We start from the raw sequence: 72,089 nt of genomic DNA on the forward strand, positions 1-72,089 counted from the left end.
GAAACCGGTTTAGTTGACAGAAGTGCCTATCTGCTAAATAGGAGAAATGCAATTAGTGGTGAGTTGAGAGGTGGGAAAGAGATTTTACCTTGTAACAACTGGAAGAAAAAGAACTTGGAAATTATTTAAATTAGGCAAGATGCACGAGGCAGCACAGAAACTGCGCTACTCAAGGTCTGTCATAACCACCAACTGCCCTTCTCTTTCAAACCATATTTGGAAAACAAGTGAATTTTGTTCTTATAATCTAATTAAATCTCATTAATGAATAACTATACTCATTAATTAGAAGAAGAAAAACAGGAGCTTTGTAGTTAGGTAACTTCAAGTGTGAGCTGAGCACTGCCATTTATAAGCCGTATGACTTTTTGCATGTTGTTAAACCTTCATTAGCCTGTTTCCTCTAAAATTGAACAATAATAGAATATCTTCAGACAATTGTTATAAAGTTTAAATGAGATGATTATTCTTGATATCATTATATTAATAAATTATTCCATTCATATTTAAATACAGGTTCTTATTAGCTGCAGAATATTAAGCAATTTATTTAAACTAATCATCTGTAAAATGGATGTATTAATATATAGCTTTGGGGGACAACGTGAACAATTAACCAAGTATATAAATATATATACCTCATATATGATGAAGTATCTGATATGTGCTTTGTTTATACTACTTGCTTAGGAGATAGCTATTCCATTTCCTTCTTTCCTCCCTTCACCCTACTCTTTGTTTCTTCATTCTCTATTCCTTCCTTCCTTCTTTCACTGTTGAGGTGTACAGTTAACATGTTGGGAAAGACAATACCTCGATTGCATCTACTCCAAATTCCTCTTCCAGCAATGGCCTCCCATCTCCCCCTGGATGCTCTGTATCTGTGATTACAGCATCTGACAGAGTTAGGATAAATAATACACCAAGTTCAAATCTGAAACCTTCAGAGGTGAAAGATGAGTGATTTTACATGTAAGGCCATAGCACATCTTTGTTTCCCCTAATAAAACAGTAAATCAATGGACTTCGCCTATCTCTTCTCCTTTTAACTTTCAATGTAAAGTGTCACTTTGGCTTATTAAAGACAAAAACAATATTCAGAAGATGTATTTGAGCAAACCAAAAAGTTGTCTTGCCAACAGCATCTGAGGAAAGCAGGTACCATTAGACAGGTGGATAAATGTACAGTCAGGAGACTCTGACCCTGGAGCTGGGAGAGAGGACTGCCTTTCCATATGCATCAGAAAAAACAAAAGTCAGTGGCTGAATAATGACTCTTATGCTTTTCATAACAAATATTTGTAGGGCTAAAGTGCTTCAGAATTCAAGAAGCACTGTTGCAATATACCTATCCTTCATGTCCAACTCAATACCAACATCTAAGAAACCTTGGCTGCCTACTCCAGTCCCTCCATCTCAAAGTTCATAAGCATGCCTGGGACATATAACTTCATGAAGTCTCATAGTATGTTTTCAGTAAGCAATCCTGGTTTTATCATGTTTCATGTATTTACCTTTTTTTCTTCCAAAAGAATCTACCAACACTAGTCACATGATTACTATGAACAATACTAGTTTATTGATAATAAATATTAACTACAGTTCAAAGTCCTAGAGAATTATACTTGAAAATTCTTTAAGTCACACAAAACAATTAAGTTTTGGATATAATTTAAAGTATTGGGAATCAGCATGATTTAAAACAAAAAAGGGGAAAAGGTAATGTATTAGTCAACTTTTACTGCAATAAAACTGCATAACAATTATCTTCAAAATCCCAGTATCTTACAACAATAAGTGTTTCTTTACTTTTATTTATTTTTAACATTTATTTATTTTTGAGAGACAGAGAGAGGGAACATGAGCAGGGAGGGGCAAAGAGAGAGGAAGACACAGAATCTGAAGCAGGCTCCAGACTCTGAGTTGTCAGCACAGAGCCTGATGTGGGGCACGAACTCATGGACCGCCAAATCATGACCTTAGCTGAAGTTGGACACTTAACTGACTGAGCCACCCAGGCACCCCTAAATGTTTCTTTTCTTACTTATAGGTCTTTGGGTCAGCTGTGGTTTCCCTGAGCTTGGCTCCAGGTTTCAGACTGGCTTCAGATATGTTCCATTTGTTTCCTTGTTCTCTTTGGACCAGCAACTACCTGGGCCATATTCTTCTCACAACACATTGAAAGAGCACAGAAGACAAGCCAAAATCTGCACAAATAAAGACTGTTCTTGAATCTTGTTGACATCTTTTTGGCTAAAAAAGTCACATGGCTAAGACCAATGTCTTAAATTTTATAGAGGAGAAGGAGTAAAGAGTTGGAAACAGTTGACATTCCCCAGTAACTAATATTTAAGTTTCTTGCCAATCACAGATTTGAATGATTTACAAATATCTCATTTAAACCTTAGATCAGTCTTATGATATAGGATTTAATATCTCCATTTTATAGGCAAGGAAACTGAGGTTCAGATAGGGTTAGCAGCATGTTCAAGGCCAAGAAGAAATGATGCATTGTGGAGCAAGAATTCAAGGATAGGTTCCCAAGTCATCTGTCTTTCCATTAAGTCAGACTGATGTTGCATAGTGGGCATTCAAAAATAACCATTATTTTTATCATGTTATGTAACACTACTAATACTAGACACTGTTGTTAGTACTTTGCATATATTCTGTCACCAACTCCTTGTGTTATATTATTTCCCATTTGATAGATAACAACACTGAAGGACAGAGGGTTTAAACAACTCTAATATCCAGGCCATCTGTTTTTACTGCTTTGCTAAGCTGCTATAGGATAAGCCATAGTCATTCTGGTGTTATCCTCCAATGGTGATGAGGGTAATTAAAAGCACATGATACAAACTGCATATCCATAATTACAATGAACCCTCTTGCTCACTTTAGAATTAATACCTGAAATGTATTCTGAATCTGCTTCTCACCAATTCTACTTCCAACTTACTAGGAGATTCCAGATCATCTCTTGACTGAAATTCTGTAAAAGCTTCTAACAAGTTGCCCTGACTCTCCTCTTTTGCAATGTATTTTCCACACAGCAGCCTGAGTCATCTTTGGTAAAATGTAAATTTGATCATGTCTCTTCTCTATTGGAAACCCTAGTGCTTTCTTTTTTATTTTAAATAACGTTCAAACTCTTTATTTCAGCCTCTAGGGCCTCATATGACCTGATTCCTGCCTACCACTTTGATTCCATCAAGAACCACTCTCTACTTCACTTCCCAAGTCTTCTTCCTCAGACAACATCCTTAGCTGTTTCCTGCCTTGGGGTTTTTATAATACTGACTCATTGTAGTACTCATAGTCTGAACAATACCCAATTGGATGTAATTCTTAGCATTTACACTATTTGATATTTTTTGCTTTGTATATTTATTTTTTTGTTTCTCCAGTACATTGAAGATTTAAGGGAGGAAGGACCTTGTCTGCTTGATCAGTGTTAACCTTGTTTCCATTGTCTAGAATACCACCCGTACATAGTAGGCACTTTGTCAATATCTGTTGAACATGTGAATGAATCTGTAAATGAATACATAAAATTCACAGATAAGATACAACCATATGATTTCATTTGTTCGCTATGAAGAAAAAAATCCATTATGCATATTCAGAGTTTGAGGTTTAATATGAACACAGAATTACTAAACAGTGTAGGTAAGCACAAACATTTCTAAATGGCTTAAAATGGACAATGATTGGGGCGCCTGGGTGGCTTAGTCGGTTAAGCGTCCGACTTTCGCTTAGGTCATGATCTCGCGGTTCATGGGTTCGAGACCCGCGTCGGGCTCTGTGCTGACTGCCAGCTCAGAGCCTGGAGCCTATTTCAGACTCTGTGTCTCCCTCTCTCTCTGACCCTCCCCTGCTCGCACTCTCTCTCTCTCTCTCTCTCTCTCTCTCTCTCCTAGAAATAAATTTTTAAAAATATATAATAAAATAAAATAAAATAAAATGGACAATGATAATCCTAATCCTATTCTCTCTAGGCATGTGTTATTTATTTTAAATGCAAGATGGTTAAAAATGCCAAGAAACATGTCCGAGTGTGTACGTGTGGTATACATATTGAAAGAGAGAGAGAAAAAGAAAGAGTTTTTTGTTTAGTGAGATATAATAAAACTAATTTTTCTTTGTGCTTTTGAAGTAGTTTAAAGACTTATGAGGGATGCCTGAGTGGCTCAGTTGGTTAGGCGTCCGACTTTGGCTCAGGTCATGATCTCATGGTTCGTGGGTTTGAGCCCCGCATCCGGCTCTGTGCTGACAGTTAGCTCAGAGCCTGGAGCCTGCTTCAGATTCTGTATCTCCCTCTATCTCTGACTCTCCCCTGCTCATGTTCTGTTTCTGTCTCAAAAATAAATAAGCTATTAAAACATTAAAAAAAATAAAGACTTAGGAGGGAAATATTGAATATATATGACTTAAAGCTTTTAAACCAACTTTAATAGCCAAACTCTTAAATTGTGCTTTCATTTTCACTGTGTACATAACTATATATACTTTTTAAATATATATATTTTGGTCACTCTAGGAAAAATGGTTAGCCTATGATTATAATAGATCAATCAGGATATCATTTACACATTTCAATGTGCTCAGTCCTGAGCACACGTAACACACTCAACACATAGTTATTCTCAAATATCCCTGTAATGTCAAACAGTTTGGAAAATTCAGAGAAATTAAATGTTTCATGTTCACAGTGAGCTTCTAGTATAAAACAGATGAGAAGAATAATCTTTATAAGCAATGGAGCAAACTGTATAAAACAAGATCCAATTAAAATTTCAATTGCAGATAATGGCAGAAGTACAAGGAAACAAATACAGGGTTCATAGGAAAAGAAGTTATTAAAACAACAAAAGGAATGGTATGACTGAAAGAAAAAGGAAATGAGTTCACCTCATCCAGGTAAACCATGTGAGCAACTCCAAACTAGAAAACAGGTATGCTTGTGTGTGTGTGTCTGCATGTGTATGAAGTGCTTTGCCACCATGCACTATGCAGGTAGGAAACAGGAAATCCATATAACTGATGATTGTGTCCCAATTCTCTATTTAACTGTTTCTTCCATTTTGGTTTATACAATGTAGACCTCACCTCACATATATAAGTTACCTTTGAGAAATAAGGGCATGTAAGCTTAATCCTTTGGAGGCAAATTTTCAATAATGTGAGAGGAGCAACTTAGATCTTTCCCCAACTCCACAGTTGCAACATCTCATGCCAATTCTTAGAAGTGCTGCTTTTCATAGGCAAAGGATCACTATTAGTTTCTCCCCACCACCCACCATATCGATCACCATCCAATTCACAGAAGGAAAGAAATCATTCCTTATTCAGGAAATGGAAGCAAATTTGTTCTTTTCATATAATGGCCAATTTAAGTTAGAAGTCTTATCCATTTCCTACTTTAGTTACCTGTTTCACAAGCTCAGCATTTCCCAAGATGCCTATTTTATGAAGCCAGCAAGGATATTCAGAGAAATTTTCCATCACATATTTTATACCCTAGGATTGCCAAGCTCATCAGAAAGACAATACTGGATTGATTCCAATTATCAAAGAAAATGATAGTCATGTAAAAGATGAGTAGACACTTGAGGATCACTTATCAACTGTCTAATTCAAATTACTGAATATTAATGCAAGGAAACAAGATATTTAAAATACGGATACATTGTTAGATGGATAAAAGAAACTAGACAGATTAACAAATAACATGAGAACAAAACAAATAGATCTGAGTAAATGCATTTAATTTATACTATTTAAACCTATGTATTTGTTACAGCAATGATACTGTTGCTTGAAAGTTTATTGGAATTACTTTTATAATTTGGGGTAGTGCGCCATTTGTAGCAACATGGATGGAATTAGAGGGTGTTATGCTGAGCGAAATAAGTCAGGTAGAGAAGGACAAATACCATATGTTTGCACATATAGGTGGATTAAGAGGAAGTTAATGGAGGATGATGAGGGAGAAGAAGGGGAAAAATAATTGGGAAGAAGGAGGGAGGCAAACCATGAGAGACTTGAATGCTAAGAACAAACTGAGGGCTTATGGAGGTGGGAGAGAGGGGAAGGGGGTGATGGGCATGGAGGAGGGTACTTGTGGGGATGAGCACTGGGTGTTATATGTAAACCAACTTGACAATAAACTATTTAAGGAAGAAAAAAAATACTATATTTGGAGTAGTTTAGATAACAAATACACAGATCCCATTCTTTTAACCAAACCTTGTTTTTGGACTCTTAAATCTTTCTAACAAGATTATTCCATAAAAAACTAGGGTAAAGAAATTATTTTTGATAGTGGTAATCAATTAAACCATAGTACCAACGACTCTATTTCCTCTCCTCCCATAGGAGCAGAAAAAGAAAGGAAAGAAAAGAAAACTCAAGAGAGAAAAAAAAGGTGACATAAAATCAAAGACAATCTCTCAATAGAAATTCTAGGAGATATTTGCATAACATCATTATAAGAAATTATATATTAATTTTGATGGAAAAATATTTTTTTGGAAATATAAATTCTGCTTTATCTGTGGAAAATTAAAAATCGTGTGTGTGTGTGTGTGTGTGTGTGTGCGCGCGCGTGTGTGTGTTCCTACATTGGGGTAGGTCTAGGGGAATCCATCACTTTTCTATGGTAGTGGGGTTTTTTCCCCCTAAAATTATATGAAGTGATTAAGAAATAGCACAATCTTATGTTGACAAGATAACTTTGGGGGGGGGGTGGAACAAACTGTTAGCACTAATCAGGAGCAAATGCCTTTTAAAAAATCACTTTAATTTATCAAGATATAAAGACATTGGTAAGTAATTATCAACCATTTCTTTTAAAAAGTTCTATAGGCAAAGACTGTTTTAAATAAAAAATCTAAATAATCCCTCTTTTCAGTATGTTTGCTTGTTGCCCCTATTATTGACTTGAAAACATGAAACTTCATATGACAGAAATTGTTGACTTTCTGTCAGGTAGAAATTTCATCCTCTTTCGCTGGGAAAAAGAACTTGGTTTTGTTTCCAGAATCCCTCAGCATTATGCTCAGGTAAGGTGGATTCTTCCTGATGATAAACCAAAACTAGTCCTGGCTAATTAATGAGAGGAGTCTTCATGTAGCCATAAGACATGGAATGAAGGCAGATGGGAGTTTAAAGGCATGACTTACTCCATGATCAAAGAGATGACATGAGGAGAAACCCTGCTTTATCTTATTACTTTTGGGCATTGTTATGAGGATATAAACTTGGAGCTCTGATAGGTATGATGTGGCTATAAGAAAACAACCAAAATAAAAATGACAATGGCAGGTGCTCCTTATGTACCTCAGCATTTGCTGATTTGTTGAATTAACCAAATCTAAAAAATTCTACTTCCAGAAAACTCATTAAAGATTATTAACCCTTATTTTTTTAAAAAAAACTTTTAGGTCAATATTCTGCTACCTGCAGCAAAAACATATCTTGTGAGCCCCAAATGAAATCATTAGCTTTAATCAAATATCTGCCAGATTAATTGTACTATTATATGCAATGGGAGAAAAAACAACAGTAGAATGGCCCTTGCCCACAAAAGTTTCTATTTAAAAAAAAAAAAAAAAAGCTTCTATTTAAAAAGCTTATATCTTGTGTATTTGTTAATGCATTCACTGGCATTATCTCTTTCTATAACAATAAAGCTTTAATTAAGTACTGACAATATGTAAACACATTGCTAGGTACTGTGAGAAATACTCTGATGTCATTGAGTCTCATCCCCTTCTTAATTTTCAAAGGGAAAATATTTATTTATTTGCTCTACAACTATATTCTATAAATCTATTGCAATAGAATATAAAAAATTTTGATGTAATCTGTTAAAATTGGTAAAGAAACATGAAAGGAAGAAGAGTCATGTCAGATGAGAATTCTCTATCACAGCCTTATTTTAAGTCAAGAAAAAATAACATGATGGAATAGGGATAGACAAGCAGACCAAAAGAAATGTTATGTATATAATAATAACAAGGGGGATAAACGTGAAGAAGATCTACTGAGAACATAACCCAAAGGAAAGAAGCAGTTGATTATTAATCTCTTATGAACTCCTATTTAGTTGGACCAGACAAGATAACAGGTATTGACAAGGGTGTGGAGAAAAGGGAACCATTGTACACTGGTAGTGGGAATATAAATTGGTTCAGGCACTATGAAAAACTGTTTGGAGGTTTCTCAAAAAATATATTAGAAAATATAAAAATTACTTATACGATCCAGCAATCCCACTTCTGTGTTTATATTTGAAGGAAATGAATTCATTATCTTAAAGAAATATCTGCTTCCGGGGCGCCTGGGTGGCTTAGTCGGTTAAGCATCCAACTTTCGCTTGGGTCATGATCTCGCGGTTTGTGGGTTCGAGCCCCGCGTCGAGCTCTGTGCTGACTGCCAGCTCAGAGCCTGGAGCCTGTTTCAGTCTGTGACTCCCTCTCTCTCTGACCCTCCCCTGCTCACGCTGTCTCTCTCTATCTCCTAGAAATAAATAAAACATTAAAAAAAAAAAAAAGAAATATCTGCTTCCTCATGTTCATTGAAGCATTATTTAAAATACCAATGAAATGGAAACAACCTAAGTGCTCATCAATGGATTAATAGATAAAGAAAATATGGAATAAATACACAATGGAATATTATTCTGCCAGAAAACAAAAGGAGATCCCGCTATTTGTGACATGTATGGAATGAGGGCATTATGCTAAATGAAATAAGTCAGACAGTGAATACATACTATATGATCTAACATAGGTTTGGATTCTCAAAAAAATCTAACTCATAGAAGCAGAGAACAGTTTGATAGTTGCCAGAATTGGGAATTGAAGAGTTGGAGGGGAAGAGTCAAAATGTACAAATTTCCAGTTATAACTAAGTCTTAAGGATATAACATACAGCATGGTGACTGTAGGTAACAATACTGTATCATACATTTGAAAACTGTTAAGAGAGTAGATCTTAAAAGTTCTCATCACAAGGGGGAAAAATGTAACTATATTAGGTGATAGATGTTAACTAAACGTACTGTGTTAGTAATTTCACAATATATACCTATATCAAAACATTATGTTGTATACCTTAAACTAATGCAATGTTATATATCAATTTTATGTCTCAATAAGACTGGGAAAAACAGGTAAGGAACAAGACAAAAAAAAAAGAATGTGGAGCTATAAGAATTTTAATGTACTGCTGAAAAAATACATATTTCTATAACCAATATGAAAAACACTTTGTCAACATTCAGTAAATTTGAAAATAAAAAAAAACAACCCACACACTATGACTCAGGAGTTTTTATCCTGGGTACATAATCTAGGATATCTCACACATATTTGCAAAAATAAACACATAAAACAATTTCTAACCTTTTAGGGGAAAATAAAGAACTTACAAACCAAGGCTGGAGGCTAGATGGTGGAGAGGTAGGGAGCTCCTTGCATTTTGCTTGCACCCATCTCTCAAACAGAGGCCTGAAGTCATAGGACACTGAGCCACAGGAGTTTGGGAAAAGAAAGAGACAGAGTACACTGGAAAGGCAACCTTGCTAGTGCGTGAGTGCGAACTGGGGAAGATAAAAGTGGGCCGGGACCGGAGACATGGAGGATGGGGAGGGAGCCCGGCTTGCGGGCAGCTGCGGTAAGTTGAGGGGAAAAGAAAGAGAAGGTGAATCAGCTCATAGGACTGTCCCTGGAGAAGAGAAAAACCTCGGCTTGGAGAGTGTTTTTAGTTCTAGCTGGGGTGCTGACTTTAAACTAGGTGCCCCCATTCCCAGAGGGCGCCAGGATAAACTGCTCTGCTGCACTCCTGGCACCATCTCTGGCAGCACAGATGCTGCGGGCCTGAGGCTATGTCCCTGGACTTGACCCCCGGCAGCATGGAAGAGGCGGATCCCAGGTTGTGCCACCGCTTGACCCTGGCAGAACTGAGGCTGAGCCACTTCCACCCCACCCCACCCCCAGACCCCTGGCAGCAGGGAAGCAGCGACCTACGGGACTATATTTCAGGCGGTATCAATAAAGTGCACCCTGACTGGGACCTGGAAACGAGGCAGGGTGCAGAGCATAGAACACAGCCCACCTTGGCTATGCCCTCAGCACAGGGAGATCGGACCCAAAGGAGTGATTTGCAACACTTGGTTTGAGAAGGGACTGGGGTGCTTCCATTTTTCTCCCCACAACCACCAAGGTGGGGCCTCAGGGAGTGGCCAGCAGGACACAGTGGAGGCTAAGACCTGGGTACACCAAACCACACCCATTCCCGCTAGAGAGCTGCTTTTTTTTGTTCTTTACCTGAGCCTGGGGCAAGACCAACATGGATGCACTGCCGTGATTAGTTCCAGAAAATTCTTTCTAACCAGACATATTCTCCCTTTTCTCATTCATAACCCTCCACTCTGCTGGTCGGGGCACTCTGGTCACTGGTTTGCTTAAACAGTCACATTTAATCTATTCTAAAGGTGTACATTCTACACCTCCATCGCTACCTTTTTATCTATTTCTCTCTGGAGTAATCAGACTGTTTAGTTTCTCTGAGTAACATCTTCCTTTCTTTCTCCTCACCTCTAAACATATTCTACCGTTTCTCCCTCTGAATCAAGCCTGTTAGTCTCTCTGCCTGCTCATTTCATTTCCAATTTCGATTCCTCCCCACCCTGTCATTTCTCTCTTTGTATATGCTCTTCCATCAGCACTGCATACACCTGGCTCTTTATTTGTAGCTGGGAATTCTGGCGTTATGCCTTTAGACTGTCCTTTGTCTCTTGGGTTCTTTCTTTTTTCTTTTCTTCGTTCTTATTTTTTATTAATTTTTCTTTTTATTATTTGTCTTCCCTTCTTCCTCTTTTTTTCTTTTTTGTTTTGTTTTGGTTTTTGTACCTTCCTTTTTTACTTTTTCTTTTTTCTCTTTCAGTTTGCGTGTTTGTTGGATTTGTCTGTGCGTTTTTGGACCTTTGTTCCCTGTGTGGTTGTCTGTCTGTTTTTCTTTTCTAGGGCTATTTCAAGAAACAAGCCAAAGTACACATGGTGGAGAATCCCAAATAGCACTATGAGTAGGGATATAAAATAACCAAAGTCTCAACAAGAGACACCATTCAAAGAACACTTCTTGAATGGATAGGCCCTGGAGAGTCAAACAGCCCTCTTTAATACAGCAGCACCCGCAGGGGCAGAGTACATAACAAGCTTTTAAAATTAACAAGAGACAGAAAGCAAACCAAAATGACGAAATGGAAGAACTCTCCTCCAAAGAAATTCCAGGAAGAAATGACAGCTAAAGAACTGCCCAAAACAGATATAAGCAACATAACTGAACAAGAATTTAGAACAATAGACATAAAATTAATCGCTTAGCTTGAAAAAGACATGGAAGACATCAGAGAAACTATTGCTACAAAGACTATGGAGCTTAAAAATAGTTGTGATGCATTAAAAAATGCTATAAATGAGATGCATAATAAAATGGAGACGTCCAATGCACGGATTGAAGAGGCAGAAAGGAGAATAAGTGATTTAGAAGGCACAATTATAGAAAAAGAGGAAGGTGAGAAAAAGAGAGATAAACTGATCCAGGAACACGAAAGGAGAGTTCAAGAGCTCAGCATACAATCAAATGGAAAAATATCCATATCATAGGAATTCCAGAAGAGGAAAAGAGAAGGAAATGTGCTGAAGGAGTCATTGAACAAATTATAGCAGAGAACTTCCCCAATCTGGGGAAGGAAATAGACATTGAAATCCAAGAGGCACAGAAAACACCCCTCAGATATAACTTGAATCAATCTTCTGCATGACATATCATAGAAAAAACTGGCAAAATATAAGGATAAGGAGAGAATTTTGAAAGCAGCTAGGAAGAAAAGGGACCTAACATACAAAGGGAAACCTATCAGAGTGCTTACAGACCTATCTACTGAAACGTGGCAGGCCAGAAAGCAATGGCAAGAAATCTTCAATGTGATGAGCAGAAAAAATATGCAGCCAAGAATCCTCTATCCAGCAAGCCTGTTGTTCAGAAAAGAAGGAGAGATAAAAGTCTTTCCAAATTAACAAAACTTGAAAGAATTCATCACCACTAAACCACCCTACAAGAAATCCTGAAGGGAACTCTATGAGGGAAATGTTACAAGGAACGCAAGATACCAGAGACACCACCACAAGAATGAATCCCACAAATGACTCTAAACCCATATTTTTCAATAATAACACTGAATGTAAATGGGCTGAATGCTCCAATGAAAAGACATAGGGTAGCAGAAGGGATAAAAAGACAAAATTCATCTATTTGCTGTCTACAAGAAACTCATTTTAGACCTGGGGACACCTTCAGATTGAAAGTAAGGGGATGGAGAAATATCTATCATGCTACTGGAAGTCAAAAGAAAGCTGGAGTACNAGAAAAAGAGAGATAAACTGATCCAGGAACACGAAAGGAGAGTTCAAGAGCTCAGCATACAATCAAATGGAAAAATATCCATATCATAGGAATTCCAGAAGAGGAAAAGAGAAGGAAATGTGCTGAAGGAGTCATTGAACAAATTATAGCAGAGAACTTCCCCAATCTGGGGAAGGAAATAGACATTGAAATCCAAGAGGCACAGAAAACACCCCTCAGATATAACTTGAATCAATCTTCTGCATGACATATCATAGAAAAAACTGGCAAAATATAAGGATAAGGAGAGAATTTTGAAAGCAGCTAGGAAGAAAAGGGACCTAACATACAAAGGGAAACCTATCAGAGTGCTTACAGACCTATCTACTGAAACGTGGCAGGCCAGAAAGCAATGGCAAGAAATCTTCAATGTGATGAGCAGAAAAAATATGCAGCCAAGAATCCTCTATCCAGCAAGCCTGTTGTTCAGAAAAGAAGGAGAGATAAAAGTCTTTCCAAATTAACAAAACTTGAAAGAATTCATCACCACTAAACCACCCTACAAGAAATCCTGAAGGGAACTCTATGAGGGAAATGTTACAAGGAACGCAAGATACCAGAGACACCACCACAAGAATGAATCCCACAAATGACTCTAAACCCATATTTTTCAATAATAACACTGAATGTAAATGGGCTGAATGCTCCAATGAAAAGACATAGGGTAGCAGAAGGGATAAAAAGACAAAATTCATCTATTTGCTGTCTACAAGAAACTCATTTTAGACCTGGGGACACCTTCAGATTGAAAGTAAGGGGATGGAGAAATATCTATCATGCTACTGGAAGTCAAAAGAAAGCTGGAGTACCTATACTTAGATCAGACAAGCTGAACTTTAAAGTAAAGACAGTCACAAGGGATGAAGAAGGGCATTATATAACAATTACAGGCTTTATTCATCAGGAAGAGCTAACAATTATAAATTTCTATGCACTGAATATGGGAGGACCTAAATATATAAAACAATCACAAACAGAAACAATCTTATGGATAAGAATGTGGTAATATCAGGGGACTTTAATACTCCATTTACAGCAATGACTAGATCAATTAGACAGAAAATCACTAAAGAAACAATAGATTTGAATGACACATTGGACCAGATGGATCTGACAGATATATTTAGAACTCTACATCCTGAGGCCATGGAATTCACTTTCTTCTCAAGTGCGCATGGCACATTCTCCAAAATAGATTACATATGGGGACATAAAGCAGCCCTCAATAAATATAAAAGAATTGAGATCATACTATGCACACTTTTAGATCACAATGCTATGAAACTTGAAATCAATCACAGGAAGAAGTCTGGAAAACCTTCAAAAACATGGAGGTTAAAGAACACCCTACTAAAGGACGAACAGGCCAATCAGGCAATTAGAGAAGAAATTAAAAAATATATGGAAAGAAATGAAAATGAAAATACAACAATTCAGACCTTGTGGGATGCATTGAAGGCAGTCCTAAGAGGAAAGTACATTGTACTCCAGGCCTATTTCAAGAAATAAGAAAAAGTACAAGTTAAAAATCTAACAGCACACCTAAAGGAACTAGAGGGAGAGCAACAAGAGCACTCCAAACCCAGTAGGAGAAGAGAAATAATAAAAATCAGGGCAGAAATAAACAACATAGAAACAAAAAAACAGTTGAACAGATCAATGAAACCAAGAGTTGGTTTTTTGAAAAAATAAACAATATTGACAAACCTTTAGCCAAGCTACTAAAAAAACAAAACAAAACAAAACAAAAAACAAAAAAACAGAGAGCACTCACATAGACAAAATCATGAATGAAAATGGACTTATTACAACCAACCCCTCAAAAATACAAACAATTATCAGGGAATAGTATGAAAAATTATACACCAACAAACTGGATAACTTAGAAGGAATGGACAAATTCCTAAACACACATTCACTACCAAAATTCACATTGGAAGAGATAGAAAATCTGATCAGACTCATAACTATTGAAGAAATCGAATCAGTTATGAAAAGTCTCCCAACAAATAAGAGCCTTGGGCCAGATGGCTTCCCTGAGGAATTCTACCAGACATTTTAAAACAGAATTAATACCCATTCTTCTCAAGCTATTCCAAAAAAAACAGAAATGGAAGGAAAACTTCCGGAATCATTCTACGAAGCCAGCATCATTTTGATTCCCATGTCAGACAAGATTCAGTAAAAAAGACAACTATGGGCCAATATCCTTGATGAATACAGATGCAAAAATCCTCAACAAGATACTTGCAAATTGAATCCAACAGCACACAAAAAGAATTATCCACCATGATCGAGTGGGATTCATTCCTGGGTTACAGGAATCAATATTCACAAATCAATCTATGTGATACATCACATTCACAATAGAAAATATAAAAATACATATGATTCTATCAATAGATGCAGAAAAAGCATTTGACAAATACAGCATCCCTTATTAATAAAGACCCTCGAGAAAGTTGGGATAGAAGGAACTTACTTAAACATCATCAAAGCCATCTATGAGAAGCCCTCAGCTAACATCATCCTCAATGGGGAAAAACTCAGAGCTTTCCCCCTGAGGTCAGGAACACGACAGGGATGTCCACTCTCACCACTGTTGCTTAACATAGTGTTGGAAGCCCTAGCATCAGCAATCAGACATCAAAAGGAAATTAAAGGAATCAAAATTGGTAAAGAAGAACTCAAAAAGTTTCACTTTTCGCAGACGACATAGTACTCTACATAGAAAACCCAACAGACTCCACCAGAAGCCTACTTGAACTGATTCATGAATTCAGCAAAGTTTCAGGGTACAAAATCAACCTGATCAGGGTACAAGAAATTGGTTGCATTTTTATATATCAATAATGAAGCAACAGAAAGAGAAATCAAGAAACTGATCCCATTCACAATTGCACACACACAAAAAAAAAAAAACATAAAATACTTAGGAATAAACCTAACCAAAGATATAGGAGATCTGTACGATGAAACTATAGAAAACTTATGAAGGAAATTGAAGAAGACATTCCCTGCTCATGGGCTGGAAGAATAAATATTGTTAAAATGTCATTACTACCCAAAGCAATCTACACATTCAATGCAATCCCAATCAAAATTGCACCAGCATTCTTCTCAAAACTATATTAAAATTTGTATGGAACCACAAAAGACCTCGAATACCCAAAGTAATATTGAAGAAGAAAACCAAAACAGGAAGCATCACAATCCCAGACTTTAGCCTTTACTACAAAGCTGTCATCAACCAGACAGTATGGTATTGGCACAAAAACAGACACTCAGAATTGGACCCACAAATATATGGCCAATTCATCTTTGACAAAGTAGGAAAGAGTATCCAATGGAAAAAAGACAGCCTCTTTAACAGATGGTGCTGGGAGAACTGGACAGCAACATGCAGAAGAATGAAACTAGGTCATTTTCTCACACCATACACAAAAATAAACTCAAAATGGATAAAGGACATGAATGTGAGACAGGAAACCATCAAAACCCTAGAAGAGAAAGCAGGAAAAAACCTCCTTGCCCTCAACCACAGCAATTTTCTTACTTGACGCATCCCCAAAGGCAAGGGAATCAAGAGCAAAAATGAACTATTGGGACCTCATCAAGATTAAAAGCTTCTGCACGGCAAAGGAAACCATCCATAAAACTAATAGGCAACCAACGGAATGGGAAAAGATAGTTGTAAATGACATATCAGATAAAGGGTTAGTATCCAAAATCTATAAGGATCTCATCAAACTCCACACGCAAAAAACAAATAATCCAGTGAAGAAATGGCCAGAAGATATGAACAGACACTTCTCCAAAGAGGACATCCAGATGGCCAACAGACACATGAAACGATGCTCAGCGTCCCTCCTCATCAGGGAAATACAAATCAAAACCACACTGAGATACCACCTTATGCCAATCAGAGTGGCAAAAATGAACAAATCAGGAGATACCAGATGCTGGTGAGGATGTGGAGAAACGGACACCCTTCTACATTGTTGGTGGGAATGTAAACTGTTGCAGCGCCTCTGGAAAACAGCGTGGAGGTTCCTCAAAAAATGAACACTAGAACTCCCCTATGACCCAGCAATAGCACTGCTAGGAATTTACCCAAGGGATACAGAAATGCTGATGCATAGGAGCACATGTACCCCAATGTTCATAGCAGCACTCTCAACAATAGCCAAAACATGGAAAGAGCCTAAGTGTCCATCAACGGACGAATGGATTAAGAAGATGTAGTTTATCTATACGATGGAATAGTATTGTCATGTCTCTACATGACAATGAGAAAGAATGAAATCTGGCCATGTGTAACAACATGGATGGAACTTGAGGGTGTTATGCTGAGTGACATATGTCAGGCAGAGGACAGATACCATATATGGTTGCACATATAGGTGGATTAGGAGGAAGTTAACGAAGGACCATGGGGGAGGAAAAAGGGGCTAAAATAGTTGGGGAGAGGGAGGGAGGCAAAGCATGAGAGACTCTTGAATGCTGAGATTAAACTGAGGGCTGATGGGGGTGGGGGAGAAGGGAAGGGGGGTGATGGGCATGGGGCAGGGCACTTGTGGGGATGAGCACTGGGTTTTATATGTAAACCAACTTGACAATAAACTGTTAAAAAAAAGAACTTACAAACCAATGCCATATGTTGTTTTTGGGTTTTATATCTATTTGTCTATATTTTTAATCAAGGCACACAGAATATTTGATAGTCACAATATAGCCATTCTTCATTGTTCAAAAATTTAGACCACTTAATATCTTCTTTGTTATTTAATAAGGAACACTGTAATGGAATGTAAATTAGTTACCTTAAGGAAAACCTTGACTCACTTATATAATGTTAAAGTAAATAACCCACATTTTATAGAAGTTATTAGTTACCAAAAAAATGTCTAAGATACAGTATATACTTCATGGATTATGACACACTTATGTGTTCAAACAATAAGGCTGAGAACTAGTTTCTGGATAACATTAACTGGTCAAAAAATCATGTTGAAAGACATGGGGAAGAAGAACAAAATGTAACCTGCTATATTAGGTTAATAAATCTAGAAAAAGGGAAATGATAGACTACTACTAAAGTCAAATCACAATGTAATTATTTATATGTATTTTTCTAAATGTTATATCTTTATATATGTATATATTATATATAATCAATTATATAATTAGTATTGGATGTTGCAAGGTAAACGTACTCAAATAGGAGCAATAATATCTGTACAAGATGGTGAAATTCTTTTTTTAAATTTAAAAAAATTTTTAATGTTTATATTTTGAAAGGGAGAGAGAGAGCACAAGCAGGGGAAGGGCAGAGAGAGGAGACATAGAATCCGTAGTAGGCTCTAGGCTCTGAGCTGAGAGCACGAAGTCCGAAGCGGGGCTTAAACCCATGAACCGTGAGATCATGACCTGAGCCAAAGTCGGATGCTTAACTGACTGAGCCACCCAGGTCCCCCAATATAATGAAATTCTTTAAATGCAGAACAATTAATATAGTCAAGGCCACAGGAGAGACGAGTCTTAAAGATATTATAATTTCATCTTCACTTACAGGAAGCATGGAGTCCCTGTGAAAGAAGATTTTGACGTTTGTGTGTAATTCTGGACTTACGAAATCAACTGAGATTGATTTACTAAAAATTTCAAGGACCCATTTCAGCGTACTATAAAGAAGACATTCTAACAAAGCTACACAGCAATACAGGTGACTACATTGTGAAGCAGTGAATACCCATCTCAGGAAGGTTCAGAAGCTGATGCAGTAACATTGCTGTACTTACAGAAAGTGTAACTCTGTCATTTCTCAGAAATCTTCCACCTGTAGAATTATATTTTCATGCCAGTGTGATTTGGTAGTGTTAAATAATGTTTCATCTGGCTCTAGCACATAATACCTATGGAAAAAATGACTTACCTTACCTCAGAATGCTCAGCAATAGGAATGGAAAATGTAAATAAACACACAGGATGTGAAATCACAAATCACAGTTGTTAGCACATAAGTGGTAACCAATAAGTGTGTATATATTTAATTTAGTGATTGGAATGTTTATACAGATTTCATTCATCTGCTGTATAGTTTAAGTGATGGTGATCAGTATATCACCAATAATTGCCTTAAATATATTAGTTCTGACAACACCAATAGATTGGAATTGAAAACTCATACAGTTTTCTGAAAAAACTGAGAAGTCAACTCCACTTAACTCCAATTGCATTTTGCCATAGTGCTGGACATTGACACACTTCCTCACTTCAATGGAATTTCCTAATGGAACGCTTTAGTTTTCAGTGTTGCTGAAGTTACCAGCAGTTTCTATCATAGGGGTTCAGGATTATTACTGAGATAAAATATTGCTCAGAAAAATACTATGGCTACCCATTGGGTGAACTCAACCATTTTGTTATGTGAATGCATCAGAATTTGGATTGTTGTGGGCCTAACGAAATAATATTCTATTAGGTTTGCAAATAGGTGAACTGTAGGGTAACTAAGGTCAAAGGTTTCTTGTAGTTTCCAAATACCTATTCCACACAGGCCATGATCTACAGTGCCCGTGGCTTGTTTCTGAAGCTTTCTATTCTTGAATTTTTTCTGAAAGGAGTGATTAATTTTAAGTGGGAGGATTTCTCATTCCTCTCCCATTTCCAGTTCCCAGGCAAAGGTAGCAAGTTGTGATTACTTTTTATTTTTTTTTTTTTATTTTTTTTTTTTTTTTGTGATTACTTTTTAAAAGAAGTTTCAGGCAACTATCTTCATGGCTTTGTTGACTGTATTATCCAGCCAGGGGTAATGGTTCTGTTTGAGCAAAGTAGGCAAATGTGGACAGAGTAGTAAGATTATTTGCCTTTTCATCTCTCCTTCTTCCCAAGAGATGAATTTTTCAAAAATGAAAGTATAATGGTCTACTGCTCTTGATTATATATGAAAGTGCCCACTTAATAACCTTTTTAACATTTTCCATTAGAAATACAAGTTTTTTAAATATATATTTTTTGTTTTTTGACTAAAATTAAAACTTAATTTTTAAAAAAAATTTTATGTCTTTTATTTTATTTTGAGAGACAGAGAGGGAGCTGGGGAGGGGCAAAGAGAGAGGGAGACACAGAATCTGAAGCAGGCTCCAGGCTCTGAGTTGTCAGCACAGAGCCCAAGGCGGGGCTTGAACCCACAGACTATGAGATCATGACCTGAGCTGAAGTCATACACTTAACTGACTGAGCCACCCAGGCACCCCAAAACTTATTTTTTAAAAAATAGAATTAAGTTTTATTTTGAGAGAGAGAGAACAAGTTGGGGGGGTGCAGAGAGGGCAAGAGAGTGAATCCCAAACAGGCTCCATGCTGTCAGCACAGAGCCCAATGTGGGGCTAGAACTCATGAACCATGAGATCATGACCTGAGCCGAAGTCAGACACTTAACTAACTGAGCCACCGAGACACCCCAAATTAAAACTTGATTTTAAAGCAGTTTTGGTTCACAGCAAAACTGAGGGGAAGTTACAAAGAATTTTCATACACTCCTTTCTCCCATGCATGCATAGCTTCCTCCATTATCAACATCTCCCTTCAGAGTGGTTTATTTATTACAATTGATGACAATAATTATCACACACACTCTATTATTTACACTAATGTTCACTCTTGATGTACCGTCTATGGGTTTTAACATATGCATAATAACATATCCATCATTAGAATATCATATAATCTATTGGCATTGCCCTAAAAATCAACTTTGCTCTGCCTGTTCATTTCCATCCCTGGAAACCACTGATCTTTTCTTGTATCCATAGTTTTGTCTTTTCTAGAATGTCATATACTTAGAACCGTATAGTATGTAGCCTTTTCAAATTGGTTGCTTTTATTAGTTATATGCATTTAAGATTTCTTCATGCCTTTTCATGATTTGATAGCTCATTTCTTTCTAGCACTGAATAATATTTCATATTGTAGTTCATTTATCCATTAACCTACTGAGGGACATCTCAGTTGCTTCTGAGATTTGACAACTATGAATAATGCTGTTATAAATTTCTGTTTGCAGGATTTTGTGTAGATGTAAATTTTCAACTCCTTGGTAAAATAACAAGGAGTATCATTGCTGAATGATACGATAAGAAGTTTTGAATTCCGAAACTGTCTTCCAAAGTGGTACCGTTTTGCATTCCCAACTGCAATGAATGAGAGTTCCTGTTGTTTCACATCCTTTCCAATGTTTGGTGTCCACATTTCTGGATTTTGGACATTCTGTTAGGTATATAGTAGTACCTCTTTGTTGTTTTCATTTGCATTTTCCTGATGACATATGATTTGCTCATCTTTTCACATGATCACTTGCTATCTGTGTGTCTTCTTTGGTGAGGTATCTCTCAAAGTCTTGGGCCAATTTTTATAATTAGGTTGTTTATTTTCTTATTGTGGGGTTTTAAAAGTTTGTATATTTTGAGCAACAGTCTCTTATCAGTTATCTTTTACAAACATTTTCTCCCAGTCTGTGGTTTGTCTTATCAATATTTTGACACTATATTTCACAGAGCAGAGGTTTTAAGGGTAATAAAGTCCAGCTTATCAATTATTTCTTTGCTAAATTGTTTCTTAGCTGTTGTGTGTCAGAAGTCATTAGCAGACCCAACTTTATCTAGGTTTTCTCTTACACTGTCTTCTATGAGTGTTGTAGTTTTGTGTTTTACATTTGGGTGTGATCTATTTTGAGTAAACTTCTGTGAAGGCTATAACGTCTGTGTCTAGATTCACTTTTATTTTTTTAATTTTTTTGCACATAACCAGTTGTTCTGACACCATTTGTTGGAAAGACTGCTCTGTTGTATTACTTTTTCTCCCCTTTAAAAGATCAGTTGAAAGTATTTACATGATTCCAGTTCTGGGCTTTCTATTACACACCATTGTCCTATTTGTACATACTTTCATCAGTACCGCACTATCTTGATTACTGTCGCTTTATAATTTGCCCATTTTCTAATTGGGTTATTTGTTTTTCTGCTTCTGAGAGGTATGACTTCCTTCTGTGTTTGGATGTTAATCCTTCATCAGATATATGGTTTGGAAATAGATTTCCCTATTTGTAGATTGACTTTTCATTTTACTGATTTTTTTTCCCTTCAGTGTGAAGAAGGTTTTAATTTGTTGTACTTCCACTTGTTTATTTCTGCTTTTGTTGCCTTGCTTTTGGGGTTGTATAAAAAAATTTCCAAGACCCAAGTTAAGAAGATTTTCCCCTATGTTTTCCTCTAGGAATCTAATGGTTTCAGGCCTTATGTTTAAGTCTTTAATTCAGTTTGAGTTGATTTTTTTTGTATATGATATAAGATAAGGATCAGTCTCAAAGTGGTATATAGGAAAAAAATATTACCCAATACATGTCTAAACTCTTATATTTAATCTAATAAAATATTCTCCCTAATCTCTTATCCATGTTTAATAAAGAAAAGGCAAGGATGATTATTTTATTTCCATTTCCTTCTCTTTCCCTCACTGGTGTAAAACCAAATTCTCTAACTTATATATTCAGTTTCACTACCACTGTGAATTTTATGGGCTTCAATAAACTCTCTTTCTATGCTTTTGAAATCTTAATTTCTGGTATTTGAAGACTTGCCATTGTAGGTGTCATGTTTAGCTACATATGTAAAAATTATTCTATTTTGTTCAGAGTAGAGAAACGATCTTTCTAAATGCTCTCTGTCCATCTTTGAAAGGGAGACCTAAAATGTCACTTAAAATAAAAAGATAAGGTAGGTGTTTTTATTACACTCATTTCACAGATGATAAAACTAAGGCTCTGAGAGAATTACTAACTTTTCCAGGATCAAAAAATGAATTTGTATAAATGAAATTTGAATTTATTTTCAGAGCTAACGGGATGTAGAATCTGCAAGGAGCTTTTAGATACTGATGTGTTTACATTTCAAAAGGTACATAAACAGATAAAAAGAAAGAAAAGGTAAATAAATATAAATATAATATTAATACAAATGCCCCAAGTGAGCTGAGGCAGGAAAATTGCTAAGTTAAGCATAAATGATTCTTTTTCTTATTTTTAGCACAAAAAATCAAGGAAAGATAGTTCTTCATCCTGGGGCCAATAATGTAGCTATTATGATTTTCTTATTTTATTAATATCCTAGCTTTTTCCAAGGAGGTGTTGAAACTGCTAAATGATGAATTAGATAGAAAACTGTAACATTTACTCAATATTTGGCTTTTGTCTTCTGTGTCAAGAAAATAACCATTAGACTCAAATAGGAACACAAACACAAATACTGTAGGCAGTTTCCCAAGATGATTTTTTGATGGATCAGGATATTTTATGTGAACAGCTAGCTGTTTCCCCAGCAGACAAACCTGACACTGAAGTAAAAATCTAGTAAGCAAGATCTCTGAATGGCCATTGGTGATCATTGAGTCATTATTGTAGATATAAGATTAATATTTGTAAATTGGAAAATATCATACTGACTTTTATAATAGAGACTCACAATGGAGTAAACAAATGTGGGCTGGCCCACTTAATGTTGAACCTGGGCAAGATTCTATTATCAAAGACCACTAACATAAGTTTCAGTTCATTTGGGATCACATTAAACCTACTTGCTTCCTTGGGAAATAGGAGATGAGTAGATAGTAGAAAAATCAAGTAGACATAGGATCAATAAAGCATTTGGTAATATTTCTTATGAGATACTTGAAACTGCAAAGGACAGTAAAGATGATATGCAACAGTAATTTATTGGATAAAAAAATCAGTTGAACAATCTTGTGTAAATGTGAGTTAGATTTTGATCACCTGGCTGGGTTATTTCTTGTCGTTACATTAGGATCTTTCATAGACATTATTCTGCCTAATCTACTTTTATAACATGCTGTTAGCAATAGAGATATCATGTTTGTCCAATTTATTGATAACATATAGCAAATTTAATATTTAAATTGGTATATGTTTTGAGTAGTGTATTTGGAATGGTGCTAGAACTAAAATCATAGAACATGACCTTATCATTCAACTGAATAATGATATTTCATAATGCAAATGCTAAAAATAGAGAAAGGGTACAAAGTAGTAATTACTTTTCTAACAAAAAGTCATAGATGGATGGAAAATATCCCCCTGGTAAGAGAATAAAAGAATAAGATGTTTGAGAATACATTTATAAAGTAGAAGCTCTTTATGAAAGATATGTGTTTTGCTTCCTATCAACATATTTCAAATTAATAATTGAAGACAACACACAACTGAGCACCTATAGATTTCAGAAATGGACAAAGTAAAGCACAATGGAATTTCAAGAAGAGAGGATAAATAAGTGTCTAAGTATGAGGAATGCATTGTAAATGTGTTTGGGAACCAAATCTATTCCTCTTAGATTTAGTCCTCAAACTGAAATCAAGGAGTCAAATATTTAAAAAATAAAACTTTGGTGAAGATCATCAATAAATTGTACATACTTTCATGATCTCACAGTCCATGGGTTCAAACCCTGTGTTGGGCTCTGTGCTGACAGATCAGAGCCTGGAGCCTGTTTCAGATTCTGTGTCTCCCTCTCTCTCTGTCCTTCCCACACTCATGCTATGTCGCTTTCTGTCTCTCAAAAATAAATAAACGTTAAACAATTTTTTAAAAAAAGTTATGTTACTTTCTCAATGGCACATGACTTGTAAAGTTAACCTTTGAATTCATGTCTACACTAAGTCCTTCTGTGGACTGGTATGAGCTAGAACCTGATTCGGTTTAATCTTCAATATACACAAGAGCCAATATTCCACCCCTTAGTCCCCACCCCCTGACATATACATGGGATCAAGGAGGTAGGATTGGTCAAAAAGGTTTGGTAAGGGGCGTCTGGGTGGTTCAATGGGTTGAGCATCCATCTTCAGCTCAGCTCATGATCACTGGGTTTGGTTCAGTAGTTCCAGCTCCAGTCACAGCTTTGCTCTGACAGTGCTAAGCCTGCTTCAGATTCTCTCTCCCTCTCTCTGTGCCTCTGTCTGACTCTCTCTTTCTTTCTCTGTCACTGTCTCTCTCTCAAAAATGAATAAACATTAAAAAAATTTTTTTTAAAGATTTGGTAAGCTTTGTCTTATTTCCCCATTAGCTTAACATCTAAACCCTACAGGGATTTGGCCCAGCCATAAAGTTGAAATTGAACTTAGGAGTAAAAGAGGCTCATACTGTTTCTTTAAAAGAAAGAGTTAAGTTCAGTAATTTATCCAGCATTTTCACTTCTGTTGTTTCAATCTCCCTACAAACCTGTGAGACAGGCTGTAATCTTCTATATAAAGGAAACTTTAACTGTATTGTTTCCCAAGGATTCAACTAATTAGATATAGAACTTGAACTGGGACTTAATTTTAAATAACAACAACTTGCCTTTCCACTTATATGAGTGGCAATTGAATAAATTCATTTATGATCTATTTTTTAAAATTTTTTAATGTTTATTTATTTTTGAGAGAGAGGCAGTGCATGAGTGGGAGAGGAACAGAGAGAGAGAAAGGGAGACACAGAATCCAATGCAGGCACCAGGCTCCCCTGTCAGCACAGAGCCCGATGCCAGGCTTGAACCCATGAACTGTTGAGATCATGATCTGAGGTGAAGTCAGATGCTCAACCACATGAGCTACCCAGGTGCCCCCTCATTTATAATCTATTTTTATACTGTGTTTGTGGATTAAATTTTACTATATATGAAAGAAATAGAAAAACAAAAACGAAGCACAGTTTTTGACACAATAAAGCTTAGGGTTGCTCTCATCATAATTGCTACCTGATATATTTCAGATTGGTTTTCTAGCTTATTTGAAATATCATGTTGTTCTGAGTGGTCTCCTAAATTACTTTTGTGATCTTGACACCCCTATCTTCCTCTGAATACTATGTTTTTATGAGCACACAATCGTTTCCAAATATTTACTTCTTTCAGGTATATAGCATGTTATTGAAGCCAAAGTTTACTAGATTACTGGGTTCAATACAGGACAATTTCATGAATGTTATGATTTTGCCATCACAAATACTAAGTGAAGAACAAAAAAGAGATATTGCAAAAGTGTCAGTGATGGATGAAGTGAAAGATTGCTTTGGAATCAATAGGGTAACTTCCTTGAGATTGCAAACACTAACTGTGGCATGAATGTCATGTGTAGGGGAGAAAATCTGAAAAAAAAAGTGTATTAAATGTCAATGCAGTGTTAGTATCTGCTGAACATAATGAAGTTAATTTAGCTTAATCTAAAAATCAAAGATAGTTATGTAAGATATGAAAAAGTTGTTATTAATAAAAATAAAGCACATTTCTGCCAAGGTGCCATTTAACAACTTGACCCAGAAATTAATATATAGAAATATATATTTTGAAAGGATTTATAATAGTATATGGGAATATGTCCAACATGATGTTGAAATAAAAAAAATTACCCGGTATGGGTAAATTATCAGTATGATAGTCTCATGATTTATTATGGTAACTAGACATACAGCTGTCTCATGGAGTGTACATTTAAGTACTTCCTCCACTGCTTTGTCTCTCCCTTCTCATACTCCTTTTTGCCTCCAAGAAGAAAAAAAAAAAGGATCACATTATTCACACACAAAAAAACATATAAGTAGACAATACTAGTCCTGTTTTTCAGATAAGGAAAGTCAATTATAGGATTAAATAATTGACCCATTCTCATATTTTGAGTAAGTATTGAAATCCGGCAGTGTATATATAATGCTACTTCCTTGGTTTGTAAAGAAAAACAATCATAGACTTACACATTTCAGGATCATGACAAATTTAATTTTCCTGTGTCTGGAATGCTCTCTCTCACTGAAAAGTAGTAGATTCAGAGAAAGAGCAAGGTGGCCCTCAGAATTTTGTATGTGAATAACATGTTGCTCATTCATTAGAAAGGAAAGAGAAGTTCCCCAAAGCGGAATGAGATCTACTTTTAATACAACATATGCTCATAAACAGATACTACGTTTATACTATTAAGATAGAAAGCATGGGGGGCGCCTGGGTGGCTTAGTCGGTTAAGCGTCCGACTTTGGCTTAGGTCATGATCTCGCGGTTTGTGGGTTCGAGCCCCGCGTCGGGCTCTGTGCTGACTGCCAGCTCAGAGCCTGGAGCCTGTTTCAGATTCTGTGTGTGTCTCTCTCTCTCTGACCCTCCCCTGCTCACGCTCTCTCTCTCTTTCTCTCCTAGAAATAAATAAAAATATTAAAAAAAAAAAAAGAAAGCATGGGAAAAGTGCGGAAAAAAAGAGGAGAGTAGGGTGGGGAGATGAGGGCACCCATCTAACTATACAAGGAAAGAAAAGAAGCAAAACTGACTTAAGAAATAGGCTAGAGTTAAAAAACAAGTAGCTAAATCTGCATGTAAGTATAGGATAGTCACACAGAGAAATAATAGGTCATTAGATAAAATATTGCCAGGCTTTTGGCTGCAGGAAAAGAAATTATATAATGGAATATTTGAAATGCCATTGAAATCATGGTTGTTTTTCTAGTTAATTCATATGCATTGCATATTATTGTCTGGTGAGTGTGTCAATTCACATGCATTGCATGTTATTGTCTGGTGAGTGTGTTAAGTTGAAGATAATTTGAGATCATGAATAGAATAATATATCCTTTTCATGCATATAATATAAACACAGTATAATGTTAATGTAAGTTAATCCTTTGTGGGTCCATACTGAAATCTGGGAACACATCAAAGAGACATGTACAGTTGTGTTGAAGAATTGAACTTATCATCACTTGGATCTTGTGAATATAAGAATAATTAATTGGATTGACAAAAGTGGGCTTCCAATAATATGGACAGGACTTTTGGAACAGGTTATTTCTGTTCCTTCAAGGGAGAGAAAGACCCTTGATTAATAAAACACCTGACAGTTTATTACTTTAAGTTTAGAGAAACACTAAAAGTGAATGACAATCCTGAGTTTCAGTATCATGTCCACTTGTATCCAGCCTATGAATGCACCTTGTTTGATATTATAGACAGTAAAGGAGACAGGAAGACCAGTTAGAAGGCAGCACCAGTATTCATTGCAAGACATAAGATCTATCTCTGAACATAACTGTTGAAATAAAAGTTAGGGGAAATTTAACAAATATAATAAAAAAATAGAAAGATCTTAGTGATGGATTGGATATGAAAGAAGTTAAACAGAGGGAATAGAATAGGATATGGTGATGTCACTCTCTGACATAGAGAACGCAGAAGTAGCCCTTAGTTAGGACGGAAAGATTATGAAGTTCTTTTTGAAATAGTGAATCTGACAGGCCTATGGAATATCCAAGTGGAAATATTCACTTTTAAAGGATGGGTATTGAGACTTGAGTATCAGTCATTTAAGTTTTTAAAACCTTTTAATGACTTCCCATTAGTTATTTTCCAAAGTTAATTTATTTTCCTTGAATCATGCTTTAGAGAATGTAGGAGTTTTGAATTTTATAAATTAGGATAAACACGGAGAATTTGAGTAACAGATGTGAATAATTTTAAGTAATAAAATGTGATTGCTCATTATTATAACATAGTTTATTTATAAATCCAGGAAAGTCAAGATGCTTTCGAGCAGTAGATTTTCAGGAAGGACATAGAAGAGGTTTGTGATTCCAAAGAATGTATCTTTTCTCCCAAAAAGATAAAATACACCCATATGCAAAGTAGAAATCCCATCCCAACAATAGAATTAGATTAATTTGTATCTGGAAACAAAAATAACAGGAATATCAGTGTTTTATCTAAGCAGAAAGAGATTGATCAAAAATAACTCCTGAGTTAAAAGAGAGCTTTATATTATCTCTAGTATTATCATAGTGCAGTGGAAAATTTCATGAACAAGCTTCAGTAAATGAAAAATCTGAGGCAATAAATTAAGAAAATATCATAAGCCCTGGGACTTATAGTAGAACTCAGAGATATACAACTGTGTTAGATTTTTAACCACACCCCTTTTCCATTAAGTTAATTTGCCTTCTGATGAGGATGTTACTTAGAGGTGACTACAAATAATCTTTGAAATATTTTTTTCTAATGGGTGGTTCATATTTTAATGATCTGATCTCATTTTGAAGACCTTCTTTCCAAAGGTTTCTCAATTCTTTGAGAGCCCACATAGAATGATGTAAAATGTTTATTGAATTTAGTCAGGTTTGGGCTGAAATTGTTGCTCAGCATTTTGGTAAGCATTTGATCAAGAGCAAATTTTTTAGCATCTTTGAGGTGGGACAGTGTGATTTGTAAAATGACAGTAATAATGCACACATTCTAAGTTTGTAGTAAAAATAAAATGACAGAATAACATGAATAGCCAAACAAGGTAATCTTCAAATACCAGCAGTGCTCTCCATATATATGTATGTGCATATGTATGTATGTATGTATGTATGTATAGATTTACCAGGGTTAACACTTGTAATTATTGAAGGAAAAAGATTAATTTCAAATCTCAGTGATGTACCTTCCTCCCATTATTTCTGGCAGAGAATTTCTGCTTTCACTTTTCCTCAGAGAGAATGTGACAGTCATGAATATTTTAGAAGGATTTATTTTCAGTGTCTTTGTGCCCTTGTTAGGGAGTAGAGGCACAATGCAGTTCACTATAAATGTTAATGCTTTGCTCTGAAGTAAAATTTAATTTTAACTGCTCTATGTTTTTAGATTAGTCAGAATCAACCAAATTCTACTGGATTGGGACCCCCAAAGATCCAGGCTAATGGAGAATCCATTACTCAGTTTTTAACGAACTATAGAAATGATCCCTAAAAGTATAGTCTTCATTACTCAGTTTTTAAAATTAATTCAGGTGACCCTTATACAGAGAACTAAGTATCATGTCTCAGAAGAGACCCATATCACTTCTAAGTGTGACTTTTAGTTCCATTCAGCCACTAAATGACCAGGAAGTACAATGTTGTCATGTTTCCAGAAGACAGAGCCACAAATATTTAGCAAACGGGAGAGTAACTACCACAGTTAGGACTGAATACACATGTGTTATATGTGTTGAGAACATGTTGCCAAAAATTCTGGGTATGGAAAACATTCTTTTTCTGTTGCAGAAGTACATTATCTGTCTCAAGTTCTCATTTTGCGTACTGAAAAAAAAATTTTAACCTATTAATTGCAGGAAAATTTAGTCACTTCCAGGTTTTCTTAGTCACTCTTAGTCAATAGAGATTTAAACTGAGCCAAATTAGCATTTTTACCATCTGCAGAGAAAGATAATTAGGGATATGTGGAGCGAGATCACAGAAGCACATATAGCTTGGCATTTATCACTTGGTGCCTAAGGTCTGGTTGTTTGTTCATCATCTACAGGGTGGTTCTCATAAGATGTACCATAAGATGATATAGTCGCAGGAAGCCAACTTTCCTCTCTTATACTAAAATCAATGGGAGGAAATAAAACACAGCCCCAAAAGTAGAAGTTAATAGAGAATACAAGACAGTAATATATGAAAAGATAACACAGAGTTCATAGCAAGTACCAAAATAATGATTATCAATATAAAATGCTGGAAAATTTGCTGAGCAAGATAGCTAGCCCTCCAAATTAGGGAGATTTCGGTAGAGAAAAGAAAAAAAAACCCTCAAATCTTAGTCTACCCACAACCAATAACAAGTTATAACAACAGGTCTATTTATATTAGATCTGAACTTTACTAAAGGTTAAAATTTATTAAGTGTTTACTAACATTGTTTTTATACACTTAATTGCAGTTTTCTTTAATTCTCATGAAGTCAGAAGGAAATTTATGTTCATTTTAAAGACATGTGATGTCTGGGGCGCCTGGGTGGCTCAGTTTGAGCCCCTCATCGGGCTCTGTGCTGACAGCTAGCTCAGAGCCTGGAGCCTGCTTCAGATTCTGTGTCTCCCTCTCTTTCTGACCCTCCCCTGCTCACATTGTCTCTCTCTCTCTTTCAGAAATAAATAAAACATTTAAAAAAAGAATTTTAAAAAAAGACATGTGATTTTTAAGGTAGCTTAGTGACTGAGCTGGGGAGTGTCAAAGAAAGGACTCATGTTTAGATCCTTCTTACTCCACCTGCATGCTCCTAACAACTATACTATTATTTATTTGCTATTTTCAACTTATTTGGTGTCAGTTTGCAAATATGGCACATTTACATATATTCATATTTCATCAGTTCATTCATGAGTGAATTATGAGTGGGCATACTTTTGAGGCTCCATCGTGCCCTAAGTTTGTGTTCTGACTTTATCTTATAATAGCCATGTTAACATGAACAGGTCATTAATTTTTTCTGTGTCTTTATTTCCTCACCTATATAATGGAGATAAAACAGAGACTCAATAATTGCCTTGCCAGTTATTTTGGCTGGAAAACTAGCTACTATGTAGAGGACACTTAATAAGTTTTACCAGAAGGTGTTTGACATTCCACATGGAAAGAATGAAATATTAAAAAGGTAAGGTTTAGCCTATAAAAGCAGTGTTCAAAAGGTAATTCTGAAACTACTAGGCATGTATAAAGCCTCCAAAGGAGAAGCATTTGGAAACTTATCTAATAATGTTGGATTATAATAAGGCAAAATATTAGTGCCAGACAAAAAGTATTTCAAAGACAAATTTAACTTTTCAAATGGCCAAAGAGAAAAAATTTTTTAACCTTCTCCAAGTCTCATAATTTCATTGTTAGGTTTCCCAATGCTTTACTGTTAACACTTTGAAGAAAGTAACTAAGTATTCTATTTTCTTTAGTGCAGTGAGTACTCCACCAACTCTGCCTCAGTTTCCTGGATTAGAAAAATCATGACAACTTTCCAACTGGTGTATAAGTAAAAATTTATAGGTAGCCTAAGTCCATGATGGACTGGATCTTTTGATTTTAAAGCAATGTCTACAAAATATTCAGTATAGAGGACAAAGAAGAACAGAACAGTCAATGTGAGAATTATACTAGGAAATGTGTAAGGCTATACGTTGAGAATAACAGACTAATCCTCATAATTGTAGTCCCATTTCCTCTTACATTAACAGATCAGTAAATAATTATACTAAAACACAATTGCAATACTGGAAAACTGCAGATATATCAGTTTAGGTGATCTGTAACACACAGGAATGGGAAACCACAGAGTACAAGTTTGTGTCATGTTAATTAGCATAACTCCCCATTTCACACAGTCAATAAAAATGCAAGTCGATTTCCTATATCTGTGCAGTATATGAGAGTAATCCATGTTCACAGTCCAGTTGTGAGTTAGGAGATTTCAGCATTAAGTTTTCCGACAAGAAGATAAGAATCTGACTAAATCTATATGCCTTTTATCATACTAAGTGCGACCAGAGCTAATAATAACAGGTCACTGAATCAGCAGCTCGGTTTAAAATGTCTATTGTCATAGAACTTGCAAGTACTCAAATAAAAGTCCAAATAGCTTTCCAAATTATTTTATTAATGCATGAGTAACTAGGTTTTGACGGTCTACCGTCTGTCCAAAATTGTGCTGCTGTTAACTCCTGTTCTGTTTCCTCTTCACTAATTGTTCAGATATATACGTTCACCCTTATCCCCAAGCAATGTACATGTTTCAAATCTATTCTAGTTTGAATGTCAAAGTCAGAGCAGTGTGGTTGTCAATAGCCTCAGGTGTGCTCATCATTAAAATTAGCTCACTGATTGTAAACCTGTTCTGCCACAGTGAGTGGTCTCAAGGCACCTGTAGTATCCTGGCTAAAGCTTTCCCATGTAATCTGCTCTCACCTACTCCATTACACAAACACTCTAGACTAACTGGCTGTGTTTATTTGGACCTTACTACCTCTAACTCACATTTTTCAATCAGCCTGAGCCCCTAAGCCAATGGGCTCCCCTAAAATTTTGTTGAGCTTTTGCTAATGAAGTGAGCTGTAACTTATTTCCCATTAGCAACACATTCTTTTCTCAGTCATTGCTCAAGATCAGACCTAGATTGTATCAACTATCTCAACCCAGGAAAAGAAGATCCCACCTTTCTACTCCTCTGACTTAGTAGAAAAAAAAGTATTTCAAGTTATATGCTGAAGGGAATCCAGAAAGTTATCTATCATTATGCTTTCATGGAAGATATGACCCAACACTCATAGTCACTGAGATGTTGGCTAAAGAGAAGACTTCCATGATTCATTACTAGGCTAGTCACACTGCAGATCTCATGTTAATTCTCTTCCAGGAGAGCCTGACAGCAATGGAGTAATAGATAGGTGATGTGGAGCCACATTACGGAGAGCTTTGAATACCAGGAAGAAGAGTTTGCAATATAGCTGATAACTTGTTTCTTGAGTAGGAGAAATCCAAGTCAAAGTAGACTTTTAGTATAGTGATCATACACTGATTGGTTCAGAAAAGATCTGGTGTTTACTGATATCTGGTGGAACTTTTAATAGTGCTACCTTTCACTCTCAAGAGATTCCCTGTTTGGACAAAAAATTATTATCACTCCATATTTTATGAAGTTGATGAACTGAGGCAGTTTAGATTAATGGTCAAAGTGTTCATTGTCTATAATGCCCTTGAAACAGACATTGGCCAAAAAAGGAATGTTTTGTTCAATACCCTTTACCTACCATCCCTTGGCCAAAGAAACATGCTCTTGGTTCACATGCCTCTTCAATTATCCCACCTCTGCTTAGGAAGGTTCTTGGTGTGAGTGGATGAAAATAGAATTTCTTAGTTCATATTTGCCTAAAGATTAATATTCTTTATTTGCTTACCATATGGCTCAAAATATTGTTTTTTCCCATAGTAATTTTTACTATTTTGTTACTGAAAGTTGATGTTTAATTATGCTACACTCTTATTTTCCAGAGGCCCTTTTCTTTCCTGTCTTGGTTTATAGAATAAAAAAAAAAAACAAACCTAGGTATGTTCCTGTTTCCTCATGAAGCTTCAGATATAATTAGCCGTTTAAATCTTTAAACAGTTACTAGGAAATGGGAGGGTGTGTACTCAGTTATTCAACCTTGAGTTAAAATTCAGACTTAAGTCCCAACAATTTAGAAATTTCAGTATCAGCTCTGGAGACTGTGATAGGTGCAGTGTAAATCTCTTCTATATATAAAAAAAGGAAGAGACTATATTCTCCCATATAGCCAGACAATATCCTTCCCTGAAAGACATAGTGCCCCCTAAAATAAGTGGGATAGAAAAACTCACGGAGATTTGTAAAGAATCTTAATTGAACTATATATTTGGCTGCTTTACCTTAATAGCATCTATGCCCATCAGGGAAGTATAGGCTTTTCCTTGAAGCAGTGGACAATAGCACTGGACTTATTTATAGGATGCCCTTGGCACATAGGTGGTTTAAATACAAAGACAGATACTTACAGTTTGCATGGTGAAGGGACTTCACCTAACAGAACAAAACATGGTGCAGAGAAATACCCGACTGAGATGGCCTGTACTCTGAATCATTCTTTGTCCAGGATTATGATTCTAATAGCAATCATTTACACTATGAGAAAATAAAAAAAAAATAAACTAACCACATATATGTACAGATACTAATCCTTATTAGACATCCTTTTTTTTTTTTTTTTTTAAGGGAGAGTGCATCAGGAAAAAAATGGCTTATGAAAATACTTATTAATGGGAAAGACAAAACATCAAAGTGCAAAGAAAAAGAATAGTTTTAAAATGATTTACTATACAAATAAAAGAATACTTTAGGAATCACAATTCCACATAATTCAAATAGATTTATGAGGGAAAGGTACTTTAAAACAAAGAAGACAAATAACTAAAAATCTAAACAAGATATGTGAAACAATGAGACCCAAGACATTGGACATCAAGCAAAGGAGAATTGTGGTCCCTAAGGACATAGGGGAAATGAGTTGAGTCCTACATTGATTGTAGCTTATTGTCTGGAGCAAGTTTCCAGAAGTTCAAGACCGGAAACACAGTCTTCATCAGTCGAGGATAGAGAAGCTTGGAGTCTGGAGAAGCTAAGGAGGCTAGATGCACAGGGCAGAGTAGCAAGAAAAAGCTCCACAAAGAAGGAATTCCATAAATCTGCACAGCTTTTGTAGCTGCCTGAATATATGGAATATAGTAATAACTTTCAATGTTCTTGTGTATTGATTCCACTGCTATTACCGCTTATTGGTTAGTTTTAATTTATTGATTTTTTTATTATTATGAGTTGTCTGTTTCTGAATCTTTCAATTTCTGGTAATTTCTGATTTTATGTCAGACATGAATTTTACCTTATTGGATGCTAGATATTCTTATACTCCTATAAATATTCTTGAATTTTGTTTTTTGATACAGTAAGCTTTGTAGAAACTCTTTGATCTTTTTCAGGTCTTGTTTTTAGGTTTGTTAGATGGGACCAGAACTACATTAATATAGGTTTATTTGTTTTTTTCCTGCTGGGGAGGTTTATCTTCAACATGATCTTCCCTACAATATGATGGTTTGAGTCTGGGTAGTGATTATAGCTGCTTCTCTTGTTGTTGTCTGATTTCTAGGTATTGTTCCTACGAATCCTTTTGGGTGGTTCTTTACTCTTGAGTAAGTATTTCCTCAGATGCAGGTAGTGGTCATTAATGAATGATAATAGAATTCTCTATAAGATCATCAGAATGAATTAAAAAAACCCAAGACCCATATACACTGCCTAAGAAAAGAGTCATTTAAGTACAAAAACACAAATAAAGGTAAAAGGTTAGAAAAAATAGAACACTTAACACTGGTCAAATAAAGCTGGAGTAACAATATTAATATCATATTAAAGAGACTTCAGAGCATAGCTTTCTAATCAGGGATAAAGAAGATCATTTCATAGTGGTAAAGGGGTCAGTTCATAAAGATAATGTAATAATTCTGTGTATGCACCTAATACATACACTAGTTTTAAAGAATCTGAAACTGAACTGAGAGAACTGCAGGGAGAAATCTTATTGTAGAGAAATCCTCAAATACAGTTAGAGATTTCAATACTATATCTCATAATGAATAGTACAAGTAGGGACAGAAAATCAAATATAAAGAAGCATAGAGAAATATAGAAGACTTGAACAACACTATTGGCCCAGTGTTGCCTAACTCATATGTATAGAGTAGTCCAAACAAGAATAGCAGCAGAATGTACATCTTTTACAAGTGTACATGGAGCATTTACAAAGACAGACCATATTCTGTGTTGTAAGACGTTTTCAATAAATAAATGGGAAAGGATTCAAGCCATACAAGATATGTTCTTTTATCACAGTAGAATTAAGGTAGAAATCAATAACAGAAAATAAAAATACTGAGGATCTTTGAATATTTGGAAACAAAATAACACAATTCTAAGTAATCAGTCAAGGGTGAAATCAAAAGTGAAATCTAAAAAGTACCTGAAACTCTCAGTACTAAAAGTAGAGTCTACTGAAGTACTAAACTTTAAGAAGTCTCTATCAGAAACCAACCTTCAATGTTCAGATGTTTTAAGGGACTGCTCTAGGGACTGGTTTCTGTCTTCCCTGAATCTCATGCTCATGGGAAAAGGCTCTAGGGTGGGGGCTTGCTGAGAACAAAGGCATGATTGGGACTAGCACACACTGTTATCCTTCCTTCCAGCTCAGTATGGACCAAGTGGGAGGAAAACCACCTGCATTCTCCTTGGGAAGAAAGATTGGATGCATGTGTCCAAAATTCAGGGTTTTTGAGTGGCCTGCCTGAAGGTCTGGTTTCTGTCTGACCTGAGTCAGAGCACAGACAGAACCCAACATATGCTAAAAGGGCTGCTGAGAACAAACGGGTTGGGAGGTTTGTTGAAGTCCAGGAAATCAACAGTACTGCCCGTGGACACTAGAGGGAGCAAGAGATCATAAGATCCTGAAAAAAGAAACCTGCAAACCTTTCTAATTGTGAGTATACAATCCCAAGTCCAGGGGAGATTCATACACTGGAAATGTGTAAAAGGCTCCAAGAGTCTCTAGCTGGGTTTATTGGGGGAAGTTCTTTCCCTGTTTGATGCCAGTCTGTAAAGACTGATAGAGGTAGCTGTGTTTTGTTTTTGTTTTTGTTTTTTTAATATGCAGATCCTAACACAAAGTTACCAGGCACATGAAAAAAGAGAAAAAGAGCATAAAGGAACAAAATAATTCTCCAGAAACTAAACCTCAAGAAATGAAGGAATATTAATTCCCTGAAGATAATTCAAAATAAGTATCATAAAGATGATCAAATGTTCAATAAATCAGTAAACAAATAGAGAATATTAACAAAGAAAACAATGAACAAAATGAGAATATCAATTGAAATGGAAATGATAAAAACAGTAATGAAACAGAAATTTTGAAGTTGGACAATGCAATAACTGAATTGAAAAATTTACTAGAGGGGTTCAACAATAAACTTGATCAAGCAGAAGAAAGAATCTGCTCACTTGAAGACAGATCCTATGAAATTATCCTGTCAGAGCAATAAAAAGAAAAGAGTTAAAAGAGCCTAAGGGACTTACTGGACATTAAGCAATCCCACATTATTCACATTATCCAAATCCAGGAAGAACAGAGAGAGAAACGGGCAGAAACTTATTTGAAAAAATAATTGTGAAAAGCTTCCTGAATCTGGGGGAAGAAAATCTACATTCAGATTCAAGAAGCCTAGTGGCCTCTAACTATGATGGAATGAAAGAAGTCCAAACTGAGATACACTATATTCAGATTGTCAAAACTCAAAACAAAAACAGATATTCGAAAGCAGTAAGAGAAAAAAGACATAATAATGGTTTCCATAAGACCATCAGTGGATTTCTCAGAAGAAACCTTGCAAGCCAGAAGGGCAGGGGATGATAAAAAGCAAAGTGCGAAAAGAAGAAAACTGCCAACCAAGGCTAGTATAACCAGCAAAATTGTCCCTCAAAAAATGAAAGAGAAACTAAGTCTTAAATAAAAGCTAGGAGAGTTCATCACCAGCAGAACTGCCTTGCAAGAAATGATACAGAGAGTTCTTCAACTTGGAGCAAAAGAACTCTAGATATTAATATGAAAACATAGTAGTATGTTCCTCACTGGTAAAGGAAAACATATAGACAAATAGAGAATGCTGTGATACTGTAATGGTGGTAATTAATTTTAAAAGACAAGTTTTTTTATACGATTACTATAAAGTATGTTAATGGATAAACGGTATAAAAATATAGTTTGTGACATCAAAAACGAAATGTGTGGGAAGTAAGTAAAATAATGGAGTTTTTGTACTCAATTGTAATTATTGTCAGCTAAAATATATTGTTATAATTATGTTTTAGGAAGCTCCGTGGTAACCACAAATAGTACCTAAAGAAGATGTTGTTTATAAGCCACTCAATCTATGGTATTTTGTTATATCATCCCAAAAGGACTGAGGCACCACAGAAATGCAAATCTAAACTGCAAAAATACATCACCTCACATTGTTAGGATGGCTATTGTAAAAAAAAAAAAAAAAACAGAAAATAATACATGTTGGCAAGGATGTGAATAAATGAGAACCATTGTGCACTGTTGATGGGAATATAAATTCATGCTGCCACTCTGGAAAACAGTTTGAAAGTTTCTCAAAAAATTAAAAATAAAACTACTAAGTATACTTAGTTCTGCATATTTATCCAGAAGAATACAAAAACAAGGTATCAAAGAGATATCTGCATTCTCATATTCATTGCAACATTATTGACAATAGCCAAGAGGTGAAAACAACCCAATGTTCAACAGATGAATGGGTAAAGGAAATGTGGCATATACATACAATGACATGTTATGCAGCCTAAAAAAAGAAGGAAATGCCATTATATGCTATACTATGAATGAATCTTAATGATATTATGCTAATTGAAATAAACCTATCACAAAAAGGACAAATACTGTATAATTTCATTTATAGGAAGTATCTAAAGTACAACTCATAGAAGCAGAATATAGAATGGTAATTGCCAAAGGGTTAGGGGAGGAAGAAATGGGGAGCTGTTGTTCAATGGGTATATAATTTAAGTCATAAAAGATGTTCATAGATCTGTTGTAAAATAAAGTACACATTATTAACAATATTGTACTGTACTCTTAAAAACGTAATAAGATTGATTTCATATTATGTATTTTTTACCACAATAAAAAATAATACTAAAGGAGAAAATAATCCATTCAGAAAAGCAAAGGTATTACATTTGAAGAGTGGGGCTTGGAAACTGAGAAGAAAATAAAAGAAACAGAAGTAACACCTAAACTTAAATGAGAATAAGTCATATATTGGCTAAAGAAAGGTTTAAATTCAGATCAAGAAATTTAATAGAATAACAGAACAAGAAAAGACACAGACTCACATTAATAAAATTAATTGCTATACTATAAAAATTAAATCTGACAAGAATTCAGAGTTAAAAGGGGAAAAAATGGTTATCTTTTGTAAAGAAACAAACATCCAACCAGTTTAGATTTCTCCTTAGCCTCTCAAAATACCAGAAGCTAATGGATTCAGTCTTAAGCAACAACAGATTGTGTGATCCACAAAATAATAAGCCCCATCCATAAAAGCAATAGTGAGGCCCAAAATGACAGCTGCACAGTAGGCCTAGATATCATTTAAACCCAATGAAAGCTAAAAAACCTGGGTCTTTTGGTTAAGAACATGAGTATAATACAAAAGTTTCCTTCTTAATCTATCCTGTGCAATTGATCTGAAACAGTTTTTACTAAAATTTGAATCTAATCATGTTCTCCCTATTCCAAGGTATTCAGGGTTCCTTATTACCTTCAGAAGAAAACTTAAGAATGATCTACAAGGACCTATACACTTGATTCCTACTGCATTTGCAACCTCACTACCTCCCTCTTATAATTCCTTAAGTTTTGCTCTATGAGTCTGCTTGCATTTCCTAGACTAATCATTTTCTCTCCTTAATTTTGCTCCTGTTATTCTTTATGAATTGAGTATTTACCACATTTGTCCATTTTAAGACTTGGTCTAATGGTCTTTTTATCTTCTAAATGTTTATTAATAGTGCCAGCCTCAGTTAAATATTGCTTTTCTGTGCTCATTCTCTATCATCCCATTAAAGAAAAAAGTGATTTTTGTTATAGCACAATTACCACTGTGTTGTGGTGATTGATTTTTTTTTCTGTCTACTGTAAGATACAAATACCTTGAGGAATATGTCTTGTTTATCATTATTTTCCTAAGACATAATGAATACAGAATATCTCTGTGTGCATATGTATTTATATTTTTTAGTAAATACTTGTTAAATGAACCAATGAATACAACTAAAAACTGTGCTTTCTTCCATGTTATTCCAGTGTTTTATTATTCTTCAGAAAATAATGACCTCATTGCAATATCATTCTATTTTTTCTGCAACAAAATAGAAAAATTATTCATTGTAATTTTCACTCAATTCCTCCTGTTCTTAAAATATCATTGTCTAGAAAAAGGTTAATGCTCCACGAAGATAGAGAATAACCAGGACCTTGATGTCGAATATTCCCATAGCTCATATAAGGATGGAAGATATTTAGGTTTCAACTGACATAATAAAAGCCTCTATCTGAACAACCAGAACATTCAGTAAGAACCTACAATCATCACATCATGGTAGTAGGGCTGAAGTTCTCCTAAATCAGTGGTTTTCAACAAAGGACAATATTGTCTACAGGTAGGTGTTTAGTAATGTCTAGAGATATTTTTGTTTGTCCCAACTGTGGAAAAAAGGGGTACTACTCTTATCTGGTGAGTAGGGACCTGAGATGCTACTAAATGTCCTACAATTCTCTGGACAAGCTGCTGAAACAAGGAATTATCTGAAGCCAAATATTAACACTGTTGAGGGTAAGAAACATTGTTCTATGCTAAAGGCTACTCTAGATAAACTTAAAAGCCTTAGAAGGATCAAGAAGATAGGCAAGAAACTTTATAGTCTTCCTTCTAAAACACTCTTAAATGAAGAGGCAAAACCCAGCGTTCAAACAACATAGGGTTCACAATATCCAGAATTCAATTAAAAAAATTCCAAGGAGCAAGAAATGTGATCTATTCCCAGGAGAAAATCCGGCAAAAGAAACAAACCAGAAATGACAGAGATGATGGAATGACTTTAATAAAGACTTTAAACAGACTTTAATAAGAACTTTAAACAGCTTTTAAAAATATACTTAAGAACTTAAAGGAACAGATTAACATAATTAGGTTAGTCATCAAGGAATTAAAAGAACCAAATGAAACTTTAATTTTAAAAATTTACTAGGTATTATATGAAAAGCAATTAGATACTTCAGAAATGATCAATGATCCTGATGGCATAGGTGAAACAGAAAATAATGAAAATTTGCAAGGTAAGGTAAAAATTAAATAAACAGAACCTCAGTGACTGTGGCCAAATAGCAAGTACTATACTATGTGTTTCAGAAACACATATTTGAAGAACTACTAGCTAAGAACTACAACAAAAACACCAAACTTGACAAAAATTATAAAATCATGGATATAAGAACATTTCAATAAGTAACAGAATAATAACCATTTGTTTCAGGTACATAGAGCTCTTGCTAAGATAGAGCATATTCTGACTTATAAACCAAATTTCAACATTCACATGAATTATGTAAAATATTTGAGAATGAGACTGGTAACCAATAAAATAAATCTATATATTTTTTAAATCCCCAAATGTGTGGAATTTTAAAAATAAATTTCCAATAGCCATCGGCCAAAGAAAAAATGCAAATGAAATTAGAAAATATATTGAAATATTTTGAACTGAACAAAACTGAAAACAAAATAAAACATATCAAATGCATTGCTTCCGGCTTCTGCTTCAGGATTTAGAGATCTAGAAGAGTAAAGCTCCTACACTGATAATAACAACACAGCAAACAAACGGAAAAGTCATTAGTTTTCTTGAACCTGTAAGAGCACTTTGGTCACAAGGCAAACAAGTCCAAAATCTAAGGAGAAACAGGCACTTACAGGGAGGGATGTGACATGAGCATCGGCTTATATAAAGTAGATACAAGCAAGCACGAGAAAGAACAGTAAGAATTAAGCTGGCAAAATTAAGCTAGGAGAGGTTGGTAGGCTGATGGAGCCTGAGTCTGTACACTGGGGCTTTTATTAGTTTCCTGTGACTGCCAAAAGTACCACAAATTAGGTGGCTTAAAACCATAGAAATTTTTCTCTCACAGTTCTGGAGGCTGAAATTCTGAAATCAAAGTGTCTACTGAGCCATGCTCTCTCTGAAGCCTCTAAAGGATGATCCTTACTGCTTCAGCTTCTGTCAGCCTAGCATTTTGTGGCTTGTGGCAACATAAGAACTCCAGCTGCTCTTTATGTCTTCACACAGTCATCTTCATACTTGTCTCTCTCCTTACTTAGGGGCATCAATTCTATTGGATCAAATGCCCATTGTACTCCAGTGTGACATTATCTTAACTGTTTACATCTGCAATCACCCTGTCTCCAAATAAGGTCACAGTCTGAGGTACTCTGGGTTTAAGATATCAACATGTCTTTTTATGGGACACAATTCAACCTATCACAGGGCTCAAAATTTTATCCCTAAGACCTAGGGAAGTGGAACCTCAGTCCTTCAGGAGGTGGAAGAACTCTACCCACATCCTTCTCTCCTATTGTCTCTATGTAAGAAAGCTTTATTCTGTGAAGAAAGGCAGAAACCGTGTCCCCCATTGCTGCTGAAGTGAGGAAAATAATATTCCCAGCTACGCCAGAGATGGAGATTGATATATTCATTTTTGTTAAGATACTCCTATCTATCCTTAGTCAAGTTTAACGTGTGTGTGTGTGTGTAATGATATGGAGTAACAAATTTCACTAGCCTTAGTCATTTACCATGTAGTACAAATTTGGTTTCTTCTATCAGACAGTATTGAGCAGAAAGACAAGAGGATTTTCTTAAGCCAAATCTCCACCAACATCACAGTTTAGCAGAGGGCATAACTCCATTTTTCACACTAGAGTGCTCTGGTCATCAGTCAATTTTTATTTTAAGTAGAAGTGTATTGGCAGCAGAGTTCTGGAGTGTCATCTGTAGGGGAATGTCTAGCTTTGGGATAGGCTTGTTCTCTCATTGAAAGAGCCATTGCTGTGATCCATCAAATAGTAGCTAACTCTGTACATATTTAAAACCCATCCTTCATGAGAAACTGTGGTATTGCAGAGTTGTCCTTACTGTGGCAAGACAAGATATTAATGGCCCCTGCTGCCACTCGCTGAACCATCTCCAGAATATACTATGAATCAAATGAAGAATTAGCATTGGACCAGAAAATTCAAAATAGTGAGGTCAGTAGCAATAAGTGAAGAGGAATTATTTTTTCCACTTTCTGAAATTCCATCAATTAATATTCTAAATTCCAAAGTATGAAACCAATAATGTTACTTACTAACCTAAATATTATTCTAAAGCTAATAGCTGTATTATTCAAAATCTGTTAATATTCATAATGACTTAGAAAGGCCAAGCCTTCACTGAGGCAAGTTTCAAATGTGTGAATTAAAAAAAATTATTTTTGGTAAAATGTATCATTAATGCGCAAGTAGAAAGTAGTGATCCAGAGACCCTCCAGTGCCCTCTTTCTTCCTGGTAACATCTGAGGTCCTGAGAGAGGTACAGTTATCTTTCAAGCCACTGTGAGACACATATTCCAACTAGGATTCAGATTCTAATTCTCATGGGTCAAGTTTTAAATAGAAGAATGACCTCTGACATTTAGAGTTACCATGACAAAGTGTGTAGAGTGGATCTAAGTCTCAGCCCTTGCTGATTCTGAGAATGAGGAATGTGTTATTGACCTCACACCTTCCAGCTATCCAGGGTTTCTTTCCTTAGCTAAAATGTTCTAAGTTTTTACTATGTGTCAGGAGTTCTGGTAAGTACTTTATATAATAAATTACATATAGTTGTCACAGTTATCTTTTGTGTGGATACTGTTATTATTTTCATATTTTATTCATGCAAGTCAGGGTACAGACATGCTTCAACCAAGTTCCCACAACTTTCTAAATTCTTCTTAACTTTAAGAATGAACTATTAAAGGCCATATACAACAAGTACAACAAAATCGCAGTATCTTACAAAAGCCAAGTTTTGTTTTTACTCATTGTTGACCATCTTACTTCATTTAGGACTCAGCTCCCTACTCTCTTCATTCCGCATGTATGAACTCTAGTTGGAGTACACCTGTCTCATGTCAGGAGGAAGAGAGAGGATGGCCATCCACAGAATAGCTGTCAAGCTTTGATTTAAAAGAAGCATGTATCAAATTTGATGACCCAGTCTGACATTAAGAGGATGAGAATACATAATCTTTAGTTAGGCTAATATCCTGAAGAGAGGAGCAGTAAATATTTTGCACAACAGTACAATTTACTGAAATAACTGCATCTTATTAATGGATTAAGATCATGAATTAAATATAGTTCATAATCCTTTAAAAGAATATTTACCTTTTAAAATGACAATGATTAAAGTAATATAAGAGAAATTAAAGTTGATTTAATGTTTCAAAAATATTAATTCGAAAGGTTGGGCAAGAAAAAATTATAAAAAGCTTACTCTAAATATATTTGCTGAGGTACTTTTAGATAAATTGTCCAGTGGTTAAGTGTGTGCTTGAAGCTTAGGTAAACTTTTGAAATAGGGGTTTGTGATTAGTCAGCATATAGAATTGTCCTGGGAGAAAATCTCGAGTAAAAAGTGAAGTGGCTGTAGATGACATATGAGAGAACCACGCATTTAAGTAGAAATAAGATGTAAGGAATATAACAAAATATACTCTAAAAGAAAACGACAGCTATAGAAAATAAGAAAAACAGTATGAAAAATCAACCTAAATCTCTACATTTTATACAAAATTGAGTTTTGATCATAGCTGGCATCTTGAAATTTCATGACATATGCTGACTATGCTGCAGAAAAATGCTGTTCGATTAAAAAAAAAAAAAAGCCAAACCCTTCTTTTGGAGAAGAGGATGTTCATTACTAAAGCTACTCTCCACCTCCTCTCCAACTGGTTTTCATCTTTCATTCTCTGACATCTATTACAGACATGCTCTGGGGTTTGGGGTCAGTTGGTATGAACTACTAATCAACAAAGGCAGGGAAAGGAGTGGTGAATGGAACTTTACTAAAAGTGGGAGCAGGATAGGTGGGAGCCCATGTGATGTGAATATAGGGCAAGTCAGTCAAAGTTCCTGCTTGTAGAATATTACTCTTAGAGCTTAGGTCTCCACTGCCTATTAAAACACTGAGCTCTCTGTGAGACAGAATGCTCTGAACTGTGCTCTCTTGGTCATATTCACAAAGCAGTACTTATGAAATGTCTCGAGGCAGGAAGTTCAAAAAATGTAATTAATGGAAAGCAATCTTGATTTGATACTTTTCTGAGAACAGATTTTGACAGGATATTGATAACACCATTATCCTCTCACTAGCTCAAGCTAACCATACCGATCTTATCCTTGGTTTTGTCCCTCTCCCTCCTGTCCACATACAATCCATCACCAGCTGGGTGGATTCCACTTCCCAAATATTCCTAATTCCACCTGTTTACCTTCATCTCCTTGTCACCACCCTTGCAAATCCTTATCATCTGCTGCAAGGATGATTTTTGATCTCTTGGCTTCCAGTTTTGCCACTTTTACAGCAATGGATGATTTTTTTTTTTTTTTAGAATGTAAGTCAGTGTATTTCATTCCTCCGATCAAAAGTCCTCAATGGTTTACATTTTCTCTTAAATTTAATTCCAACCCTTTTACTCTAATCCAGAGTGTTCATCATGATCTCATTCCTCCTGCTCTCTATTTTCCCCCTGTATTTTTATAATTCAGGAGAATTGATTTCTTTTCCTTAAAATACCAATACACTTTCCTGGTTGTGATCATTGAACTTGCTGTTCCTTCTTTCTGGCATGCTCATTTTCCAATTCTTTGCACAATGAGCTCATTTCATCCTGTAGGTTGGTTCAAATTCTACCTCCCCCGAGGAGTATCTTCAATCTTCATATCTAAAGTGATTTTCCCTTGCTCTTTACTGTCTTATAACCTTGTTAATGTCCTTCATAGAATTTTCAGAATTACCAATAATATAGTATATTTTTATGAATTCCTTACTACTGTATATTTCCCCCAGCTAAATACTTTATCTGACCTGCTTACTGTAGCCTCAGAAACTAGCAGAGTACTTGTTTCCAATATAAATTTTATATACTTGTTGAAGAAAATAATTAATGAGTGAACAATAAGGAAAAGAATAACTTCTGAGAAGCAAATGGGGAATAAAAACTGGGAGATGGAGAATTAAGAAGACAAAGTCCACAAAACTCACAGTTTTGCTGAAGTCTGACTCTAAGTGTCTATGTGCTTTTGTGTGTTGAGCCAGTGTATGGGTAAAGGAGAGAGCTATGGAGAGAGCTCAGATGATGCATCCTTCAGAGAAAAGCTTCCCAGATGCCCCTGGGAACAACAGATGGCTGTTAAGCTTCCATTTGTTCCCTCTGAGCCTTTAAAATCTCACCTTATTCCCAGCTCTGAGTCAAGGGGAAATATCAGAAGGAATAGAAATTTAGAAAAAAAAAATTGTTTTAGCTTAGCATTGCTCCCGTCACATGTCTCCCAGCATGGTTCACATGCAGCACTAAAGCCCTTGACATATTGCAGGAGCATCAGAGATGTACTTAGGTATATATATAAAGTCAGGAATGTACTTAAGACCAGACCTCTACATGCCAAGATATCTATCTTGCCTTCATCTTTCTCCTCCTTACCTATTACAAATGCATTTGAAACACTTCCCCACAAACTCTGAAGAATTCGACCACCTCTTACACCATATTAATAACAACTATTTTTCTATACAATGTGCTGCAATGAGTACTTCCAATGTATTAATTCATTTCATCCTCATTTAATCAGCAAAACAACATGTCATCCCCATGTATACATATGAAAAGTGATGTTAATTCTTTAGAGCTGATAGAATTTACTTAAGATCATATATCTGGTAAATGATAGAGTTGGGATTTGAACACTAGTAGTTTGCGTCTGGTTAATTCTTTCTCACTGCAGCATGATCAAAAGCAACAATTTGGCCTACTACAGAGAAGGACATCTAAAAGCCCATTCAGAATATATAATTTTTCTTTAACCAAGTTTAACTCCAAGTTTAACTTTTTTTTTTGCAGAAAAGTCTTCCAGAATGTATTTTATGTCAAATGCAAAAGAAATAAATGTTTTTCTTAAACTCTTTCCATAGGGAGTACAAATTCAAACCACTATCCACCCCTCTCCCCCATTTTAGCTTCAGATATTATATAAATGTATGGAAGAAGCTGGTGGGTAGCAATGATGGGTAGTGCTGGTGGACTAGACACATATGCCTTTCCACACACTCTAATTGGAAGACATGATTAAGATATTAACCCTTGAAGTTGTCATTATGACTATGTGATCATTACCCTTATGATTACATGAGTCTCTGAAGGGCTAAATGGAGCTAAAAGAGGTAATAATGGTATAGTTTGCAGGGCCCGTTATAAAATTAAAAAGAGAAACCTCTTCTTTAAAAATTACTAAGAATTTCACACCAACAGCAAAACATTAAATCTAGTGCAGGACCCTCCTAAACACATGAACTTGTGTGACTACACAATTGTGCACCCAGGAAACTGTTCTTACTTGTAGACAAGCTCTGAGAAAAACAATCAAGTTGGAAAAAGTTTTCTTCTGCTACATTAACCTCTGCCTCCCGGAAGGTTCTCATTTCCACCTTGCCAAATATCCCTTCTGTGGTTTTCTTCAGGAGCCTGATCTCAGCCAACAATGCCCTCGCAGAGATTTTCCCTGTGTTGTCTCCATCATCAAAGTTTCCTGTATTTTCCTTCTTGCAACATTCGTTAATCACATATGATATGATTCATCTTTAACTAATGATGGAGTTGAGAGACTAAAATTATATAAATTTGAAGGGAAACACAGGCTAATGGGGGGAAAAACAGCAAATAATAATTTGCTATTTAATGGCATAGTGCTATAATAAAACCAAGGAAAAGAAGTCAATACAAGAGAAAGAAAAAAAGGAAAGGAAATTACCAGTGTTCAAATCCCAATTCTATCATTGATTAGATATATGATCTTAGGTGAATTCTATAATCTCTAAAAGAGCAATATCACTTTTCTTATGTATACATGGGGACAACATGTGCTGGACTCACAAGGTTGTTTTGCTCATTAAATGAGAATGAAATGAATTAATATATGGGAAGTACTCATAGCAGTGCATTGTATAGGAAAATAGTTGTTATTAATATGGTACAAAGGAAAAGAAAAGGGAAGAAAGGAAGGAAAGAAGAAGGAGACAAGGAGAAAGATCTCATGAATAGTTGAAAAAGAGATGTATACACCAATTTGGAAATCTCAATTCTCCATGTCAGCTGTGATATTCTAGGCAAAAACGACATCATCTTCTTAGCATCCAATTGTTTATAGCATGACAAATATTTGATGAATTCATTTGAAATAATATAGTGATTTTTCAAAGGGTTTGGAAAGAGTGGACAATCCTCATAAATACACAGGAAAATTCTTGGATCCTTTGCTTCACCCCACTACCACTGCTGGAGCTGATTCTGTTGGGACAAAGTCAAGATATACTACCACAGCTAGCCATGTCTACTAATAGGAAGAATGGCAATTTCCTTCAGGTGAGTGGTCACAAAAAGTTGAGAATTAATGATAATACACATTTATTCAATTATAATAAAATTAAATTTTAATCACGTTTCAGTCTCCAAAACTAGCTAAGGTAGTTGAGGAGGGTTTAAGAGGAAGAGGGACAGATACATGTTCATCAAGCTAGCATTCCTAGTGTTATTTAAAATGTCAATCTGCATTTCTAATACCCTCCCCTCTTCAAAAGACCTAATGAAAATCTGGAGCAAAATAGTACTTTAAGACCCCAAGCACATTCCTCTGGAATTCACATGCTGAGTAATTTGTAAGCTCATGAAAATATACTCTAAACTAACCCCATTCTTGATTATGGGACTTTCAACAATTCTGCCTGATTGAAAGAACTGTTCTGACAGTTCAAGGCCTTTTTTATGCTCCTTCTCAACCACCTATGGTGTTATGTATCCTAATGTAGTCTAGGCATAACTTTATTCTATATACTTCTCACACACAGAGAACTCACATATTTTAGTGTGTATGTGTAATAAAATCCCAGGTGATCTATTTTTTTAAAAAATTTAATGTTTATTTATTTTGAGAGAGACAGAGTGCAAGTGGCAGAGAGGCAGAGAGAGAGAGAGGGAGACACAGAATCCAAAGCAGGCTCCTGGCTCTGAGCCTGACATACAGCTGGAACCCATGAGCTGTGAGATCATGACCTGAGCTGAAGTCAGACACTCGACCAACTGAGCTACCCAGGCGCCCCTCAGATGATCTATTTAAAAAAGGAAGCACAATTAAGAGAATAATCCTGCTTATGAGTAGAGTAATTGCTTTCCTTGGTGTTTTCATACACAGAAAGCCAATGCAATAACAATAGACAAATTTCTGGGATGACTAGACAGGCAAATATAAAGGCAGAATGTCAGAAACAGTGATTAATAAGGAGATAGAGTCTTACAAATTAAGTCCCAGTGTCCTACATACTCCCTATAAAATCTGATCCCCAAATCTGGTTCCATTGCTGTGGCTAATCAGAGACATGGGTAGGATCACAGACATCTGTCTGCACCATAATGGCAAATAGAATAAAGTTACTTCTAACTCAAGAAGATAGAAAGAGAAAATTATTTTTTTTAATTTATTTTTATTTATTTTTATTTTTATTTATTTCTAGGAGAGAGAGAGAGACAGCGTGAGCAGGGGAGGGTCAGAGAGAGAGGGAGACACAGACTCTGAAATAGGCTCCAGGCTCTGAGCTGGCAGTCAGCACAGAGCCCGACGCGGGGCTCGAACCCACGAACCGTGAGATCATGACCTAAGCGAAAGTCAGATGCTTAACCGACTAAGCCACCCAGGCGCCCCTAGAAAGAGAAAATTATTATCTAAGAAATATTCTAAAATTCATAGGACTTTATTTCTGAGAAAACATTTCTTTATAGAAGATAAAACACTGTTTACAATGCAAATAACCACATAGCTTATATTTGTGTTGCATATGTTACTAGGTTTATGAATTTTAATTCACAATATATAGAATATGCTCCTAAAGGTCCCAAGTAGTAGAAGCCCAAGGTACTAACTTTTTGAGACTGACTTTCTCCCCAGAAAATAAGGAATATTTGCCTTAAAGTGATTTGCCTTAAGGTATACAAACAACAAGAAGACAGGTTGCTGGATGGCTCAATTGGTTGAGTGTCCAACTTTGTCTCAGGTCATGATCTCTCAGGCTGTGGGTTCAAGTCCCACATTGGGCTCTGTGCTGACAGCTTGGATCCTGGAGCCTGCTTCAGATTCTGTGTCTCCCTCTCTCTCTGCCCCTCCCCACTTGCCCTCTGTCTCTCTCTGTCTCTCAAAAATAAACATTTAAAAATTTTTTTAAAAGTATACAAACAACAAGAAGAAACACACTCCTCCCTAAACAATTCTTGAATTCCCTTCATTTTCTTATGGTTTATGAAGAAAAGAGGTCATATAAAGAAGAAAATGGAACTCTTATGACTTACTGACATATTTATGGGATCAGAAGTCAGATTCTAGCCCCAAAGAGGAAGATTTCTTTTCAGTGATTAAAATATTACGCAGAAATCTCTGGCTTCCTGGAATTCTCAATAAAAATTCCAAATCTTTTGGCAATAACTTCCAACCACCACAATATCTGCCAATAAAAGAATGATCATTCAAGTTGTGCTAAGCATACTCTCACTTTGGTTGTCTGAGAGTCCAATTAGGGAAGGCCAAATTGCTATTTTTCTGTAAGTATTGCTTGACACGAAGAATGTATTTGGAGTGGAAATCACACAGTGCTGCTTGGTGTAATGAACTAGGTGAGTACCTTGTTTGGGAAGAGTGTTTATTATAGTACAAAGACGTCATTTCAAATGAGAAAAAAATTCAGGTTAAAAAAAATATGATTTAGAGCTCAGGATTTCCATCGCCTAAGTCTGTGATCTTTGGATAAATAAATGTAGTCAGACACTATATGCAGCTTTCTTGGAAAACAAAGTTTCACCTAGGGAGTCCGAAGGTGAGATACTAAAAGGCACTAGGACATTTGAGAAATTACAAATCAGTTATGACTATGGGGAAAAGCTATATGGACCTACCAAATAAAATCTTTGGGGAATGTAAAACAAAAAAGTGAGCAAAAGATTCTGTGAGAGCCAGATGCTCATTCTTATCTGAAGAGAACTATGTCAAGTAAGATCAACTTCAATCTGACTGGAAAGAAGTTTGATCTGAAACAGGAAATCGTTGTCATATGCTATGTAGACAAGGAAACTACATGAAATAATAAGCCATTAATTGTTTTGCATTCTGTTATCATTTTCCAGATACATACAGTGATATTAAGTTAATAAAAATATAAAAAGTAGTCATAGAGACAATATTCACTGCTTTGGAATTAAACAGCAGGATTTGACTCTAGTTGTGTCATTTTTTTTTTTTTTTTGAGAGAGAGTGTGTGTGTATGTGTATTTGTGAATGGGGTGGGGGCAGAGGGAAAGGGAGAGAGAGACTCTTAAACAGGCTTCACACTGGGAGTCTGACCTGGGGCTCAAACTAATGACCATGAGATTCTGACTTTGATATCCTGACTTGAGCCAAAATTAAGAGTCAGATGCTTAACCTACTGAACCACCTGAGTGCCCCCAGCTGCATGATCTTGATAATACCATCTAACTTCTTTGGTTCTTAATTTACTCACTTTTTTTTTAACCCAGGAATAATATTTCCTGCCTTCATGGAATTGTGAGTATTAAATGAGTTATTCCAGATGAATTATTATTTTTGTTAACTTCAAAGTGCAATAACATTTTTGAGTACTCAAAAAATATTTTCAGTGGTGGTACTAGAAGTAGCAGAATATATGATCTGAAGCCCAGAGAACTGATGATTTGTAAGGTCAATGGCTGGTGGCAGAATTGAGTTTCAAATTAGATCACCAGTCTCCCTTCCAGGGCTTTTTCTACTACACCACATCCCCTAAAAAAGCTCATCTCTGAGCTTTGATGATTTCATGTTCCAATATGATCAGGACCTATCTGGCCTCTTCAACCATGAACTTCCCTTATAGTCTAATAAAAAAATGACATAAATATATAGAGGCAAGCAGCAGTAGCAAGTCAGGATTTCGTCAAGGAAAAATGACAAAGTCCAGTTAGCTAATGCTGCACTCAATTTGCCAGTTAACTTTTAACTTCTCCAACTATTTTCTACATGACATACCCATCTTCATTCAAACTGTTGCATTTGAATTTGCAGTATCACTTTCAAATTCAGTTTTATTCAAAGTGAAACAAAAAATAAATAAATAAAAACAGGACATGCCCGGGTGGCTCAGTAAATTAAGCATCCGACTTCAGCTCAGGTCATGATCTCACAGTTCATGAGTTTGAGCCTCAGGTCAGGCTGTGGACTATTGGCTCAGAGCCTGGAGCCTGCTTCAGATTCTGTGTCTCCATCTCTGTCTCTCCCCTGCTTACCCTCCGTCTCTATCTCTCAAAAATGAATGAATGTTTAAAAAAATTAAAGAAATAAATTGGAAAAAAAAGAGAACAAAAGCAAATTGAAAGATGGGTTCTTTGAAATAAGACAGAAGTAGAATTCATAAGCCACAAATGACCTCTTATTTATGCATTTACAGACTTACATATTTATTTTTAAGACGTAAAAGGACTTAAAATTTGAATCCCCCCACTGGTCAGTTTCTCTGCCTCAACTGCCCCTAGGTGTCCTCTGATATTTTCTGGAGTCCTGCAGGCTGCCAAGTGCTTGAAGTGCTGGATTGGTCGTGAATCAATGAAGGTGTGGCAGCCTGAGATTTTATTCTAGCTACAGACCTGGATGTTGATAATGTTACCTTATCTAAGTATATTATATCTAAGTATATTAGGCAGAATAATGACCTATCAAAGATGTCTACACCGTGATCCATGGTACCTCTGACTACATTACTTCATATAGAAAAGGGATCTTGTAGATATGCTTCAAGTTGAGATGGGAGACGATCCTGGATTATCCAGGTGGACCCAGTCTAAGTATATGAGTAATTAGCAGTGGAGAGTTTTCTCTGGCCACAAGGAGAGATGAGGCAGTAGGAGGTAAAAGAGAGTACAAGCATAAGAAGTATTTGTGCCATTGTTGCCTTTGAAGATGGAGGAAGAGATCTATAAGCCAAAGAATGCAGACATCCTCTAGACGCTGAGAAAGACCCCCTGGGCCAACAGCCAGCAAGGGAACAGGGACTGCAGTGCTACTGAATTGTACCAACAAGTTATATGAACATGGAAGCAGGATTTCCCCCCTGAGCCTTTAGTAAGGAATGTAGGCTGACTCTGATTTCTAAGTAGGCAAATCAGCTGGACCCACTGGGCTTCTGATCTGAAGAAATGCAAGATACTAGCCTTATAATCTGGTTACAGCAGTATGCATATAGCTTTTGTGGTGGTGGTGGTTGTGTGTGAGTGTGTGTGTGTGTGTGTGTGTGTGTGTGTGTTTTAATGCTATCACTCAGTTTTGAGGCCCTCAGTAGAGGCAGATCAGTTCTCTTTCTAAGCAGCTGAGTTCAGGTCCCAATCAACTGCCCTAATTGTCTCTTACCCTCCAGACCACCATACACCCACCCTAATACTCCCAGGTTCAGTTACCGGTCACTCAGGGGCAGCCCCTGTGCTCTAGAACCTGCTTGCCTCACCCATTTCTTTCCGTGGATACCACAACAAACGTGCCTGCCAGCAGTTTCCTTCTCTTTGCCTCCTGACTGACCCCAGCCCTTCCCCCGGAGTGTGGTGGGCGGTGTTCTCCTCAGGCAACTGTGAGTAAACTGTAAAACCCTTTTCAGTGTCTCTTTCTTCAGCTGTATCTGGTCTCACCATACCTCATCTAAGCTAATGCAGTAGCACGCAGGGATAGAAAATGAATACTTATGCCAAAGTCATATGATGGCTGTCATATATATGTTCCAGTCCTAGCCATTCACTTAACTGTCCTGAAAAGGAGGCCATAGGTTTGTTGGGCTACTTGATGGCACATTCTCCCCCTCACTCTTGTTAACAGTTCTGCAACTCTGTCCTATTAAAACATGCTTATTTATTGGTGAGACAGAAATTAAGAATATAGGCTTCAGAGTGATGTTCAACCTATTTCTGTGAAACTTAATATCTCTAAACTTGCATTTCCTCATCTATGAAATTAATATAATAAAGTTGCCTTATCAGGTTGTTGTGAGCATGAAGTGAATAAAATGTGTTACTATATACCTTTGCTTAGTAGAGTACATGATATTCAGTAACATAATACAGTAACTTCTATTTACTATTGTTATAATTAACTTTAGAATTATTCTCATTCCACTGGGTCACTCCTCTCCTTTTTACTGGCTTTCTATTCTCATCTTTCACTTAAAAGATAGATTCACACCGGGGCGCCTGGGTGGCTTGGTCGGTTAAGCGTCCGACTTTCGCTTAGGTCATGATCTCGCGGTTCGTGGGTTCGAGCCCCGCGTCGGGCTCTGTGCTGGCTGCCAGCTCAGAGCCTGGAGCCTGTTTCAGAATATGTATCACCCTCTCTCTCTGACCTTCCCCTGCTCACGCTGTCTCTCTCTCTCTCTCTCTCTCTCTCCTAGAAATATAAAAAACATTTTAAAGATAGATTCACACCAAAGTTTATATATAGTTTATATGCATGTTGTCTTCTCCTTTTTTTCTCTTCCTCAACCACATTCAGGGTTAAAGGCCAAAGAAACAAATGCTTCAGTAAATTTGACAAACATGCTAAAAGTACGGAAAGGATTTAAAGAGCCATAAAAACGTTATTCTAAGCAAAAGAAGTCAGGCAAAAGGACCACATGTGTTTTCCAGGATTTCCTTTTCAATTCCCAGACAAGCTCTTGTTTGCCCCAGCTGAAGCCACAACCTTAGGCGAGGAGATGTTGCCAGCAGTTAGCTGTTGTTCTGGAAATGCCCCCAGGGCACGCTGAAACTCCTTTGTGACTTGAACTCCAATCAAATGAAATAGCCACCGTATGTTTGAGAATAGAAGTTTACTGGGGAACTGCAAGCTCATACAAATACTGACTTTGCCCTAGAGATGGTGTTTTAACAGATCTCCCAGTGGTCAGGTATTTCCACTGTCTGCAATGCTGCCACATCTTGGTAACAGTAGCACTGGGATTGGAGGAGATATGGGAAAAGCCCTAAATGAAAATGCCCCAGACTGCTGATATAAATATCAGTAGTTTCCCCATGGATAGAGAATTTTCAGTTTATTCCGTGACTTCATTTAAATGCCAGATGTCTGAATTGGTTGATTTTAGTTGTTTTGCTTTTGTTTTTATTTTATACAGAGAGCAAGTTAACTTACTCCTCATTCCACCATTCCAGACTGATTAAACATTATTTTAAAATGCATTATTAATCTCTTCTATGTTTCCTGACTTTTCATCTATTGTAACTATCAGTTAATGATAGAAATGTGTTAAATCTAAGTTTGATGATAGATGGGTCTTTTTTTTAAGTTCTGTCAATTTTTGCTTTATTTGGTTTGAGACTCTCTTGGGGACTTGATTTGATTTAATGGGGATTTTGATTATGTATAGTATAATTACACCAGCTTTAATTTGATTATAACTTCCATAGCATACATTTTTCCAATTTTTACATTTTATGCCTAGGTAAGTTATATCTTTTTTCTTATAACAAGTATCTGAATTCAAAATTTCTATTCTGACAGTCTTTCAAAGTGTAACGTTTGATCCGTTTACATTTATTGTAGCTGTATTGCCCCATTTATGGTTCTCTCTGTTACCTTATTTTGTGCTACTAGCAGCCTTTTTATTTAAAAAAAATTTTAATGTTTTATTTATTTCTGAGAGAGAGAGAGACGGAGACAGAGACAGCATGAGCAGGGGAGGGTCAGAGAGAGAGGGAGATACAGAATCTGTAACAGGCTCCAGTCTGAGCTGGCAGTCAGCACAGAGCCCTACGTGGGGGCTCAAACCCACAAATTGTGGGGCTCGAACCCAGGAACTGTGCGATCGTGACCTGAGCCGAAGTCGGTCACTTAATCCACTGAGCCACCCAGGCGACCCACTAATACCCTTTTTAAAAATTTCTCTTCTTTTCTACCTTAACCGGTGTAATTTTTCTTAGTTAACAATCCATTAGTTTGGAGGTTTTATACTTTATTCCTATTTTATTATTTTACATATTTTGATGTACACATTTACTTTATAATCACAACTTAGTCTTCATATTTTTCTTGCCTTAAAATATTAACCAGGATTATAGAGCACTTCAACTATAATTAGTAAAAGTACATGGCATTGTTTTTGCTCTTTTAGATATGCATTGATATATTTTTAAAATTTATTTATTTTGAGAAAGAGTGTGAGTGGGGGAGGGGCAGAGAGGGAGAAAGAGAGAATCTCAAGAAGGCTCAGCACTGTCAGCACTGAGCCAGATGCAGGCCTCGAACTCATGAACTGTGAGCTGAAATCAAGAGTCAGATGCTTAACTGACTGGGCTACCCAGGTGCCCCAACTACAAGTAATTCAAAATTTGTTCACATTTACTCATATTCACCATTTTTATTGTTCATTAGTTTATGCTTCTCAGATATTCCACCTTGGATTACTTTCCTTCTGTCTGAATATAACTTTAGACTTTTCACTGGTAAGTGTTGGTTTGTAGAAAATTGTGTTTTTGTTTGAACAAATCTTTATTTTGCCCTTGATACCAAAAGAATGGTTTTAAGATCCAGAACCCTAGACTGAAAAAGAATATTATTATATCGACTGTGTCATTTTTGTTGATCTGGTTTCTATTATTTTTTGTTAGAAGACAGCTATCAGTCCAATGTTTACTCCTTTTTAGAGTATCTGTCTTTTCTCTCTGGTTGATTGAATTTTCCTTTGTAGTGTTAGACTGATTATGATGTATCTTGATGGGGATTCATTTTTATTTGTCATGATTGGGATTTTTGGCTTTTTGAGCCCATGATGGTGAAGTATTTTATAAGTTCTTGAAAATGTGTGTTATGGTCTGAATTGGGTCTAACCAAATTCATAAGTTGAAATCCTAATGTCCAATGTGATGGTATTTGGAAATGTCTTTGAGAAGTAACGGACTAGATCAGGTCATGAGGTTTCAGCCCTAATGATGGGTTTAATGCCCTTATAAGAAAAGACCTAAGGTTGATTTTTTAAAAACTCTTTGTCATGTGAGCACACAGCAAGAAAGTAGCTACCTGCAAGCCAGGAAGTAAGTTTTCACCAGAAATAAAATTTGCTGGTACCTTGACACTTGGAATTCCCAGCTTTAGAACTGTGAAAAATAAATTTCTGGGGTTTACACTATCCAGTTACGGCAACCCAAACTGACCAAGACAGTTCTAAATCATTATTTCTTCAAATATTTCTTTGCCCAATTTTCTCTCTACTCTTGTCTTTTACACTTTTCGTCTATTTCACTCTCCTACTTTCTAGATATTTTTTTCCAAATCTATCTTACAAGTAATTCTTTAGTCCCAATCCTGTTCAATGTGTTCTTTAAAAATTTTTTGTATTAGTTTTCAGTTTTAGAGGTTATGTTTGATTATTTTGTGAGTATCATTAACTTATTTTTAAAGTTTCAGACCTTAAGTTTGCAATTCCTTTTTTTCTAAGTTTATTTAACAAATGATGTTATTTTCTTCACTTGATAAATCATAGCGTCTGAAGATTTAGGGATTTGACTTTACTATTTATATTTTCTGCTGGTGGTTTTTCAGTGGTTCTGTGTGTGTGTGTGTGTGTGTGTGCATCCATGTGTGTGTGATTTTTGAATGGAAATATTGTAGTTTTTAAAATTAGTCTATCAGGAAGCTTTACTGCCTGATTGAAGATAAGTTCCTCTAAAAGAGGTATGTTTGCTTTCATCAAGAACATGAGAACACTGAAAAGCCACTTCTTAACTCAAAGCCCCCTTAGCACACTAGGAACATGCAAATTGGGATTTCACATCCAGGTTTGTGATCGTGAATTATTTCTAAGATCGGTTTTTCACTGTAGGGCCTGTTTTGACTTGAATTATACACTAGCAGTAACAAAGGAATATCGGGGTTATTTCTAGTTCATCTTTACATGGAAGGTGCTGTATTTCAGGGTCAACTTTGTGCCAACGATAGACTTGCTTCTTTTGGACTTTCTACTCAGATAAGTCCTAGACTTACTTTCTCTTCCTATTCTCTGCACACTGAGAGGAGCCTAAAATCAAAGTGTGTGGTGTTCAGTTTCAGCAAATGATCTTAAGGGAAAAATTGTTTTAGTGCCCAATTTACCTGTCTGAATTCCCTCTTCTTTAAGCCAATGTCTCCCTCTTGAGATATTCATTACTAGACCACCAGGTCATTGATACATTTCAAGAAATTATTTTTATACCAGTTTTTTTCCAATGTTTAGAACATGATTGTCAGTTTCCTGTTATTTAATCCTGCCTGAAACAGATGTAAAAAGAGTTGATGTGATTCTACTGTACATTTCTTATCTGAAATTACTACTCTGTTGTGCAATTATCTATATTTTGTGTGTGTGCATATATGAAATATGTATTATATATTGTATATATTTATTCTGAACCTGGTACCTTCCCTTCTCTTTCTGGCCCCTCCCATATCCATTCTTTGTTAATCACTCTTCCAGTCTAAGTACCTCTGCAGTCATAACATCAAATGGATTTCACTCTGCCATGTGGTCTGACACTACACAGAGCTGATATCAGGATTAGAATCAAATAAAAATTGTTTATTAACTGACTACAGTGCTAGTGGTTTTCTCAAGTCTAAAATTTGGGGCCTTAGTTAAAAGTAAAGACAAACAGGGGTGCCTGGGTGGCTCAGTTGGTTAAGTGTCTGACTCTTGATTTCGGCTCAGGTCATGATCTTAACAGTTTATGACTTCAAGCCCTATGTCGGGCTCTGCACTAGCATTTCAGAGCTTGCTTGAGATTCTTTCTCTCTCCCCTCTGTCTCTCTCTGTCCCTACCCTGCTTGCTTTCTCTCTCTCAAAATAAATAGACTTAAAAGAACTTGAAAAAAGTGAAAATCAAACAAAGGAGGGCTATGCACATGAAGTATTTACAAATGTGATTTTCGACCACCATATCCCCTCCTTTGCTGAGGTCTGAGGTTGTTCTCCAATGTTAATGAATCTTCTTCCTCAGTAAATCAGTTCTGCTTCCTTTTGTCTTTGATGATTTAAAGTTTTCAGTATTTTGTATATATGGCAATTCATGATACGCAACATTTAATCCTGTTTGGCATTAAATAAACTCCTACAAATTAAAGGATTAATTATTTTTCTTCAGTTTCAGGAAATATTCAGGTTCAGATATTTCCTCCCCACTGCGTAATTATTAGAGTTCCTGGTGCTCTTATTACACTGATGTTGACACTTTAACTTCTCCCTCCCTCATTTCATCTCTTTATCCTTTCCTGCTAAGTGCTGGGCAAAGTTCTTTACATTGATCCACCGGCTTACTCATTTATTCTCTGAATGTGTTCCTTTTGATGGCCAACCTATCCACTAAATGCTTTATTTTCACCTCCTGCCTCCACCACTTAAGATGAGCTTTCCTTTCCTTAGCCTCCTGCTAAGTGATGAGAGTTCATGGCAGTTTAAGTGCTCTGGCTGCTCTAATGGCATACTACCACCCCCAAATTGCTCAGCCCAATTCTAACTGCATCTTTCAGTGCACTTAACTTAAGATTATTAACAATAAAATGTCTCCCATATAAACCGGGAGATGATTATGGGGAGCGGTTGCTGCTGTTGCTTCTTTCTTTTAGTTTTGCTTTTGTTTAATTTAGAATGGGATCTTTCAAGAATAGTACTATTATAACATTGTGAAATTCAGCTTGGTAATATTTTCATCTCTGTCTCTAGAATTAGCTTTATTTATAAAATTGAAGACCTTGGCTTCTACTTGAAAAATAGGATTCATTCTCCTTGTAAAAATATATGAAATACTGTATCTTAATGTCTATTTAGTCAAAACAAAGATAACACCTATACAGCTTGAAAAAGACAAAAAATTGAATCTGAAAATTTTTCATTGTGCTAGTGCCTCTGCTATTTTTAACAGTGTTTGATCATGTTAATTTAACTCCATCATATGTTATTTTTTACATATCAAAATGGTTTTACACTCAAAATATTTTTCACTTGTTTGCCATGAATATAGTCTTTCTTGGTGAATGTCTCACTTAAATAATCACCTGGAAAAAAATCACTGTAATTAGGTTGAATTATCTGTAAAATGTCAATTAGATTAAGTTTGTCGGCTGTGTTGTTCTATATCCTTACTTATTATCTGTCCTTACATGTTATATGACTATTTAAATTACCTGTATCACGTTGGCTGAATTGTGCTAGTTTGTACCTGTAGAGGAATTGGTCTAGTTCATCTATGTTGTTAAATTTATATTTGTAGAATAATTAGTTGAATTTCTTTATTATCCTTTTTATGTCTGCAGTTTATAGTGAAGCCTCCAATACTATGTTTATACTATTTTTGGCTTCTTTTTTTTTTGTCAATTATGCTAAATGTTTGTCAGTTTTATTGATATTTTCAGAGAAGCAGATCTGTGTTTCTTTAACTTTCTCTATTTTATCTATTTTCATTACTTTCTCCTGATTTTCCTTATTTACTTCTGGTTTTTTGTTTGTTTGTTTACCCTTTCTCTTCTTTGTTCTTGAAATAGAAGCTTACAGTATTGATTTGAACTTTTTCTCTTTTCAAAGATATGCATTTAGTAGTATGAACTTTCTACTCAGCATTGCTGTACCTGTATACCATGTGTTGTGATGTTTATTTCATTCAGTTCTATGTACTTAAGGATATCTATTTAGACTTCCACCTGGCATCATGATAACTTAGAAGTGTGGGGGGTTGTTTTTGTTTCTTAGTTTGCAAATATTTGCACATTTTTCTGTTGTCTTTATTGGTTTCCAGTTTAATTCATTGTTGATAAGAACACACTTCAATGACTTCTTTTACTTTTTAATTATTCAGGCTTTTTATGGCTTATAATATTGTCTATTTTGGTGTATGTATTGTCATCACTTAAATGTGTGGTTAAGTGGAATAATCATGTTTAATTATTGATAGTTTAGGACACAGCCTGACATTTTATTTTTATTTTCTATTCTCCATTTTTTGTTTCAGTGTTTTCTTTTTTATACTTTCCTTTCAATTAATTAAACTTTTTTTGAATTTCATTTATATTTCCATATAGTGTTTTTGGGTGTATCTTCTTTTCTTTTTTTTTTTTTTTATTTTTTTTTTATTTTTTTTAATGTTTTATTTATTTCTAGGAGAGAGAGAGACAGCGTGAGCAGGGGAGGGTCAGAGAGAGAGGGAGACAGACTCTGAAACAGGCTCCAGGCTCTGAGCTGGCAGTCAGCACAGAGCCCGACGCGGGGCTCGAACCCACGAACCGCGAGATCATGACCTAAGCGAAAGTCGGACGCTTAACCGACTAAGCCACCCAGGCGCCCCTAGGGTGTATCTTCTTTTCAACTTTTATAGTGGTTGATCTAGGTTTTATACTACATATACATAACATATTCCAGACCATTGGTGTCATAATCTTACAGTTTGAGTGAAGTACAAAAACCCTGCCTTCCTCAAGTCTCCATATCCTCCTACGTTTATAATATAGTTTCTTCAATATTTTGTTTACATATATTTAAGCAACATCAGATGGTGTTATAATATTTTGCTTCAAATATCAACACGCAAGAGAAGGCAAGCCTACTACATTTAACCCATATTTTTGCTTACTGTCTTCTTTCTTCGTTCTAGATATTCTAAAGTTCCTTATTTTTTTAAAATTTACTTTCTGTTTAGAGAATATCCTTTAACCATTCTCTTAGAGTAAGTCTGCTGATGGAAAATCCTCATTTTAGTTCATCTGACAATTTGCTTCATTCTTGAAGGATATTTTCTCTGGGTGTAGGTCTCCAGGTTGGCAGATCTTTTCTTTCAGCACCTGAAAAATATTCTGCAATTTCCTTTTAGTTTCCATAGTTTCTAATGAGAAATCTACTGTCCTACAGATGTTTTTCCTTTATAGGCAAGTTGTCATTTCTCTCATTGCTTTACAGAACTTTTGTCTTTAGCTTTCAGGTATTTGATGGTTTGTAGTGTGGATTTCTTTGTGCAGATCCTGTTTGGGGTTTACTCTTTTTTTTTTTTTAATCTGTAGGCTTATATATCTTGCCAAATATGGAGTTTCGGTCATGGTTACTCTGAGTATCTTTTCAGCCCAAAATCTTTCTTCTCTTTTTCTTTGATTCCAACAATGCATCATGTTAGAGTTTTTGTTATATTCCCACAGGTCCCTTAGGCTCTATCAATTTTATATGGCTATTTCCTCTCAGTATTTAAATTTGGTAATTTCTATTATTCTGTTCTTCTGTTAACTGATTTTCCCCCTGTCTCTCTTTTCTGCTGCCGTGTTCATCTACTAAGCTTTTTATTTGAGTTACTGTATTTTCCAGTTTTATAATTTCCATATAATTCTTTCTTCTGTTTCTTTGTTGATATTTAAATTTCTTGGCTGGAACTTATTATTCTTTTAAAATTTGTTTCAAACCTGTTGTAGTTTTTCACTGAAGCATTTATATCATAGTGATTTGTTATCTTTTTTGTCAGATGATTCTAAAATCTATCATCTTTATGCCTGTATCTATTAATTTTTTTTCTTTTTTTCTTTTTTTTTACTATTTTTTATTTATTTCTAGGAGAGAGAGAGAGAGACAGCGTGAGCAGGGGAGGGTCAGAGAGAGAGGGAGTCACAGACTGAAACAGGCTCCAGGCTCTGAGCTGGCAGTCAGCACAGAGCCCGACGCGGGGCTTGAACCCACGAACCGCGAGATCATGACCCAAGCGAAAGTCTGACGCTTAACCGACTAAGCCACCCAGGCGCCCCTGTATCTATTAATTTTTTAAGTCATTTTGGGATCTTGCTGGTTCTTAGCAGGATGAGCGATTTTTAATTGGACCCTGATCATTTTTGTACTATGTCATAGGATCTTATTTATACCATATAGTCTAGCTGACTTTTTCCGACACCACTCTTGCAGTGGAAGCAGATTGCTATATAGTTACTGACAGGAGGAGATAGAAGCCTAGATTCTCTACTTGTATACTGTGGATACCTGAGGAAAGGGGGGTTCCTCATTACTGTTGAGTAGGGATGAAAGTTCTGACTTCCTATATGGTTTCCACTAACACTGTAGTTGGGTTGATCTTGTAATTGCTGGGGAATGAGGAAAATCCTGACTGTCCACTAGACCTCTTCTGACACCAGTCCTTTGGGGAGAACTATGGTTCTTGTTACTGCTGTGGCTAGAAATCTTGGCTTTGCATACGGTTTCTACTGCCACTGGAGTGAGTGTCCAGTGTTAGTGTCCAGTAGGAGTGAAGATCCTGGCTTCCCACTCATCCTTTTGACACCACCTAGAACAGTTAGGGCATATTTTATTACAGTCTTCCAAGAACAGAAGTCTAGGCTTCCCACTTGATCTTTGTTGTCATGGGTACAGGTGGGACTACAGTTTTTTCTGTGGTGCTTGGCTGGAGTAGAGAGAATACTAAGGATATTCTTCTTTGCCAGGCTATCACTTTCCTGGTCCTTGACTAAGGAGTTCAGGCTTTTGTTGTTGTTTTTATTGCCATTATTGCTTTTCTTCTTGGGCCTGAGCCCCTTAGTATTTCAGAGTCCTAGTTTCTTTGCCTCCAAGGCTGGAATATGTGACATAAAAGGAAATTAATTTTTTAAAATATTTATTTTTAAGAGAGAGAGAGAGAGAGAGCACAAGGAGGGGGGTGGCAGAGAGAGAGGGAGAGAACAGAATCCAAAGCAGGCTCCAGGCTCTGATCTGTCAGTACGGAGCTGGATGCGGGGCTCAAACTCACAAGCTGTGAGATCATGACCTGAGCCAAAGTCAGGTGCTTAACCAACAGAGCCACCCAGGCACCCCCAAAAAAGGGGAAATTTGAGAGAACTCACTGCCATGTCATTCCTGGGGTTCCAACTACTGTAGGATTTCTGCCTCCTCCTTCACACTTTTCAGAGTCTTATTTTTTGGTTTTATGTGTAATATTGGGAGTTTTTAGTTGTATCTAGGAAAGTGGGCTAACATACCTCTTGCATTTTCCTGAAAGCAGAAGTTCCAGATTGAATGTTCTATATAATTATATTCTATTTCCAATATTGGATTATTATTTATAACTCTTTTAAAATTATTTTGTACTTTTCCATAGAGTTGCAGTATACGTCCTAAATAATAAAAACCTACCTTCAAATAATATGATACTGCGTCATGTATAGAATAAAAGCTTTATTAAAAATTGACTCCCAGTTTCCTCTATCCCTTTTTGGCATCATTATTTAATATATTTTACCTTATACACATGCTGTAAATATACTGATTTTCTTTTAATCTGTGTGCTGATTTCTTTCATAATCTTTTTGTTAAGGCAGTCATTTTTTTTAGAACAATTAAAATACCAAAATAATATTGTATTTGTCTTCAACTCTGTCACTCAGAGCACTCTTCCATTTCTTTGTGTAGGTGGAAGTTGCTTTTTTCCATGTCCTGGTCTTCCTGCCTGGAGAAGTTTCTCTTGACATGTCTTAGAAGGGATGCTGACAGTTAATTTTTTGTTAGTCTTTATCTGAAAATATTATTTCTCCTTTATATTTTGAAAATATATTTTCTGGTAGAGAAGATTTTTTTCATTTTTGCACTTTAAAGACCTCGTTCCACTGTCTTCTGATGTACATAATAACTTTTAACAGAAAGCTTGTTATAATACTTGTCTTTGTTTTTCTCTATAAAATGTGTCTTTTATTTCTCATTACCTTCCAGTTTTTTCTTTATATTTAATTTTCAAGAGTTTTATTAGGATATATCGTGTGTGTATGTGTGTGTGTGTGTGAGAGAGAGAGAGAGAGAGACAGAGACAGAGACAGAGAGAGAGAGAGATGTGGATGGGGTGAGGGAATTTATCTTGTTGAGTCTTATAGAAGATACTTGGATCTGTTGTTTGGTATCTTTCATTAATTTTACAAATTATCTGCTCTTATCTGCTCAAACATCTTTCTTCTTTTTCTCTGTCTTGCTCTTCCTTCTGGGATTACAATTACATATGTGTTAGACCAAATGAAATTGTCTATCTTGGAAACTTCAGTTATTTTCATTTGCTCTTCTCTTTGTGCTCCAATTTAGGTTGTACCTATTGACCTAGAATCATATCTGCTGATTCTTTTCTCAGCTGTCAGTCTATTGATGATCTATTGGAAACATTTTTCATATTACTGTATTTTTATGTCTACCATTTGTATTTGATCCTTTATTATAGTTTCTGCTAAAATTCATCACCTATTCATTCATATAATAGACCTTTTCCAGTAGATCCTTTAACATTTTAATCATAATTATTTATATCTCCTGTCTGCTCTAATATCACTGTAATATTTGAATCTTATTCTTTTGACAGTTTTGTCCCTTGACAACATTTTTATTTTTCCCTATTTATTTGTATGTTTCATCATTTTTGGTTGAAAAAGGTATACCTTTTGTAATGCAGTAGAGATTGAGTTAAATCTTATTTATTTTTGGAAATGAGCTTTCCTCTTCTTTTTCTAGTTCTTTGCATGGAGGATTGAGTGAATTGATCTGAGATTAGAGTTTTTGCTACTAAGGTTTTACTCAGTACATCACTAGTCTTTAAATTTTCCTAGCATTGCTTTCTGTTTAGAGTGGAGCTAGAGAATTATTTATAATATCTGCTCAATTCTGCATTTAAATTCCCTCTCTATTCCTGAATCACAAAGAGGGTTTACTTCTTACTTTTGCTTCTTTCCACGCAGTATTTTGGACTGCTCTTAGTTGTTCTTTCACACTTGCTAGCTTTGTGGCAGAGCCAGGGGAGGTGGGGGAGAGGGGTCACATGAAGGAGAAGTTTGTCTGGTTCAGCGTTAGTCTTATGCAGATGGTATGTCCCTGAGCCTCAGAGATAGTCTTTCTCAGTGATCATGCCCTGTCCCCAGTGGCAAGGGATCCTTGATGATCTGGCCCTAGGATGTTTTCCTGTCCCTTCCCTAAGAAAAGAGGGATTTCTTTTGTTTCCTTTTGTTGCTGGTTTTATGATTATTATGATTACTTTAATGTGTTTTATTTTTGAGAGAGAGAGACACAGAGTGAGGGGGGGATGGAGTTGGGGCAGGGGAGGGGCAGAGAGACAAGAAGACACAGAATCTGAATCAGGCTCCAGGCTCTGAGCTGTCAGCACAGAGCCTGATGTGGGTCTTGAACTCAAGAACCACGAGATCATGACCTGAGCCGAAGTTGGATACTTTAACAGACTGAGCCACCCAGGCATCCCTCCTTTTGCCAGTTTTGATGGGTATTTATCTGTACTGAGAATGTGACAGAGATCATTGTTCTTTCCCCAGCTGATTGTGAATTTTCCTCCTTGGGGAGTCGGATAAGAAATATCCAGGCAAGGTTTCAAGCTTTGTTCCCATGGCAGCTGCTGTTCCCCTTACCCAGGTCTTGGGTGAGAGATACTCATCATAAGAGATACTCTTTCTAGTCTCTTGCCCTGTCCCAGTATTTTTCATTGGAAAAGAGCCAATGAACTGGAATGAATTTCTCCTGGGTTTGCAGTTTCCAGAATTTCTATACTTTCATACTAGTCTGCAATCAGCATTCAGATATTGATTTACATTTATCAAAAATTCGCAACGAGTTATATGATGATTTGTGTCTTCCATAGATAAGCAAGCACTCATTTACTCTCTCCTTGGAAGAATACCTTTCTTCTATTTTGGGCTAGTTGATTTTCTTGTGAGTTCAGCTCTGATACATTCAAGAAGGTCGTGATTTTGTAGATTACTGTGTTTTTTTTGTCGTTATTGTAAGTGTGGGAGTGATGGTCTTTTCAACTTTCCATATCCTAAGACAGGGTTGAAAGTCACAGTGACATTTTAAAGTAAATTGTGCAAGGGTATTTGTAAGTCTAAGATACAAAGATACACTTTTGCCAAAATTTAGATATTCCCAAGTAACTAAATATGAGGACAAAGATAACTCAGCCCTTAGTTTCTGAAATGTTATATGAAGTTCATGAATATGAAACATTATGTTTTAGTATTCCAGAGTAATCTCATTACTCTTTATTAAATAAATGCTCTATATATCAAAGCTCTAAGACAGTCTTCAAAACTTACACTACACATGGTATCTAAAGCTCCCCCATGTCTTTCTGAAGAACAGAGAAAAAGAGGGATCAAGGAGGTGTTTGTAGCCATTAGAAAAATAAGCCGACACTAAGTGCTAGCTAAATTCCTAAAATTAATATGTTACCTACAGTGATAAATGATGGAACTTACTTCCCAGAATCTTCTTTACTTGGGGACTTCAATTTACAACTGTCTCCCAAAACATGCTTCCTAAACTTCTGGGATTATTTTATCCATAGACACAAGTAGAAAATCCACCCTTGGTTTATTTTCCCAGCCCTGGGTGTTTTAGGAATTCTAATGGAAGCACTGTTTCTATTCTAGCAAGGGAAATATAATACAATTACATCCTCAAGTATTTCTGTAAACAATTAGATTTTTTAAGGACAGTAACATGAATTACATTTCCAATAAAACTCTGGTCAATCCCAGATTTTAAGTAACAGCCAACATTATAAATACCTTCTTTTAAAATTAGCCTGTACTTATCCTTGAAAAATTCTTGCCCTTAGAGTATTCTAGAAATTATTACCAAAAAAAAAAAAAAACAGAAAAGGAAAAGGGTGAAGGAAGATTGCTGAAACCTTGACTTTCATTTTGCTTTAACTTTGAGAGAAGCAGCTATTTTTATCTTGCTGATTTATTTATGAGACATAAGAAAGAAGCCTGTAGTGGAACATTTCCTCTGAACTGGATTTGAGCATCAAGGAAAACCATAAGGGATTCTTTGGTTAAAATAAGAACCGACCCTACTAGTACTCTGATTGTGAAACACAGCTTTTGTGACTGATGTTGTTGTTTGAAAGGGTTTCCTTTCTTGATTAGCTTTCATTCTCACCTGTTCTATACTACCTGGTCCCTGCTGAGCTGACCCTGAGAATAAAGGTGTTTTTGTAAAGTTTTCAATTCTGTTCCCTGCCAGGTGGAGTTCAAAGTTTGTCTGAACTCCATGGAGCTTTCTTGCTTCACAGGCAACTTTTCGGCTTTTGAAATTTATCCAGTAAGAAAAGAACAAGGTTTGTGGCCAGTATCAGATGAAAATACTAGGACAATTGTGAGATCTTGTAAAGCCCATTGTATACAGCATATATCACAAATGTAATAGGAAGGACCCCATCTGACATTCGTGGCTCCTAGAGGTTGCTCTATCCACAGTCCAGCATGTATTAAAGAAAAATACAAAAAAAAAAGAAAAATACATCTCATATTTACCTGGCTTTACTGAGGGTCTTTATGTGGGCTAAATATTCTGCACTTTAGAAGATTTTTTTTTAATTTAGTAAAACACCTCAATGAGTTTCAAGCTCTGTAAATAATGGCCTTGTCAGGAGACAGAGAGCTCTTCTACTTAATAGGTTAACAAAAATATGTAGATTTTTGATTAACACCTGGGAGAAAGGGATAGAGGAAATCTAATAATATGGTGAGAGACTGGGCCTGAGGAGTAAATGCATGAAGGTGTCTGAGGTACTGTTGTGAAGAGAGAGATCTAGTATTTTTACTAGATTAAAAAAATATTAGATTTTTTCTTTATCATGCACTATTATGCAATTTCCCACCCCTGCTACCCCAAACCTTCAATGATTACCTGTCATACAATATTATGTGTTGTAGTATTTAATGCTAGAGATGGGTGGATGAAGGAAAGAAAGACCCTAAAATAGAAGAATACAGCACAATGGTGAGTCACTAGATGCAGGAACTTACTAAACAGGCAGACTTAATTGCTTCTGCTTTGGCCTCTGTTTTTCTTCCTTGACTAACAGGAAAAGACCATTGAATGAGTTGCTGACACTTATGCTCAGAATCATATAGCATATCAGTTTTCTTATAACAGTCAAGGCCAGTAAGAACGGAAAGAGTCATTAATAGCTAGATTCTAAGCATTATGGCAAATTAAAGTGTCTTTTAAAATATTTGGTATTTAAATGAAAAGTTAGAAAAGGGGTAACAAATATAGGGATTAAATGGTTCAAATGAGAAATTTGCTGGGCAAATAAGGCAGCATGAAGTTTGGACATGCTCAAGCCTTTACTGATTTACAACTGTAGTAGATATTAGTGCTGTTCACCAATATTTCCAATGGTCTTCCTTATCTATTTCCATGATCCAGAAAGTAAATATTTTTCTAAAAGTGCAATCTTGGTTCTTCAGATGAAGGATTTCCAGGGTAACCTGGAAAAATGCATGGACTCTCAACGAAGTTTATGTAAGAAAGAAATCAATCTTGTTTAAAACCACTAATATTTTGAGATTTTTTTCAAACAAATCCTAATTAATGCCATCACCTGCATTCACATTGTTTTTAGAGATGTCATAAAGTAGTTGTATGATACACTTATCCTATCTTAGGCTTTAACAGACGTCTTTCCTCAACATTTGTAAAACTTGTTTGAAAAATTTATTATTTGTCATTACATGTGCTTAATCCTCGCATCCCCCCAACATCAAGCCATTAGCATTATCTAAGGCATAGATCAATTCTTCAATCAATGGTGTCTTAATGCAAGTGTGTTGCAATTATTTTGAGGTATGTCTCAAGTGATCTATTTACTAATTATTATTAAATATGTAAGTTCATGAGTGGAATAACATTTTCCAAATGAAAGTGGATTCAAGTGTATTATAAAAGGTAAATTTTACTTCTTGCATTCCAATACTGAATTGAGGTGAAAGGTGTGAAAATAAAGTTAGTTCAGAGAGCAAACCTGGCTATACCCATTGGACCACATTGCACTCAGGACTGCCATCTCATGAGTATCATGATGAAAACAAGCGTTTTGTTCTCTGTTACTGGTTGTAGAATACCAGGGGTGGAAGAGACCTTGTACAATTTACTTACTGATTTTATGTTGTTTTCTCAACTGTGTTTTTGTAGTTGTGTCAAGGCAATAGAACAGGCAAAATTAAATTCTTTTTGGGCAAATGTCAAACCCAATTTTTCCACTTCATACAAAACATTTTCATTTGTGTCCACAGATATATCATCTGCTTAAAATATAACCTGAGCAGATGGTTTTATAGTTGCAGGGGGAGGGAACTATAAGGTCCACCCTCATGTTTACTGGTTAAAAAAGTTCAAAAAAGTGAAGCACTGCTTAAACAGAGCAAATTTTATAACTTAGATGTAAACTCAATTTTCTTAAACACTGTTTACTATTCTTTTATCCAAATAACATTTAATTCAATAATAGACAGCAAACCCATTTTGTCTTTTATTTTCTTTTCTGTTTTCACCTTCCATGGATACATCAAAACCAGGCTATTTACAACTATGATTATTAGATAAAAGAGCTTTCTCTTTTAATAAGTACTTTATCCTTGTAGTTTCAGGTAAAAGAAAGCTTAATTATTCTTTTCTTCTGACCTATGACCAATTTCAGAAAACATTCAGAGGTAATGCAATTAAATAGAAAGAACCAGGGCTTTAGAATGCACAGAAATGAGTGGCCATCTGAATTGTTAATTAAGATTTTTCAGAACCATTTTCTTCATCTAAAAAGCAAAGAGAATAATACCCTATCGCATATATGAATTACACAGAACATCCAGCAGAGTGCCTTGAACACAGTAGACAACTTGCAAATACCAAATCCCTCCTCTTGAAGTTTACTTTTGTGGGGTGTCTGTGTGGCTCAGTCGGTTGAGCGCCCGACTTTGGCTCAGGTCATGATCTTACAATTCATGGGTTTGAACCCTGCGTTGGGCCCTGTTCTGACAGCTAGCTCAGAGCCAAAGGCCTGCTTAGGATTCTGTGACTGTGTCTCCCTCTCTCTCTGATACTCCCCTGCTCACACTCTCTCTCTGTCTCTCTCTCTCTCTCTCTCAGAAGTAAATTTTAAAAAAATTAAAAAAGATTTTTTTGAAGTTTACCTTTAAATTTATCAAACAATAAATATACCACACCATTTATTCAAAGGCAGAGTTAGCATAGTACTCAGGAGATGTGGGCAAATGGTCACCCTTCCTGGGTTCAAGTTTGGCTTCAGTATGTGCTTGTCATTGGACTGTGGTCAGATTACTTAACTTCCCTGTGCCTTAGTTTCTTTACTGGTAGAACAGGGATAAGAAAAGTATCCACTTCATATAATTGTTAGGTCAATTAAATCAATGTATACATTTAGAAAACTTTCAAAAGTATCTGACACATTAATTAACCAATAAATTATGCCTTATTTTGTTGTTGTTGTTGTTGTTAGACATTCACAATGTATACAGACGTATTCTGAGATTTGGGGCAATATGGAAAAGGCATATTTACATAATTCATTAGTCATGTCAAAATGATTTTAAAGAAAATATACAAATTTCTTATGAGTATAGGCTGTTTAAAGTACTTTTGATATCTTGAAAAAAACCTCATTGATAAGTTGGCATCTTTTTTTAAAACTATTGATGGCAATAAATATATTAGCATTCTAATATCACCGATACAAATGTAATAAAACCTCTTTTAAAATATTTTGTTATTCAGGATTCAAAAAAGTTCAAAATCTGCATTAGTCTGAATGTACTCAAATTAGCCTTGTTTGACACTTTTCTATAATTTGATAGACACTTCACTGCAGAAAAAAATCCCAGTTATTGAAGTTATATTGTAACTTAACATACAAACACACCCAAGAGATGAGGATTTGCCAATGCATTATCCATTCAGGTTAAATGATTTTGGGTTCCACTCCAGTAAAATTCTGCTTGAAGCAAAACTGTGTTGCCAATGTTCCCTCATATGATGAAAAATGAGTATACCAGCCAACTCTGGTCAGAAAACTAAATTAGAAATGAACTTTGAAGAAAAATAAATCCCTCACTTCTATAGAAAAGTAAGATCTTTAAAATGAATTAAAGCTTAGAAACCAAACATTGATAAGGGCCTTGTATCTATCAAAGCAAGTACTATTAAAAGTATTCATTCATCTGAGTTTAAAATGTAATGCTAGCACTTTCAACCTAAAGGTCAATTTCATCCTTGATGTCTTGAAAATTATCATTGGGAGTAGTGATAGCATTCAATTATAGGAATGCTTTCCAAGAGAGCACTAACAACCCCTGCATGTACCCCTGATTTTGCCAAAGTTCTACAATATTTTTATCATAAAATCTTATCTGTTTGCTT

Source organism: Hyaena hyaena, unplaced genomic scaffold (genome assembly GCF_003009895.1).
Source record: "Hyaena hyaena isolate Hyena2069 unplaced genomic scaffold, ASM300989v1 scaffold_136, whole genome shotgun sequence".
Taxonomy (NCBI): Eukaryota; Metazoa; Chordata; class Mammalia; order Carnivora; family Hyaenidae; genus Hyaena; species Hyaena hyaena.